Source organism: Arachis hypogaea, chromosome 13 (genome assembly GCF_003086295.3).
Source record: "Arachis hypogaea cultivar Tifrunner chromosome 13, arahy.Tifrunner.gnm2.J5K5, whole genome shotgun sequence".
In the NCBI taxonomy this organism is placed as follows: Eukaryota; Viridiplantae; Streptophyta; class Magnoliopsida; order Fabales; family Fabaceae; genus Arachis; species Arachis hypogaea.
In genome coordinates this window covers 144,356,214-144,428,302 of record NC_092048.1, presented here as the reverse complement: position 1 = coordinate 144,428,302, position 72,089 = coordinate 144,356,214, and the positions used below count along the sequence as shown (strand labels likewise).

Here is a 72,089-nt window from a genome sequence, read left to right as displayed (position 1 = left end):
CTACCGAAAAAGAAGAAACTACAACACATTCTTCACACGCGTAAGATGGAGGAATATATAAATTCCCCATAACTAAATCCTTATTTTTTAAAATTTTAAAATTAGAAATTATTAAAAATTAATTATTAACTGATTATAATTTTAATTTTAATTTTACCGTATTGTATACTAAACTCGGTTTTTCTTTACTTACTATTCTTTATTTTTTCTTGCCTATGATCTTTTATCAATGACTAATTAGGGAGTAAATATACTCTCTCTCTCTCCAGAACTATTTATCTACTTATCTTTATTTAACAATTTAAAATTTTTTAAAAAATTATGATGGAATATTAAAATTTTTATTATGAAAAATTAAGTTGATTTTAATCTTGTTAGTTATTATTTTTGTTGTTCTAAAGAAAAATTTTTACGAGCCAATATTATCGTAATATTTAATGTAAAAAATATTTAAAACTCTTAAAAATAAAAACATATAAAATTTAATTAAAAAATATTCAAATTTCAAACTCACCAAAAACTTCTTTAGTGGGCTTGCGCTTCATATTTTTGTTTATCAACCTGATATATTGGCTGAATTAGATGCTATATGCTAATTCCCTAAATCACTCTTCTCTAAATTAAATAAAATTTTAATATAAGACAAAGTTTAACTATGTAGCTTTACTTCTTGCATGAGAAAAATATAGGGTAATTCATGACATATATTGTTATCCATGGTGAAATTACCTTTTGAATAATAAAAATAACTATTTAATGCAATAATAAGGAAAAAAACCAGCTGTTAACCCTTGCATAATAAGATAATTGAGGGTTAACTTCACTTACCATTCACGTAAAGGAGTGTCCCAACAATAGCCGGCAATAAGCAATTCTAATTACACCACATCTCAATTTTGTTTCTTTCTAACCTTTTTTGCTTATACTTGTGGAAAATTAGTTGACTCTCCCGAATCAATATTATTCATTATTACTAAAACAAATTCAATTTGAAATGCTATGCTTTTTCCTCTTCATTATTATCCAGCTTTTGGTTCATGATCTTCTTTACTTTACTACTCTCGACTCTCAAATTATGTTCTCTGTTGACTATACATCATGACAGTTAAAAAGAGAAACATTAGTGGGTGCAGGTAGCCACAAAGCCCAACTTTCTCTATTTCACTTTTGACCAACATATTCCAATTCTGGTACTTTAATTGCAAATAAAATATATTACTGTTGTAGAAACAATTATAATTGTTAACACATCCAACTTTTTCCCCCCTAAATTTCTATGGTGATAATAATTTAGTAGGACATAAGAAAATTGAATTGATAATGCGTTACAAGTGAAAGTAACAGGGGAATGTTAGATGGCTTGAGAATTACTCAAGAGAGTGGGGGCAGCACGTGAGTAGTGGGGGGGATATTTTCTCGCTATACGAGGAAGAGGGGCTACTTTGGCTAAATGCGTTAAGCAACATTGGTTCCCTCTCCTTAGTCCCATTTATGGTTCGTTACGCTAAATTCTCACAAATCCCAATTGCTTAATCATACTTTATTCCTGTCATTAACACGCCATAATCAGGGATCACAATGAATCCATCTAACCCTTTTACGCTACCCTGCAGCCACCCATCACGTTTTTAATTCACACCATTAATTTATCTTTCCTTGTACAAGGAAAATTAACATACGTACAACATATTAATTAAACATGAACTAATAAGCAAATTAAAGTGCAATGCCATGCCAAGAATACTGTGATCTTTGGTAGGGGTTAGTCACCGACTATGTGTTACGAAACATTATAAGCATTTCGTCAATGAGTATATTAATTAATCAACAAAACCGGCCTCTTATTATATCCCTGTAGAACGCGTGGAACTTGAGAGCTTTTTAATTTGTTTGTATCGTTAAAACCTGCTTTGCTGAATCGAATCCCACTCGCTCCTCAATTTTATCATACTACAGAAATGAAACCTTGCGTCATGACTTTATTTCTGCGCTCTGCTTTTTGATTTCGTCTCAATAATATTATAATTCGCGCATGTTTCATATTATTATATAGGGATAAAACTGGCGACAAATTTTTATGGATGAGGTTTGTAGATTAGTTAGATAAATCTAGATTCTAATTTTTTTGTTATATTTTTTAGGAGAAAGTATAGGAAGTTAATGGCCTAAGCGTAATGTGTACAATGGAAGTTTATGAAGTATTAGAGATATGACCATTAGTGTTGTATACTTTTGGGATGAGTGGATTCATGACATGGTATTAGAATTCTAGATCCGAAAAATCAATGATTCGATCCTTGGTGAACTCCAAAATCAGTTTAAGTTTTTGGGATGAGTGATTTTATGACATGAAATGTTTATTATCCTTGATATCCGGATGGTTATTCTGGATAGTACAATGGCTCACTAGCAGTACCCATTTTTTAGTCATCAAAAGTGGTATATTTTACTATCTCTGTTTTGTTGTACTTAGAGTCTAATAGCTTTATCGTTTTCCTTTCTTCAACTAAATTGTTATGTTGCATCGCTCATTTGCCACTATAGCCAACTTCTCCGAGTAGTCCCATCGTAATTCAAAGGACACAACAACATGGAATTTTGCATCACCGTAAAAATGAATATTTTTTTACAATACATGATTTTAAATAGTTGTTTGGTTCTTCCATGGCCTACTAAAAACGGAGAGTGGGATTGTACATAAATATAAAGGTGATTCCCCACCACTCGCACAATATAATGCATTAGCCATTCTGTGTGTGGATGAGGTTTGAATTGCAATCATTGTGTTCCACCCACTCGTAATCTCAATTCTCAACCTTATCTATTTTTCTTGACTCGCTATAAGAGAAATTAAATTTAATTTTCATAGAGTAAAAAACCAATTCGATTTCTCTTCGTTCCAAAAAGATAAGGTGATTTCTGTTAACAAAAAAAAAACTTCAATCTTCAATTTTTAAATTAATAATAATAATTACTTTTGTAAAGTTTTATTTATATTTTGTAAAAAAATTTAAATATATAAATTATTAATAAGTTTATAATAAAAGTTTAATTTTTATTACTATTTAACAATTTTTTTAATAAAAAATTTATTGTCTAAAAAAAAAAAATTGATATCCGAAATCTTTCTTTGCGACAAAAATCGATTTATCCTCGGGAAAAATGGACAATGAGCCGGAATGTTTAGAATTTTCAAAGATAGGAATTGGCACTAGTTCGCTTCAATTACAAATTTGTTCGAATTCAAACCCCAGGTTACTGTGCTTCTACGTGGCTAAATAGAACTGGCTCTAACAGTCAAATGCTACTGTTACTTTGGCCCCTTTAAAAGAAAAGCGTAAAAGTTGTGGGAACATAATGACGACTAGGGTCGTATTTGCAATTTTTTCTGGGCCAACAGGTTCCAACTCTCGACTTCATTCTTCATAACAAACAATTCTTTTTTATTGCTTTATTGTCATAATTGACATTATTCATCTAAATATATGTGAATAATAAATTAATAAACTTTAAATACTAGCAATAATTTTTGTAGATAAGAGAATTAGTAGCATTACGCACGTATCCTTTTTGGTGGAGGTGAGCACAGTTTAGTTTGGATTTATGATAAAATTAGAATTAAATTTATCAAGATGTAATTAATTTAGTTTGGTTTAAATTTATATTTTTTTTATATGTACTCAAATCAAACCAAATCGATTAAGAATAAATTAGTTCGGTTTGGATAATTAAGTATTTAATGACTTTGAAATTTATAAAAAAAGTCAAATTTTCATCTTAAAAATTCAATAAATACAATAAACATGTAACATCAATAAAAATAATTCAAATATGTTAAATATTAAATATATTAAAAACTAAACTCATTAAAATCCAAACATATTAATAGTGAATAATCATTGTCTAATGAAAAAATCATATATATATATTTTTTATTTAATAAATATATGAGGTTTGCGGATTAGTTCGGGTTCTACACCTTCAGAACCGATATTCAAACCAATCACTAACAAAGATCATCGATTTAGTTTGAATTAGACTCGATTATCCATTGATTCTAGAACCAATTTAATTAGTTCGGTTCAAATTCGAACGGATAATGAGTACCCACTACCTGTGTTTATCCCTACTTTTTTGTACATTTGTGGTATTAATTAGTCACCCATCTTTAGAGAGTAAGTCAACCACTAAATCACATGATAAGACTAAATTAATATGCTAATTGATTTGGGTGGATATTTTAATATGAATAATATTAAAGAATCAACATAATTTATTATTTTTTAATAGTTAATTAAAAATATTTAAAAATATATGTTAAAAATATCATATTAAAAAATATTAAATTATTGGATAAAAGTACAAACTAAAATAATTTAAAATTATTGGCCTCAAGTTTTTTTTATTTAATATTGAAAAGATAAATTGATATTCAAATATTGGTGAAAGCATTAATATAATAAATTAATAACAATATTATATAGTTAGTAAATATTATTATTTTTTGTTAATATTTGAAATATTAACAAAAAATAATAATATTTACTAACTATATTTACAGATATTTATTTACACAAAAAATATATAATTTATATTTATATTTATCAGAATTTTATGGATATAAATAAATATAATTTATAATATAAATTAATAAAATTTATTTATTAAAATTACAAAATACTAAAAAATGGTTGGTCCTAAGAGTTTTTTATAAATTAATTAAGAGAGCACTATATATATATATATATATATATATATATATATATATATATATATATATATATATATATTATCTTAAGTTACAGGAGGAATTAGTGTGTTAAAAGTAATTACATGTTATGGTAATTATGATTTTAATCATGCTATGTATACACTAAAATTAGTTATAAATATATAAAAATTAATTTTGATAATTAATTTTAGTGTGTAAATAGTATTTCTTTTGTATGATTTATTGTGTTATGTGGTTACTTGGTGAGTGTGCGTGTGTTTGTAGTTAAACTGGGTCAAGTTCACTTACCATGCACGTAAAGTTGAAGAAATCAGCATTCACATTCAGCAGGGATAAGTAGTTTGTCCCGCCACTGGGAGGCATAAAGCAACCTCACTCCTTAGCTTGCTTACACGGCCAAACAGTCACAAATTTAAACTCATCCAATCAAATCCATATTACCATCAAACTAAGCACTTTAACTAACACCCCTCCCTATTTTCTTTACTGCATCATATCACATATCCATCCAATTAATTGCAATTTCACAAACAAATTTATGAAGCACAATAATAATAAAACACTACCTATTTTACCACTTTACTGACCACTTATCACTTGTATATATCCTAACAAGTGTTTTTGCCTAAGAATATTAAATATTATTAAATATTTATTATGAAGAGTGATATGAATAATCAATGTGGTATTAAATATTTTGTTGGCGTCGGATATGATAATACGTAATGTAGGATATGAGTTTCCAGGTAGCGTGTACATCCATATAACTCCTTATTAGCAAACTTTTCAAACTACCAAGACAAGGCAACTTTCACATGCTGTATGTACGTACCAGTCAAAATTAACTCTTTTGACTCACTTGAAAGTAAATTTTAACTGACAAATACCAAAAACTCGTGAACGGAATTAAAAGAAAAAGCAAAAAGCAATTAACAATTAATTAACCCTGGTACTAATTATCTGAATTTGAGTTTTGTTGCATGTAAAACCACCGAAATTTGCACACCTTTTTGTCTGTTGTAACATGTCTTTCAAGGACAAAGTCATGGACGGAGAGTAAAGCGAAATAGTGTCAGATTCATTCACATGAAAAAATTGAAGTATTTGCAATACATACATACGGTTACACCGTTACACGGACACGGAGATGAAAGATTAGCTACTTTATCACAAAGTATAATATACGTATATAGAAACTTAAACGACTATACTATTCCAAAATACGGGGTAAAGTATACATAGTTTGTGAATAGAAAAGTTAGAATGACGAGTCTTGGCTGCATGCATCATGTGGAGTGTGGACCGACAATCCTGCTGTTCCCCGCGTTGACCTCTCTCTGACTATTGTAGTTCTAGCCTCTACACTACTAGTAAGTCTTGTCCATACTTGAAAAATAACAAACAATAACGTAACATTAAATAAATCAATTTCGTAACTCTTTTTTTATTTAAAAAAAAGGAAATAACTAAGATGGTTGATTCCTGACCCACACAATTGATTGAATTTTGTGCTTATCCTGAGGCTTGGCACAATGTGAGGCAGCCTCGAATTTGAAGTAATAGTGGATTTATTATATATAATGGAAAATCATTATTAGAGGGGGGAGTGAGATTTGTTTTGATTTATATATATAGCAAGAGCTGAATATAAACAAGCAATGTGTAGCTTAGGGCATACTCAACTCAACCGTCGTTTAACTTTATAATTTTGATGGCATGTCACGTGCACATGCATGCTCACACCAGTCACGAGGGACCCTAAGGAGGGAAAGAGTAGTAGTAGTGGCATTTGGCAAATGCGTTAAGCAACATCCTCTGCATTTGTCTTGTTCAAATTAAACTCCCCTATTTGCATTTGCCTTGAGTGTCATAACAAGAAGGCATGCACCGTGCAATGGTTTATAAATGAAGTGATCTACTTTTTTTTGTTGCTTCAATTGGTGACTTAGTGTAATCTCTTTCCTTTATTAATTAATTTAATTTTGGTCTTGATGAAACTCTGCGTACGGAATGAGGAATGAGATTGACATATTTGTACGTCAACCAGGATCGCCACCACATACTCTAAAAATAAATATCCCAACCTCCTCCCTTCAAATCTCACATCTCATATTCGTGGACGCAATCATAGCACGATTCAGTTTACCTTTCTTTTTGGTGCGTTAACCTTTTGTTTAACCTCGAGGACGAGGGCGGAGGGCTCCATGTGTTTATTATTAAATAAGGGGGGAGGGCATAGGGGTAATTTCATAAGGTAGCATGAAATGGACTTTGATGCATGCATGGCAATTGGCGAATGTGTGGGCTAATGCCACGATTGGCAATAATAAGGGGCACGTAGTCAACCTAACCACTTAGAAAATGCTATCCCAGATGAATGGGTTATATTACATATATAACGTACAACGTTAACGCACCTTTATTTTATCTTTCTTTAGCCCAAGGAAAGGAAATTGTGTGGCTCCATTTTATAGCTGTCCAAGCCATGCATTATATATCACCATACCATTTAATTAGTTTGGTTCCCATCCTTGTCAAATTTAAATATTTTTTTTTTAATTGAAACCAAAAGTTAAAAAGATAAAAAGATAGGGAATAAATCGGATTTTAATTTTAAATTTTAAATATGAATGAAATGAAACCAAATTTATTTATGTATATAGTTATGGTGACTTGATTGAGATGTCAAAATTAAATGGTTGCATATGTACTACTCTACTTTGATCTGTCTGTGTTTAATTTAATTTCCCTAATTAATTACAATAACATTACATAGTAGAAGTAATTTGATTAATAATAAAGCAAAATTATTGAATGTTAATTAAAGAGAAGGTAAGAATTTTGGCGTATGTATTGGCATAGAAGAAGCAGGCGACAGCTTATATTGCCTCGAGGCAAGAAGGCAAAATCAATCATTGTGGGAAACAAATCTCTACGTTTCCCAAATTTCTTGACGACGGGAATTGGAATAATAATGCTTGGTTGTTATACGCAAAAGGCAGTAGTATATTGGATGATACGTTTTTTCTTTTAATAGATTAGATTTGAAGTCAAAAAAGAAAATTTGAAGGGAGAAGAGAGGAGGGAAATGAAGCGTTGCGACACTTAGCATGTACTCGTCTTCAAAAATTGTCTTGCGTGGCATTTGAGATTGGTTCCACGTGGCATATCTGTTGCATCACTCCCAGGGAACAACTTATCTGTCCAGAAACCTTCCAACAAAAACTCGGTCCTACCTTTCCTTCCTTCACTTCATTCTCTCTTTCTATTAACACACAAAATTATGTTATATATTATTCGGCAATTCCCTTTAATTTGTTCCTTTCGACTTTACTTGGATTGCAGCCTTACCCTAAACTTTTTATTGGTATCTCTCCCCCAACAAACAACTATTCCTAGCTTAGGCACCTTGCACCAGTCAACACAAATATCAATTATACCATCCTTTTTCATTAGACACTATGTAATTATACTTGATGTGATTTCAATCATAATTAATGGATGAATTTATTAGGCATCAAATAGCACACATACAGTGGGTTCCTCTACTCTGGATATGATGATTCGCATGGAGTAGAAAGATAGATAGCTATCACGTGACGTGGTGGAGTGTTGGATTTTGCATCTAACATGTCCTCAACTAACTTGTGACACAATCCAATTATTCCCAATCTTTTACTTGGTTCCCCGGTTGATGCGTTTTTACCCCACCCCTTTATTCTCCCTTACCATTGTTTTTGTTTTTCCAGCTGCACTGACGTTAACACGAGAAAGCCTTCCGATAATTGACATGTGTTAAAGAAAGACAAGTGACCTTTTTCTTCTTCACAAACAGCACAGAATAAAGAGAGACAAAAATTCGGATAAGATAGATGCACATTTATCTTGTTTATCACAAAAGAAACGGTAGAAGCTATTCACCATTCACAGTATGTAGCAGACACAAGCCAAGCCCCTTGCCACTTCACATACACGCCTCTCTCCACCTTCCAATTCAATTCACCTTTGCTTTCTAAACCAGATTAAATTTTGTACGTTTTTCTTTAACGCCAATAACTTGTTTGGTATATATAGTACTATCGTACTATGTCTACATTTACTCCAACACTAAATGCATTTAACAAATTATATGGGGTTTAATTTCATTTTTAAATTTCGCAACTCAATAGTAACTAATTAAATTAAACTTTAGATTATTATGAATTAGCAATTTAAAAATATATATTATTAAGGACACAAATACTTACATAATAAAGACCGATGAATTTAAAAAAAAATATTACGCTTATATCAAATGAGTGACTATATATTTATGTATAAAATATATATGTTATTTAATTTATTTTTAATAATGTATATTTTGTTTTTAAATATACGTTAAAATATAAAATATAAATTAAAAATATACATATATTTATATATAAATATATAACCATCGATTTAGTAATTTAATTTTGTGCGTATAATATTTTTGTTTCTATTTTATACGACTAATTAATTACATATATAACTAATTTTTTATACACGTACTTTAGTGGTGTAGTTGTTTTTGTTGCTCATAAGTCATAATAGACAAACTGGTCTTTAGCATAGTTTTGGCATCTCATGGATCTAGATATGGAAAAACTTAATTACGTTTGTGCTGTATATATATATATATATATATATATATATATATATATAACATTATTTGATATATAGTTGTATAATAGGACGCCATGTGTCGCCAAGTGAAAAGGATTGTAATCCAAAATAGAAAGATATATCAACATAGAGTTTTTGGTAACACATAGAAGAGCACAAAAAATTAGACGGAATATATGAGGATGAGTGCGTGATGGAGGATTACAGAATACAGATGATAGGCACAAAGGGTCATATATATATATATATATATATAAATGTGTGATATACATACGAGAATTATGGGTTGCTATAATTTTTCACACACGCGTCTCATTCTCGCATCTAAGATGATATCAGAAGCAGCCTCCCTTTTGGACTCTCACCTTTGTCTATATATCTCTCAAAATTCCAAACTTTGCTAGCTATACTCAAAAACATTACGAACTGCTGAGACAAGATTGTGACACATCAGAATCTTATGACACTCTTCCTAGAACTGGGAGATTAATACGATAAGGTGGTCACTACCTTTAGGACATATGTCCGTTCTTAGGGAAAGGATTAAAGTAAGATTAACAAATCCTATATTTTTTTTGGATTTTTATAAAAAATTATCCTTATTTTAACTTCATAATTTTTTAAAGTTAATCGTTTAGGCCTCGCTGTCATATTTGAGGAAATATCCTTATTTGCATTTGTTTCACTTTCACTTACAATTTTGATAATCTTCCCGTCACTTATGTACATATTTAATCTTTAGCATGTATATATATTTAGGAGAAATTTTTGAAAAATAATTTTTAATATTTTTGTTATTATTAACTAATATATATAAAATTATTTTTAATAAATAAAATTTATTAATTTATATGTATAAATGATATTAATTTATATATGTACGTAAAAGTTTAATAAATATAAATATAAATATAAATTATTATTAATTAAATACTAAATAAATATAATAATATTTACTGGATATATGGTATTGCTCTATATTTAATTTAGCAAAAGTTATCTAATTAGTAATCTAAAAACAATATAACGGGCTAGTCAAAGTTCAATATTTAAAAGATGAATTTAATATTTATATATGTATAGCTATGAGATGTATTAAGAAACTAACATTTTTCTTTCAATACTATTTAATTTTTTTTATTAAAAAATGTTAATTTTCTAACATTTTTTAAATTATATATTATGACTGATCACTTTTTAAAATTTTGATTGGGTAATTAATAAAAGTACTTCTGAGGCATAGAAAAATATTCTTTAAAAAAGCTTTGAATTTTTTATTTATCGTAAAAAAAGACAAAAAAATAAAAAAATAAAAGAAAATATTTAATATTTTGGATGAGTTTAATTTTGAAAATATGACGAGATAAGATATAAAGAATAAGACATAAAAAATAAAAATTTTATATTTTATTTGATAATAAATTTAATATAAAATAAAAACAAACAATAAAAAAACCAATTTATATTATTTTTTCTTTACATAAAATTTAAAATAAAAAATATAATCATAAACATTTAATAATAATAATAATAATAATAATAATAAAATAAATAAATTATATTTTTTTCTAATATGTTTAACCAAAAAATATAAAATATATTAATTTAATATTCTAAAATATAATATTTTTATTTATAATAAATATAATATTTTTGTCAAATATAATTTGATGTGTATCTCTATATTTCGTTATTCTGTCTGTGTAAATAAACGTTCACAGGCGAGTGTCCATCCAGAACTCGGTACCTGAATTTGTTCCCGCAATATTTTTACCCACTTAATTAATGTCCAGTGGCTGTTGATAATAAGAAACTTGAATTACGTACCATGAGGGCACGCTCGAAAAGTAGCAAGTGAGGGTCACGCGCTCGCGAGAATCGCGAACGTTGTTTGAAACCTGGGGTGCGGTTACACGTTGAATTTCAAAATAACCCAAGTTAGTTGTTTCACTCCCAACAAATTTAACCGCTTTCAAAACTAACTGGATGCATATTTAGCGAGGGCCAACCGGCGAGAAGGTGTGTTACTTTACTCTTTTCTTCCCCCATATCCCCTTCTCCTTCCTTTTTAATATTCTCTATTTTCTTATCTTTTCATTTAATTTTTTCTAATAAAACACGCAAAAAAAAATTAAGCGTGCAGACAAGGGTGAAGCATATTGTTGTTGATGCAGTACAAAAGAGGAGCCAACCGCTGTTATTACATTTCACAGCATCAGGTTAACGCAGGAGGGAAGGACGCCTATGCGGATCTGGGTCAACGGCATTTGACCATTATAAACGACAACATTAGGGTTGTTTCTGTAAATTAATGGCCACGGGCCCACATCGATATTATTGTGTCAGATTGAAATAAAATAAAATAAATAAACGTTCGGCTGCGTCGTAGCTGTTGTTGTGGTTTGGAGTGAAGGCCCCATTGTCCCTTCTTTATATATAACCTCCTTGCTTCATTCGCTCCTCTCCCTCTTTATCTCTCAACCAAGAGATTATTATTGCTATCTCGGAGGAATGAGAACAAGAAGAGGATTGTGTTATTCTGCACCTGGAGTAGTAACAAGGATGTGTTCCGTAGGGGTTGGGAAGAGAAAGAACAACAAGTTGCAGCATAATGTTTACGGAGACTCTAATATTTATAGCCTCAGGAAAAGGCACAAGAGGTTACCGGAAAAGGCCGCCGGCGAATGCGATTTTTTCGAGTCTTTGCCGGACGACCTTGTAATCTCTATCTTCTGCAAGCTTAGCTCCTCCGCTACTTCCCCTTCCGATTTTGTCAATGTTTTAATCACGTATGTATTAATTAATTAATTAATTCAAATATTACTTGATTAGAAATTCAGTTTCTGATACTCTATTTTATTTTGTGTTGAACAGATGCAGGAGATTAAACAGTTTAGGTCTCCATTCTCTTGTGTTATCGAAAGCATCTCCGAGGACTTTCTCTATTAGAGCAAAGAACTGGTGCGATTCGGCGCACCGGTTCCTCAAACAGTGTGCAGATGCAGGAAATGTTGAAGCATGCTATACTCTAGGCATGGTTAGTAACTGATTCAAAAATTCAAACTATATAAAAAAAAAAAGAATTTGGAATTTGAAATCTTGGAGTTGCAGCTTTGAACGGGAAAACTGTTTCTTCTGTTTCTGCAGATTCGGTTCTACTGTTTGCAGAACAGAGGGAGCGGGGCTTCACTCATGGCCAAGGCAGCCATGAACTCTCACGCACGAGCTCTCTATTCGCTCGCCGTTATACAGTTCAACGGTAGCGGAGGCACCAAGAACGACAAGGACCTCCGTGCCGGAGTTGCCTTGTGCGCACGCGCCGCCTTCCTCGGCCACGTCGACGCGCTGCGGGAGCTAGGCCACTGCCTTCAGGATGGATACGGCGTTCGCCAGAACATCGCGGAGGGGAGGCGCTTCCTTGTTCAGGCCAACGCCAGGGAACTCGCCGCCGTGATCTCCGCCGGAGCTGCTGCGCGCCAGTGGCTGACATGGAACATCCACCCGCTCCGCCAGTTCGCCGGGTCAGCGGCAGGTTGCCCGCTGCTGAGCGATTTCGGGTGCAATGTTCCGATGCCGGAGGCACATCCGGCGAGCAGGTTCCTGTCGGAATGGTTCGCGGCTCGGGACGCGTCTCCCGGTCCGGGACTGAGGTTGTGCTCTCATGCCGGTTGCGGTCGGCCAGAGACGAGGAAGCACGAGTTTCGAAGGTGCTCGGTGTGTGGCGCGGTGAACTATTGTTCACGCGCCTGCCAGGCGCTTGATTGGAAGTTTCGGCACAAGGTGGAGTGCACCCCCGTGGAGCGGTGGCTCGAGGACGACGGAGATGACGTCGTTGATGACGGCGTAGACGCTGACGCCGTGATGGCGGTGGATAGTTAGATGATTTTTTTTTAATGTAACGATGACGGTAAAAGTAACGGGAAGTCTCTATTTTTGACGGTTCAACGGAACTGTGCTAGATGAGGCGTTGAGAGAGAGAAAATTATGTTGTCCTCCTTTTTATGTATAGTGGGAAAACACTCCCAGAAAAAATGAAGGAGATTTTTTTAATTTTTCTCATTCCTTTTTTATTGGCCTACTTACCTGAGTTATTTTCGGTAAATTCTTCGTCACTGTGTACCCCACAGAGAAAAAAAGAAGGAAAAAAGTAAATTAAGATTTTGAGCTGATGCTGTAGTTGATAAGTAATGTTACAATTCTCCTTTGTTAACAGCAAGGCAACTAGAAAATTTTATTTAATTAACTCCTACAGAGTTTGTTTTTTAAAGATTCTTTATTTTTTAGACATTAGCAATACAACGAACTTTGGGTTAGTGTGAAATTTTAAAATAGGGGTTTGGTGGCAAGAAGCGCTTATCTTTCTTGATCTAGTGCCGCTGCATTACTTGGATAATTGGGTTTCCTTGTGAAACAAAATAAAGTTAACATTGTGAAAAGATGGCATTTTTATTCATTTTTTTAATAAAAACACATATAGCTTTCTAATTTTTATGGTAACATCCTCACATGCATGAAATGATCTCGTTATGCAATTATTAATTTAATTAATTAATTAGTAGCTTCAAGACATTGTGAAAGGAAAAATAAGTGTAATAAATAGAAAAAAAAAATCATTTCCTGTCTGTTTCATTGAAAATTAGGGGTCACGTTTGAGTTTTATCCCTTTAATCCAACTGGTAGTAAACCAAGGAGAACTAGCAATATTTATCTTAATAAGCAACAACACCAAATATCTCCTCTTAAAACAAATGATCACGTATTCTTTTTTAATGAGTACTTTTTTAATAATATAATATTTTAGATATTTCTACATAAACACTAATTTGCCAATTATTATTAGGCGTGTCTCATTAATTATTTATAGAGCACGCTAATTTTTATGTGATTTTGTTAATATATATATATATATATTAAACTTATATTCAAATAATATTTTTGTAATACGTAAGGAATATTTGTATTTAATTTTGGGTCAGCAATTTTTAATATTTTTATCATTATCATTTATTCAGTATAAAAACTAAATTATTTTTAATAAATAAATTTTATTAATCAGTATATTACTTTATATGTATAAAACTCTAATAAATATAAATATAAACTATATATTTTTATATACAAAATTTTTATAAATATAAATATAAATTATTAATAATCAAATATTAAAAAAATAATATTTATTGATTACATAATATTACTCTTTATTTATAATAATGTAAATGGCATGTTCAATATATAGGGGACGACCAACTACTAACCAGAATAAAGGATTAAAAGAAAAAAAAGCAAAAGAAGGAAAGAAATAAAGAATTAAGGAAGTAGGAGAAACACGCAGCTGGCTAGCACTGGGAATGGATCTTGCAAATTAGGAAAAAATAGATCCTCTTAATTTTTTTTTTAATAATTAAAGAAATAAAATATAATTTTAATTTTTTAATATTTTTTTTGTTCCACTTATAAAATTAATAGTAAAAAATTATACCTTATTTTTTCAATTATTAAAAGAAATTGAAAAAGATTTATTTCCAAATTGGAATATGCCAGCCGTTTATAAAATACTTTTGATTTAGAAAAATTGAATCATATTCCATAAGTTATGTGAGTTAAGAGCTGAATATTTATGACATTGATTATTAATATGTCATTCAGAGAAAGCATACTTACATAATTTAATGAGAGGACGAAGAAGGTAAAGGGAATGGGGGAATGGTGGGTGGGAGCGCACTTATTCTTTCTGCAATGTTCATTATTTATTTCAGTCGCATTAAACCCTAGAGGTATGGGTTGGTGGTCCAAGCCCAATCTAATATGAAGGCCCACATCCAGAATTATTGTCGTCAATTTATGGCTAAAAATATTAAAGGCTCCAGACCCCAATAAAGGTAAATAAATTTTCTTTTTGGAACAAATTAGAAAGTAGTTCATCCCTGAACTAAAAGTAGTTCATGCCATTTTTAAATTTTGAGTTTTTTTTAATTGTGTAAGTAGTTCACTCCTACACTAAAGTGAATAATAATACTATTAGACTAAGCATCCGTTTAAAAATTTTTAAAAGTATTTTTTAAAATTTTTTACTTATGAAAAGTAGTAGTATTAATGTCTGGTGTAATTTTTAAAATCAAATTGCAGCTTTTCAAAAAACTATTTATGAACTTATAGAAAAGTTAAAAAAATAATTTTTTTCATAATACTATTACTTTTTATCACATTTTTATAAAATAAACATTCTTAGAACTAAAAACTCAAATACAGAATAACTTATTTATAAATTATTTTTAATATAATCATTTATTATTTAAACTAGTTTATCAAAAAGAAGTTTAATTAAGCTGTTACCCAAACGAAATACATGAGGGAAAAAAAATGCTTTTACTTTCATTTGATTAAGATTGGGCTCGGCATTTATAAGTCCAACCCATACGCCTGATAATCCTAAGAGAACTGAAACTTATTTAAGACTTAAAAAAAAAAACGAAAGTTGTTAAAAGCTTTATAGACTATTAGTCTATTATACCAAAAAACATGTTTATAAATTATTATTAATTAAAAGTATACACGTAGTTAAAATTTAATTGATTATCCATGTTGATGGTAAAAAATTGTAAGAAGATGCAGTAAATTCTCATTCTTGATCAATGAAATTTAGAAAATTCAACTTCTTGATTCCAGAATCTTAATTATCACTCTCGCGCATTCTTATTATGTGTTTCTTTTTAGCCGTGCTAAAAATATAAACAATCAAAAGAAAAAGACTCAAGTTTTTTTAATACTATTTTCATTCTCTATTTAATAGTAAAGGATATAGTATAAATAAAAATTAATTAATAGCTTTTTGAAATTAGAAAGCAATACTTAATTTGTAATTAAAAAAAAAACAGATACGACTGAGTGGAATTTAATAGGTATGTTGCTATTGTTAATTTCTTGCTTCGGTTATCTCATTTCTCATGTCTGCATTCACATAGCCTTCTACCTAACTTTGTTTCTTTTTTTTTCTTTTCTTTTTTAGACTTAAGCGGTTAACCTTGTCCGCTATTAGAATCAAGGGCTGCTGGGCTGGTGAAATTCCAAAAAGAAATTAGAACATGACAAACCAACTTGTTTGTGTAGAATAAAAATAACCATTATTTATGGCATCAACCCGTTACAATGAAAAATAAATAAAAGAAAAGAACAAAGAGGAGGTTAAATAATACCTAGAATTAGAGAATTCTTAGAATTTAGCTTTCTTAATTCATAACGTACTTTACGAATTACAAGCCTTAAACTTCAATTTAAATGAAACTATCATCTTTAAATTCGTTATTATTATTATTATTAGGAAAAGTATACGTTACCAAGAGAGAGTCTATCAACTATTACCAACACGTCATAAATTAGGATTAAGAAAAATATACGTTACCAAGAGAGAGTCTGCCAACTATTACCAACACGTCATAAATTAGGATTAAACCATGATTAACTTAGATGTGGCTTTATTTAGTAGATGGGTTTCATGTCTAACCCAACTCAAGTTGGCAGATTTTGGCAGATAAAAAATTGGTAACGTAGCACTACTGTTATTATTATTATATACGGAAAATATTATCAATAATAATAACAGTAGTGCTACGTTACCAATTTTTTATCTGCCAAAATCTGCCAACTTGAGTTGGGTTGGACATGAAGTCCATCTACTAAATAAAGCCGCATCTAAATTAATCATGGTTTAATCCTAATTTATGACGTGTTGGTAATAGTTGGCAGACTCTCTATTGATAACGTATACTTTTCCATAATTTAATAGAATTACAAGTTACAAACCATTTGTGTTTGACCAAAAATAGTCTTTGGAGATAGTAGATATTAGGTTAGTAATAAAAAGAGAGTGTTGGCCATTTTAATCTTGAAATTTGTTTGATTAAAGAATTTGATTCTTAATTTTCAAGTTAAGTCCTGTACCTTAAAAAATATAATGTATGAAAGTAGTTCACCTGACTTAATTAATTAAAAAGTTTAATTATTCTATTTAGTTTTTATAGTTTTGTCAAATTTTTAATTAAATTTTTATATTTTTTTTCAATTGAATCTTTGAATTAATTTTTTTTTAATTAGATTCTTTTAACAACAAATATTATGAAAAACATTAAAAAAAGAATAAATTTATCATTATATCCATAATTTATTCTTTAGAAATCACTCATTCTCAAGTTTTAATTTTCTTCGCCTTTCCTATTCTTTCTTTCTCCTCCTGTGTTCTCCTCATAAATTTATCGTAGTTTTTTTTATAAGTTATAAGTTAAAAAAAAAAGTTACTTATGAACCGATTTAAATTGGCACTTGCTAGGTCATTCAATAATATTAAGGATTAAACTGATTTATGAAATGAATTTGAACCCAGCCAAAAAGAGAGCATAGTTTTCTTCTCCTTCGAGGAAATATATACGCTGCAATTGTTCCGCAGGGTGTATTTGACAAAGCTGTGATCGGAGTTGCATATCCTAACAGTAACAGGTACGTAATATGTGTTATCCCTCTAATTCATCTTCTGCTTACTTTATAGATTATGACGATTTCGATTTGTGTCGTGGCATTGAAATGCAGAGCAGAAAGGGAGAGATGAGATGGGATTCATAATGGAATTTGCGAAACACTTGATACTAAAGATGATGGAAGATCCAGAGCAAAGGGATCGGAAGTTCAGGGAGCACGTTTATGCCGTGAAAGAAAGGTGCGCCAAGACCAAGGAGATGTGGAGCATCCCTATGCGACCCTATGGCTTCTGGACCTTCGACCGCCACAACTCTCAGCTCGCTTGGGACGCCCAGATCGCCAAGGTCCCAGGCCGCATGGAGCCCTACGAAGAACTCCTCCCATACTTCTTAGGTACTCCTCCACTCTTTTTCGGCTATCAATGATCGCTTCATGTTGATGCATTTATCCATATTCTTATAGACAAGCAATTTTGTATTTTTTAGTCAGCATTTAATCATCAAAATAAAAAGTAAATAATCTTTCACTATTAGTTGTAATCTCATACTATTAAAAATATTATTAATAGCTAATTGATAGTTACAAAACACCAAAATTGTTGGCCCTAGCATTCTTCTTCTTATATTATTTCCTCAATTTAAATACAGGCAAATGAACCCCAAATATTTCCTTTGTAATCTTGATTTTTTAAATTTTATTAATTAATAATTATTTAAATTTTATTTTTTAAACATACAAAATTAAAGTGTGTGTAACATTAGTAAAAGGTGAAATTTAATGTAACATCGCGTGCAATTTTTTTACTGTAAAATTAATGTTAAAAATTATTAAATAATTTATTTATTAACTAAAATTTCATCTAATAATTACTAAATATAAAATTTTTATAAAAATTACTGCATGTGAATTATTACCATGTTTGTGTTTACTTGAATAGTAACTATTGAGCTTCTGCCGTTTTACCTATAATCAAAAGTTTATGTACTTTCTGGATTGAATTAAGCTCTATCTTTTTCTAAATTTTTTTTCTTCTTCTTTCTTATTTTTTATTGAAAAAAGTTGACAAGATAATGTATAGAAAAATTATTAGAACTTTTTACTTTTAATATTGGAATAGTAATGATATTTTTTTTTAAATGTGGATTGTTTGAGTGTTATTCTCAAATGTGAAATCATTTAACTAAAGAAGCTGAAATTGGACTGTTAGATTTATTAGAAGTACAAAAATATGACCGTTTGATTTGTGTTAAAAAAAATTAAAAATTTTAAAATACAGAAATCATACTCTCCAATTTGTATACTTTTCACAATTTTAAAAAATATCAAAAATTATAATATTAAAATATATCACACTTTTTACATCTATAACAAAAAAAAAATTAGCCAAATTATCACCTGTTCCTTGACAAAAACGGGAATATGATGTTTATTTGTTCGAGTCGGTTGCAATAAACCTTTTATCCTTTAAAGAGTGATGTAATGACAAAAAGGACCCTCATGGAAGTATAGTGATTTCTCGTAAATGCCCAGCTAAGAGACAAGGTTGTTGACCGTCGTTGTTGCAAAGTTATGAAGCAAATGAAATTCTTCCATTACTGGAATTCCTGTTGGTGGTCATGTTCTCTTCGTTACATAATTGTCAGGCACCTTGTTTGTTGTTTTTAGCTAATTTTCAGATAATCTAAATCTCTTTGTTAGCAATTTGCTACCAGTTTCTTCTACTAATATACCCCTTCTTATATCAATGAAAAAAAAAAGGGTTAAATTACAATTTTGATCTCTATGATTTTGGTTGAAAATTAAAATCGTCTCTAAAATTTTTTTACGTTTAAAATCGTCTCTAATGTTAAATTTTATTTTAAAATCGTCTTTTCAAACAAAAATACCCTTTCTTAATTTTCCCTGTCATCCCAATCCCTCATCTTTTGCATTCACAGCAATTCCTAACAAATTCAATACAAAAATTAAGAGAACAGTAAGTCTTAACTAGGGACGAGGGAGGACAGCAACCACGACAGAGTCAGACAAGGTATGCAAAGACAGGGCAAAAAGACAAGCAGAGATATGGTCGAAAAGAAAAACAGAGAAGCAAGTAGACAAGCGGGTGGTAGAGATGCTGATGGCAGTAATGGAGGAAGATAGAGACACTGGCGGCAACGACACAGACAAGCAAAGACGCTAGCAGCAATGCGTAGGCGACTGAGACATTGGTAGATGACACAGGAGTTGAATAGAATAAGAGGACATGCGAAGAATGGAGTAACAATGCTAGCAGCAAAGACAGTGTTCAAGTTCTAAGAGGCGATTCCCTGACCGATGCTCACAAAGGATTTGACCCCGCAGCGCAAAGGGTCATGAAAGAGATAGGTGCCATGATGGAGAAGTTCGCCAAGCACATGAGAGTTCCGTTCAAGTTCAACGTCATTCACCATTCCGGCCATCTCTCCGAGTTCAATTTCGGAGAATTGAACATCAGGGATGACGAGACATTGGTTGTTAACTGCGTCAATGTTGAGCTGAGCGTTAAGAAGAGAGGAACATGTTTCCTGTTAGGTATAAGAACATGAATGGAGAAGATGAGGAATTGAGATGATAGGGAAAAATTGGGGAAGAAGGGTGTTGGTCTAAAAGGACGATTTTGAAATAAAATTTAATGTTAGGGATGATTTTGAATGAAAAAAATCGTTAAGGACGAGTTTGATTTTTGACCAAAATTATAGGGATCAAAATCATACTTAATAAGAAATAAAAACGAACAAATCCTTTGGGCTAATTTTACAGCAAAACATATTTCATGTTTGACATGTCTAATTCTTTGAGCTTATAATGGATCCTAGCCGAGCAAATTGATCAAACATTGCCACAAAATTTCCATCCTAATTTTCAATATTCAAGTTTCTCAACATCATAGCATTTCATACCAATATCATCAATGAAAACGAGAAAAACTTCCTATTGGTAACGCCTCGTAAACTTCTTATTCCCAGCCCCAACCTCCCTCAACTTTTCCCTACTATTGGAAACAAAAATTAACCTCAACCAAGTTAGACACGAAATAATGACAAGTTTTTTAACATATCATTCAATTTTATATGTCTAAATTTCTTATATTTTCACTAACTAGCCTCTTAATAATATTATGTAAAATAATTATTTTTAAATTCACATAAAAATCAAAATATTTTTAAATATTCTACAATAAAAATAAAAATAATCAGTTTTTCGTATGCCTTCACACACCAAGTTTTCATTGTACATGGTCACTGGGTGAGAAAAAATAATTCAAAAGTTCAAATACTTTTCAACTACAAAGTCAATCTCAAGCTATTGTTCTAGATCATAACTCTCAACATTTTGTCACGACCTATCAAAGCGGCCCGTCAATAAGAGTCCAAAGAGGGAGGCCCATTCAAACCTAAAAAAGACAAGATTCGGTATAATATCTCTTGATCCCGCAATTAATCTTGTCTATGCCAGGAAAAGAAAGAAATCACGAGATCTCCTTGAATCAAGGGATCATCGGCAGGCACTCATAACTACTACAAATAGGAGGCACAAGGCTCCCCAAAAGATATGAACTTAATTCTAATTTCACTACACCTCTATGAATGCTCTTTGACTTGGGTATCGAAGTCTTATTGCAGGTACCATCCTTCGTCGACCCACACTCAGCATTCAACGTTAGAGTTACCAGTCCTGTTCACCCATACACTTGTTCAGGTTAGCAAATGAATACCAACCATGAGGTGCTTCCTTTCATGTTCACTCAAACATAGCTTCCAAAATCTTGACCATTGATATAATTTAAGGTAAAAAATATATATTTTTTCTTAAAGTTTGTTGAAAATTTTAAAAATACTTCTAAATTTTATTTTGTTTCAATTTTGTCCCAAAAATTTTGTTTGCATCAAATATGCCCCTGATGTATGAACCTATTTATTTAGCCATTTAATTAAAATAATATTTTAATTATTCGAAATAGGTTAGAAATTTTAGAAATATTAATTTAAAAATTTGAAAGTGAGATTTGGATTCAGCAATTTTTTTTGAGTAGAAAAATGTAATTTTCTACGAAAAAATACGTACTGTTAATTTAGCCAGTAGTACTAGCTTAAGTCTGTCGGGCACTTCGTATGAGAAATAAAAACTATAGAAATACTTAGAGAAATATTTAAAATAAAAAATCGGATACTTATTTTAAGGATTTTGGCTCGAGATTTGGTCAAATAAACCAAAAACGATAACTAATTGGACCAGACTAAAATTAGGCCCAAGTCCACCATATATAAAGCCTTATTAGCAAGCCATTCAGCTCATTCATCACTAATAGAGGGAGGAACCAATTGAGATTGAAGAAGAGAGTGAAACTCCAATTGCTACTATTCACCACCTCCTTCATTTGATCATATGTTGTGATTCGGAGCTCCGATTGGCGCGTCATTTGCAGCCACGCAATCTTCTCGTCGAGCTCTTTAATTATATTGGAACAAAGTTGGTAAGAAACTCGAATTTCTAGCTCCATTTTTCTGTCCTATGTCAAACTCAAAAATAGCTTTTGGGTATTGAGTTTCTTTGTGATTTTGTTGTTTAACTGTAATATAGCTTGGATGAGTAGTGGCTTTCACCCCAAGATTCATTGGACAAGGTAATGTATTACTATATTCTTGTGTTTAGTTGAATATTATGAATCCTAGTGTTAATTTTGAGTATATTGCATGAATTAGATTGAAATTATGTTGCTTGGAGTTACATTGGTGTTTTGGAGTACTTGGTTTTGATCTCAAGTGGTGACTGAGCATTGGTTACTAGTTGGAGACTTGAAAGCTTGTGTGGGAGGTCATTTTGGTGTTTTGTGCTTGGGAGAGAATCGGTTAAGATATGGTTTCGATTTTCTTTAGTTAATATATAATGTTGTGTGAAACTTAGACTAGTTGACCATAAGATAGATTTGAATTGTACGCATTGGTTGCTTGAATATGTATGATATGTGATTTATCGGATGAGAATGTGGTATGAGCATGTTGAATGAGAAATTGATGTGTGATGATGAGATTGATAAATGATAAGAAGAATTGGGCGGAGGCCGTGACCGGGTAAGTCAATAAAATGAAATGAATGAATATGGTAAGGATATGATTATGACGATAATTTTAAGGTTTAATTATTCTGTTGGTCCCTATAGTTTCGCAAAATTTTTAATTAAGTTTCTATACTTTTTTTCTTTTTAATTGAGTCATTGCACTAATTTTTTTTTAATTCGGTCCCTACGCTTTTTTTTTATTTGGGTCCTTGCACCAATTTTTTTTAGTTGGGTCCCTATAAAATTAAGTGAATTGCTGCCAAGAGGGACCTAATTACAAAAAATTGGTGCAGGGACCCAACTAAATGAAAAAAGTATAGAGATCTAATTGAAAATTTTGCAAAACTATAAGAATCAACAGAGTAAATAAACCTAATTATTATTGTGAATTATGTTTGGGTCGAAGATGGTTGGAATTGTGAACTTATGAATTGTTGTTGGGATTGAATGGTTTATTGAGATGGGTTGAAATCTAATTGTTAGTTGTTGAAGATTTTGGATCGTTAGAATTTGATGGATGAGTACTTGAAAGTGTGTAAAAGTGCTTAGGATTGAAATTTGGTATGTTTGAATTGAATTGGATTGAAGGTATTGGAAATATAGGAGTTTGGTATATTTTGGTAAAAACCTATTTTTAACTAATTTCAACAGGTCATAACTTGGTTTCTGGACTCCCAAATTTTATGAAATTTGTCTTAAATAAAAATGAGGCCCGTGTAGATTATGACGTTCGAAGAACAGACGGAAAATGATTTTTAATGAAAAAGTTATGCGTGTTTGAAGTTTATGGTTAAAAACTAAATTCTATAAAAGTTGCAGGAAATTGAGGTCATGTGTACGTATGCATGATGGGCGTTATATGAAAAAAAGGCTTGTGCGAGTGTTGTGCGCGTACCATGTGTATACACAAAAATAAAGTGCACATACCATGTGCGAGTGTTGCAACGCTGACGTAAGGACGGTGGTTAATCCCGCTTACGTTGAGATGTGAGGTCTGAGGCAGTGTTTTTCGCTCGCATCCTTTTTGCTCACAAGAGTGTGCTCGAGCACTATATCCCGTAAAAGTGTACTAGGGAACTATATCTCAGGGCGCAATTATATATTCGTGACAGAAAGGCAACATCCCGAGGGGATGTATCGGTTGGCAGTTGAACCGACAAGTGATATCACGGTCAATAGGACATGCATTCATCATATGCATTCTTATGTGTTTCTTTGCTTTGTTTACTTGCATGGTGCCAACTTGTATAACATGTTTACTTGCTAATTGGATTACTTGCGGTATATGCTATTACTTTTGTTTTACTTACTTGCATCTATCTGTGTTTTCTACTGGGATTGAGGAGGCTCGGTAGGCAGTGACAATAGGATCGCATGGAGGATATGTTGGCGAAGGCTGTGGGACAACGGTGTTCTGTAGATTAGAAAATCCATAAGTTAGATAACTTTATGGTTTAATGTTTTATTATAAGTTGAATTCATTTTATATCGGTTTGAAGTTTTAGAATTGCCTTTGCCTTCCCGGAACCTTATATCTTATCTATTGGGCACTGTTACCATATTAAGACCCCCGTTTTTCATACCATATGTTGTTATTTTTCAGATGCAGATCGCAACCCACCTCGGTGAGTTTGCGAATGGTGACAGAGCGGAGGATGGCTCGAGTTTTATCTTTTGCTTTATTTTATTATAGTATCTCCCACTTTTGATTACTGTATTTTGATGCCTCAGAGGCTTTATTTTTAAAAACTTTGAGAGATAAGACGTCGTTGTTTTATTATCAAAACTTTGTTGTATTTTATTTATCTAGTCGGTCTAAACTCTGCGGGTTGCAGCTAGTTACCTTTGGAGATATATATGACTTGTTTATCTTATGTTAACTACCTTGTGTATCCTGGGCTGTTTTACAAGGTTTTATATATTATGTTTTGTTCCTTTCATGCCTACGCGCTTTGGTTATCAAGTGTGAACACTTTGTGCTTTGTATCTCTATTTTATACATCTTTAGTCTTCTTTTCCTTCATCGGACTTCTAGTCTTAATATTTCTTGTTTGTATACTATTGTATGGAGTTTTAGAACTTTCATGACGCTTTGTCGTCCTTTACTTTACAGCTAGAGGTAAAGTTTAGGGTGATAGAGTGTTACACCTGACAACTAAATTTTTTAAAAAAATTAGGACTAATCCAACAAAAATATATGATAAATATGTTTGATTTGCTTGTGTTAAAGATTGTTCTTGTGAAGTTATTCCTGAATTGGTAATAAATTCTTTTGAAAAATTAGTCGTTCTGGATAAATTTGATGCAAAATAAAACTTAGAAGTATTTTTGAAACTTTTAACAAATTTCAAGAACAAAAAATATATTTTATCCTATAATTTATGTTATATCTCAATGGTGGAGACGAACGGTTAGGAGTGGAAACAGGTTAAGTCAGGGCACTTTACCCTTAACAGGCCAGATTTCACCCTTAACAAGCTGAGTCTGTAATGTATTTAACTAGTCTGAATTGCCTTATAGCCTGTTATAGACTTTATTTTAAGTACTAAATCTAGCTTGTTATTGAATTTGGTCTTACTTAAAGCTTGATAAAATGCTTTATATATATAATTTTTTACTAAAATAAAAAGTATTTAAAAAAATTAATTTTCTTTTAAAAAAATATTTATATACAATATACTAAATTCAGTCATTATAATAATATCTAAACTTTTAAATTATTTAAAATATAAAAAATATTTATAATAAAATATAATAAATTTAAAATTTTTAATAACTATTTTAATTATAAAAATTATTTTTGTATTTATTTATGTTTTAACAAATTTAGGTAAACTAACAAACCTATTAGGTTATTTTGTAAATGTGAGCCTAGTCTATTAATATTAGACTTTTAAATCAACTTAAATTACTTAGAATTATTATTTTATAACAGACCAAATCAAATGGAGGCCAAATTGCAAGTCCACTGACCTATTTCCACCTCTACTAAATATATACGGTATATCACATTTCTCTAGCTCACCTATACTAAACTAAACTCCTCCATATTCCTGGTACATTGACAACTGAAAAGTCCACCCATTAAAGATAAACCAACATATTTCGTGTGTGCCAATGCCCACTCCACACTAAATTCTAACCTACCCTAAACCTGTGTTACTCAAAGCTCTACCAACTTTTTTAATAAAAAAAAACCCCCAAAAAACCCTTAATTGAGCACGTCTGTTGTTAAGCTCCGTCCCTTACATTATATTAAACTCTAGAGAGTAAAAACAAGGAAGATGAGACGTTATATATTTGTTCGAGGCCACTCAATCATATCCATAATGGCATTTATGAATAGTAATTTAAAAGTTGCAGGAAATGGTGATGGAGGAGTCAGTCACCCAAGTCCTAGTATCCTGCATCTATTAAGCAAATACTTTATGAAAGAACAGCACGGAACTCATCACCATTTATCGCACCAACTGACACCGTCACATTAACTTCTACATAATTGCTGAGACTTGAGAGCTAGCTACATGGGTCTTTTAACTCGACCCATTTCTTACATTTCCATTCACACCCCAACCCCATACATACCCACTTTAATTAAACCCCACAAGGATACCATACCATAACATTAATCTAAAGTAGACTTTCTTAAAACACAAGTACATACTAGCTAAATTACTCAGATTGTGCTATCTGTCCAGTAATGACACCTCCATCTCCATTCTCATTGACATTCGCTTCTCCTTTTCCCTGTTTAAATGCCTTGGCTATCTCATCAATTGGAACCAAAGGCAAATACTGAAAAACACCATAACCCTTAGCAGTCATGTCCTCAACCACATGGTTGTAGCTTTCCAACCAGTGTGCAGCAGTGGGAACAGCCATCTCTGCCACTGCATGGAACAGTTGATAGTGGTTTAGACCGTTCCACAATTTAACTGAGCCAGTTAGCACAATGTGCTTGGACTCCTCAGCAACATAATGTGCAGCTGCTTTTGCTCCTCCGGATTGAGCCTCACTCACAACCTTCTCTGCTTTCTGTGTCACTTCCTCAATCAACCCCTTTGCTTGCCTTGCTACCTGCTTCACTAATGGAGGTGCATGCTCCTCGAATTTCTGGCTAGCTTCATCCACCTGCCACAATCATAATGCGCCACATTCATAATTAATTCTCCAACTCCCAATTCACTAACAATGAATAGAATTCCAAGCATGCAAACAGGGTTCATCAGTATCATACACTAACTGAACAACATGAGTTAATCTCATTTCTAAGAGGCCAGTTAATCTGACACACAAAATTCAACATTGCTATATACTACTAGCAGTGGCAATGTTTTCAGAAGGAAAAAAAAAAAAGAAACTCTGGATGCATGCGTAGAGATAATCATGCGTTTGTTTTTGTTTTAATAATAATAAACAAAAAAAGAAAAAAGAATCGTGCTGTTAATAGAAAGAATGCTTTGGAGGAAGTGGAAGTTGCTAGACGGTTGTAATCGACAAAACTTGTGGAGCTGCAAAACGAACAGATCTTGATCTGAATTAACATACAGCAGCTACAGAAATCAATAAACAAAATAAATCATAGTAAATGCAGAATATAAACCTAAAATAATTGAAAAAATAAGAGACACCTTGTTATCGACAAAAACAAGGAGATCGTCGGGGACATCCCTGAATTTGTTGTATACGGGGCCGAGAACGGCGGAAACAGTCCCTTCAACCGTTCCAACGGCAGATCTGAGAGGGCCAGAGTTATGCTTGGCGTATTGATAGAGATTTGAGACGCAAACAAAGGCTTGAATCGCTGCAATCCTCACAAAGCCAAGATGCTTGAGCTCTTTCTCACTCTTCCTCTCAACCTCACTCTGCGCGAATTCACAAACTTAATTAATTACTCAAAATTTGTGAATCAAGGCCAAATAAAATTAATTAAACAGAGAGACTGTTAGTACTGCACAAACCTGGTTGGTGCCCATCTTTTTCTGTGCTTCGCAAATTTCTCTTCTTTCACTCGTTACTACTACAATGCGAGCAAGGCTGCGGACTCTTGCATTTATATATAGATGCAAAGGGAAATGAAAATTAAATAAAACGAAAACAAAATCAACCTAACTAATATTTTTTATATTATTATTTCTTAAGATTTGTTCGGAAGAATTTTTATAAAAAAAAAAAAACTAATAGTTTTTTAGAAGTATTTTTGAAAAATAAAAATAATTTTATACAAAAATATATTTTTATTTAACCATTATATATAATAATATAAAAAATTTTATTTATTTATTAGGTTAACAATATTTTTAAATAAAAATATTTTAAAAAATATAAATTATAGTTTTTTAAAAAATTATTTTTTATTATTTTTAGTATTTTTATTACTAGAATTTTGTCAAACAACTATCCTAAAAAATAAAAATAAAAAATTATTAAAAATAATTTTTTATTAACAACTTAATAACATTTAAACAAGCTTTTAACATATTTTAAGACTAGAAGCGAGTCAAGTTAACTTGAATTTGTCTCATTAACCGTTTAATAAGCTAAATTTATGAACTGGAGAGTCGAGTTTAACCCTAGATTTTAGTTTATATATTAAATGAGATTGAGACTAATATAATAATAAAAGTTATTTTATATATAATTTTGATAGAAGTTGTAAATTATATTTATTAATAAATAGATAATATATAAAATTAATAGTTTTTTATATATAAGTTATAATTTATTTATATAAATTTATAAACCATGTTTGTGTTAGTTGAGCCAATTCATGATTTTTTTGTGAGTTAAATTTAAATTTAACAAATAAGTTCGATTGTTAATGAATTTAGCAGTGAGTTGATCTCAATTTTCGTTAGTGAAATTTGAGCTTAGTCTCACTCGACTTAACTCGACTCAATTTCAGTCCTAAAATATTTTTTAACTCGACAGTTTAAAGATTAATTGACCATATTTTTATTTAATGACTTGTCGCTTGTTCTACATACATAAAACAAGATTCAAACATTCAATATTTATTTAAGCTAAAAAATAAACTAATTACAATATCAATCCAACCTAATTTAAGAAGTATAAGTTTTTTCCCCTTTAAAGTAGTTATTTTAATAAAACTAAACATTAATAAATTAGTTTCTAACTAAACAAAAAGAGCAATTAGTCTCTAGTATTTTTTTAATATAACACATTAATTTTTAATTTTAATTTTTTAATATAAAATGAGTATAGGTAAAAATTTTAAATTGTTTTGTTTTCTAGGGATTAATTCATATAATATTTTAAATTATCAGAGAACAATTTTTTTTTGTTAAGAACTGATTTCTCTAAAATAAAAATTATTAAAAACCAACTTAAAATGTTACTCACATCCAATCAGCATATACAAAAATGACAAAAATTAATTTTAAAAAAATGACATCAATTAATTTATTAATAACATTCTTACTTTAATTATGAAAATTAGGGTAATTTACATAGACAAATTAAATAAAAAAATATACAGATGTCCTAAATTAAATTTAGTTATATGCAAATTTCATTTGATTTATTATGTAAATCGAATTAAATAAATTTAATTTACAGTAGAAAAATATACTTTTTCAACTTGATTCGATTTGTCTCGTTTATAGTGTACTAGTAGTAAATCGAATTAACTTTATTCGATTTACTAGTATTACTATTGTACAGTACATGCACAGTAAATCAAATAAGCTTGATTCGATTTATTACTACTACACATTATTGACATTTTTTAATTTTAAGTTAATATTCATTAATTTTAAAACATAAATGTTAATAAAAAAATATTCTTATTTGGATTCAAATAAAATATTAAAAAAATCAAAATGAACAAAAATATAAATTCAAAACAGAATAATAAATTATTTTTAAAAATTCATTAAAAATCATCTTTTGACTCAATATCTAAACAAATTACTGAAACTTTTGATGTTTAAAAAGTTATTATAAAATATAACTTTCTAATAACCATTTGATTGAAACTGTTTATTACCTATACAATCATAAAAAAAATATTACAGAGAGATGATAACCATTTGATTAGGACATCATTTTGATGATTATGTAGGAGCTAAACAATATCAATCAAATAGTTATCATTCACGTAAGAATGATGAGAGCCAACTCATACAAGTTACGAAATTTTTATAGAAAGACTTGTGCATCTAATAAAAAAAAGGTAAGAGACAGATTGTCATTTTTCAATCATTAAAGTGTGTATTTTTAAATTTGTAACTCTTATATATCAAATTTGTAAAATTCTAAAGGGAGAAAGTCAAGAATAAGGATTTCATGGATCGGATTAGAATCGCATATCTGTCGTGTTTATTCGAATCTAATCCAAAAACGGTAGATATTGATCCGATCCGCATACTAATAGGAATCCGAATTTCAGGTTGGTATCCACATACCTGTGGATTCGCAAAAAAATAGAGTAAATATTCTTTTATACGTTATTTCAATTAATAATTATCATATACGTTGTACAATTTTATTTTTATTATTTAAAAAAATATATATTTAATATTATTTTAAAAATAAACATATTTAAAAGAATGAAAAAGAAATTGTATTGACATTTTGTAATAAAAATAAACTTTTAGTATTTTTATATTTTGTAGATATATTTGATATCCGATCGATCTGCAATCGAATCAGATCGGATATGAGCTTAAAAGATACATATATTGAATCCAATCTCATTCTATGATTTTAGTGCGGATCGAATTGAGATTTTGGCCATCTAATCTAATCCACATTTATCCTTAGTCAAGAAGATGAACAAAAACTCAAAAAATATTTTCGCATAAAAATGCGGATCTAACAATTGATATATTGTATATGGTCCCATTATATATCTAAAGGAAAAGTATAGAGAGCCAATGGCTTAAGCGTACAATGCGTACAATGGAAGTTTAGGAAATATTAGAGATATAATCATTAGTATTACATTGTCCTATCAAGTTATACTTTTGGGATGAGTGATTTCATGATATGATATTAGAGTTCTAGATCCGAAAGGTCAGGGGTTCAATCGATTTAGCTCATTGTACACATTGTACACTTAGGCCATTGGCTCCCTAGCACTATTCATATCTAAATGTTTTTATCAACTAAGTTTAATAAAGTTGATCTAAACTCAACAAAAATCACTCACATAATGTGTGCATGAATTACACACTTCTTTTTTTTTTGCGTTTTTTCTTCTTCTTCACGTGTTTTCTTATATCATCTTTCTTTTGTTCCTGTTATCGTTGTATTTTTTTCTTTTCCTCTTTTTCCTCTCTCTATTTATTGTAACATTTTTTTGTTTTTTTTTCTTTGTTCAATTTTTTATTTTATTTTTGTTAAGAGAGTGAAACAAAAAGGAGTAAATGAAGAATAAAATGATGAATAAGAAGAGGATGGAGAATTTTGAATTGTGCAAAAAAATAAGTTGAAATTTTTTTACCGCGGCACATACAATTTTTTAATTGATACCAACATTTTTTAACTACGACACAAGTTCTTGTTAAGATGGTGAAATAAGAAATATTATAAGAATGGAAAACAAGATGATGATAATGATGAAAAGGGAAGGGGTTTTAATTTTCGCAAAGTTTATTAGAAATAGTATCAAAATTTTTTAATGGTAATCCAAAAAGTTTCTTAATTTTGATAACGAAATTTTTTAACCGTGACACAAGTTCTTGTTAATAGAATAAAATAAGAAGAATTACGAGAATGTAAAATAAGAAGAAAAAGAAGAAAAAAATATGATGAAGAAGAGGAGAAATATGAAGAAAAATTTTAAATTGTGTAGAATTTTTTTAAGTAATTTTTCTTATTATAGAACTAATTGAGTGGTATTGTTCATATATAAGATATTTAGTCATTCTTGTGTTATTTGTAACAAATTGTTATATTTTTTTAAATAATATATTTGAATATATTGTATTAGTTTAGTGAGTTAATATTTTAAAAATGAGATTTTTTAGAAAATAAATTGTGTTATTTATAAAAAATTTATGTGTTATTTTCAACAAATTTTTTATATTATTAATCTAAAATTTTTATGTCATTTTTGTTATCGTTAAAATGTTTGTGTAATATTAAACTAAGAAGAAGATGATAATAATGATAGTGATAATAATGGGATAAAAAAAAGAAAAATAAAAAAACAAAGAAGAAAAAAAGAAGAAGAGGGACAAGATAAGAAAAAAAAGAAAATAGAAAAAAAAGAGAAAGAAGTGGTAGAAAAAAAAAACTGATGATAATGATAATGATAATGATAATGATAATGATAATGATAATAATAATAAAAGAAGGTGATAGAAGACGAAGATGAAGAAGAAAAATGTGAACGAGAATATAAATATGTTTATATAAATTTGACTTAGTTGAACTTAGTTAAAAGAAATTTGATTGTCTAGTATCTTTATATTATATATTAGAGTGATTAATGAATACTCATTTCGATATTTGATAATTTTTTCGAAGGATTACGAGGTTTTCAACAAAAAAAAATATTCATTTTGGCTTTTGATATTTAACTTTGTAGGATGAGTCAGCTTTTCAACAATAATTTTTCTCTAAAATATATTTATGTAACACGTTTATTATTAATATATTTTTTATTTAATTTTTATAAGTAAAAATAATTTAAAAATTATTAATATTTCTTAATTTTACACCGTAAACTTAGCCGATGTAGTTAAAAAAAGGTAATAAAAAAACTAAACGACATTAACAATTACTCTTAAAAAACAAAGAGACTCCTAACAAAAAAATATTTCAATCTTAGTTAGTTCTTAACAAATAAATCAACAGTTTAATTATCATGTAGTCTTATTCTATTAATACAAAAAAAATATTGACAAACAAATTGATCAATTTTACAAAAATAAAGATAAAAAAATAAAAATAATTTTTTTATTAAAAATATTATTATTATTTGAAGTAATTATTAGAGATCATTAAGAATTTTTTCTGTATATATTATGTTTAAAAAATATATTTAAAAATTAATTCATTTAAATTGAAATATGTTATCTGATCTATTTTTTTATATTACAACTGATCCATCTTTTAAGGATAAATTAACTTTTTGCTTGAATTATGTTATAATAAATATATATTAGTGAGCCATTTTCATATAGAGATAACAAATTATTTTTATGCAAAATAATCCTCTTATTAATATTTTAATGTATATATAATATAATTAATTATTTAAGGGTTTAATTAATATATATTTTTAAAATATGTAATAAATTTATTATTAATGAAAAATATTATTTTTTAATAAATAAAAAATAAATACATTAAAAATGTAAAATTTTTTATTTTAATAAAAATATTTTTAATTTATAATTTTGTATGTTCTAATAATATGAGATAGATAAATTCTTATTTTAAAGAGAATCATTCGCATAAAAATACTTAAATTTTTTTAAAAATATTTTTTAATAATTAAAATTTAAGACATATAATCGATTAAATTGTATTATTTTTATCAAAATTAAACTAGAAAAATCAATAAATTAAACTTTAAATCGGTCTAAATTAATATTTTTTTAATAAAAAATAATTATAATATATATATATATAAGGGTTTAGGGTTTAGGGTAGATTGTAAATTTGCCAAAGACATTTTACAAAAAAATGTAAAAAATCTTACATCCAAACACATTTTTACTTGCTAACAAACAATTTTAAACATCTTTAATTTTGAAATTAAATACATTCAAGAAATCTCAAACTCTCTTCCTAATTATTTTACTCGTAAATATTTATAGAAAAAGATATATATATATATATATATTGAGAATTTTAAATCTTAATCTTTTTCTTTTTCTATGACATCATATAATTAAAATTTAAGTTTTTTTAAAATTAATATATATATATATATAATAGAAATATTTTAGTTATTTTTATAATAAAAATATTGTAATAATTTTTTATAAAAAAATATTAATTTAGATTAATTTAAAATTTAATTTATCAATTTTTTAATTAAATTAATTTATCTAATCTAATTTTAATAAAAATAATAATTATATATATTAAATTTAATTATTAAAAAATTATCTTTTAATATTTAAAAAAAATATATTTTAAAAGTCTTTATTTAAGTAGTTGCTATTTTAAACCGTAAGATGCAACGAGTTCGTATCATTGTACGTAACGATCTACGGTGAGTGAAGGGTGAAGAGTGAAGACGGTTTGAGGGCCCACCACTGAACTTTGAAAATCCGAATCCCAAAGTGATGGGAGTCGTTAAAAGTAAAGTATGGGCGCTGTCCACATCCTTCCACCATGATGCGCCACGTGTCACATCTCCACACGATATCTTATTGCCTTATTGGCACTCTTTTTTATCTTCAATCATAATCGCCCATTTGGGCCCTTTTTTCTTCTTCTGATCTGTAAGGATTGTAAACCTTTACTTGTAGTCACAAGTTTAAAATTAACAAAAGATAATGACAATAATAAATTGGTGACTTCTTCACGATAATTATATTTAGTCAATATTAAATTTAGGAATATTAGGGTGTGAGAGTAAAACTTAAGTTGATGATGTAAGGACCTCTTTTTGGGAGGTGAGAGCACTGAGCAACCAGCCGCAGCAGCAAGTTTAGGTCCACAAAAAAAAAAGTAGTAGAGCCGAAGCTGCAGTAATTGAATGAACAAATTTCAATGAACGAATTTGAGTATAACTTTATTCAATCATATCAAATGTTTATCAAAATTAATTATTAAAATTAAATATTAAAATAAAATATATATTAAAAATAAATTAAATTGTATATATTTACAAATATATAATAATTAATTTAGTAATTAATTTTAATATATAAATAATATTTTTAAATTTTATTTTACCTTGTCACTACTAAATATATATATTTTTTGGTATTAACTACTAAATATTTTATTTATCTAGTAATAAGGGAGTTAAAAACCCAGAAGAAAGCAACTACTCATCAAAATACTGAAAATAAAAAATAAAAAAATAGATACAGACAAAGAGGAGAGAAAAGACTGCTGAAAAGTGAAAATCAAAAGGGCCGGGACCATTTTATCGCGAATAATAGAGAATGGGTTCGGCTGGCTGGCAACTTTGTAATAAGTTGTGGTTTTTTTTTTTTTTGTTAGAAGTTGTGTCTTTGTTATTTTTTTTTTGGTAAAAAAAGTTGTGTCTTTGTTCCATTAACACATGTCTAAGCTTGGAGGGTTCTACCTTCCAAATTGCCCCTAACATGCACCCGAATCGGTTCCACAATGATAGAGATTTTCTTTTTGGTCATACACCCTAATACACACATACCTCCTTCCCTCTCCATGGGTTTCATAGAACCACTTTCCAGTTATGCCTAGGATTTTTTTTTTTTTGGTCAGGAGTCGTAGCTAGGGTTTGAAGTTTGAACCCTTATGTACTCTTCTAGTACATGCAGTTGCAGTCCAAGGTTTTTTTTTTGTGGACCTCAGTCCAAGGTTTGCATATCCAATTTCCATAATATAAGTGGACTAAAGCCTAATAAGCATCACTACATAATAGGCTTTCCAAAAACACGCTCATGGACTTTCTTGGACTGAAGCCATGTTGTTTGCTTATAGGGTGATGCACTGATGCATATGACGATTTTTTTTAACTCCCATATAGTCCTTCTTTTATCTTCTATGGCGTTTTTTTAATACTTATGGACCAAAAAATGCTTAGTTAATAGATGTGTTTGTGTATAAATATATATATTATTTTATATATTTTAATGAATGTTTTTATATATTAATATATATTTTATTAGAATGACTATTTTAGTGGTAATATAGCTTTCTTTTTCAATAATATAGTTGATAATTTAAAATCCTTAAAAGAGCATAGAGTAACACTCTCATATAGTTTCAATTCGTTTAAAAGTTATTTTGTTGTATTGTTAGTAATTGTTAAAAAAAATTATATATACATAAAAAATTATCCATCTTTCAAATTAATTACTATATATTTGTATATAAATATATATTTTATTAATTTATTTTTAATATATATTTCATACTAATAATTTATTTAGTTGATATTTTTTACATAAACATAGTGCATATTAATTGTTATACATATATGATTCGAATATGAAGTCATTTTAAATTTGAATACATCCTCTATTTTACATATAAAACTTACATACTTTTTTTTCCATAATATTTTTTTTATGAAAGGATGGGCTTGCGGACTAAAAGAAACCCAAATCAACTAAATATGAACTATTTTTAATTTATAAAACAAGTTTGTAGACGCTATTTTTCAATAAAAATGTACTTACTGCGATATATATAAGATATGAGAAATTTCTTTACAGAATTTTGATGCTGTTATGCGTTGGTATATTGATATATTCTCATGTCGTGTTATACATAATTGTTTCGAGGATAAATAAATGGAATTATTTTTTAGCTTGAACGTGAGATCTAGATTCTGTTTAAAGCAGTATTCAACTTTTATTGGTGTCGAAGTGTCGCCGTCAGAATTTCTCGTGAGTAGGTGAAGATGGTACCTGTAAAGGACTCTGATAATTAAGTTAGCAAAGATTTAAAATAGATTTTTAGCAGATTAGCTTCTAAATATACCTGAAGGTGTCAATATATTTATAGTAGAGTATATAACTATCTTTAGAGTAGTTCCACCTTTGATGGTGAATGACCGTTCCATTTTTTTAGAAAAGTTGTTGAGATCTCCATTCTAGATAAATGGGAGATATATTAAGAGTTAGTTATTTGTTCAGATACATAAAGCTGAGTTGTTTGTCGTTGCACCCGACTTGTATGAGGTAGGGTAAGTGTAGATGAGGCTAACTCTCTTGGATGGACTTTTATTCATTTAGGACCTGGCTATATTTTTAGGTCATGGTAAGAGCAGTACTCCTGCTTGAGTCCGAACTTTACTAGGTTGGATTTGAGCATTTGTAGATTAGACTAATTTCTTGTGGATTAGAACATCAAATCGGACAAACTACCTTTTTTGGGAATAAGTCGGGTACTTGACGTGTTTTGAAATTCAACATGTTTTGAAATTCGAGGCGTTACGTCTTTTTGTAATTCTGTGCACGTTACTCTATAGTTACCTTAGTAATTGTGCGCCATAAATGAAAGGTGTATGAAATTATTCTTTTACCCTTAGTGTCTTATAAATACCAAACCCTTTCTCTTTCTTCTTTTTTCGCTCCTTCTGAAACGTTTTTTGTTCATCCCTCTCCCTTTCTTCAGACTTTTCATTTTCTTCATTACAACTTTTCAAAGCTTATCCATTCTGAATCCTTACTTCGTATGAAACGTTCGTGTGTTTGCTGTTTTCTCAAGATTGGTTCTATTAACCTTTGAGCTTTCTTTGCTGTATTCTTGTTTTTGAATCATTTTTTATTGTTATTACTGGAAGGATGGCAATGATTATTTGTATGTTTGGGAGTTCTGTGTTTTTCTTTGTATGTCGAAAATCAATTTTGAGAATTTACTTTCTTTGTTTTGAACTTTAATTGTTGTTACCGCTGTGAATCTGAGTGTGGAATTTTTCTCTGTGTTGCCCCCAAATGGTACTATTTTATCTCTTGAAAATGGCGCCATTTCCACGTCTGGTAATGTTGTGTATTTGTTTTGTGTACAAGAGGTTGTAAGAAATATAACGTTTTTTGGGGTTGTTTGAAGATGACCTGACCTCTTGCGGACTTGCCTAATGCTTGTGTTGTTGTACTTGACTTTTTGACTTGTTGTGATGATCTTCTTTTGTTGTATTGTAGGTGTAGCTTTTATGTCTCGTTCAGTAATTCTCAACATATCGTTTAAAGTTTCATTCGACTTAACTTGAGTAGATATATCTGTTCTTTCTGTCATTTTCGATATTGATAATGAGTATGCTGAGACCTTTCGTAGGCATCATAGTTGCTGAACTTTAAAAAAAGGTTTGCTTTTCACGATTTGACAAGTCGGAACGCCATTTCCTATACTTGTATGAATGCTTTTTTACAAAGTTGGGAATTAGCCTTTCTTTTGCCGACTTTGAGTCCAAGGTCCTCAGGCTATGTAAAGTCGCTCCTTCCCAGCTTCACTCAAATTTTGGGGTTTTTTGAAAATTTATCAACTCCTCTGTTGTGAACTCGACGTCCCCCATTTTGTTAAAGTTTTTTTTTTTTTTTACCTTTTTGTACTTACCAAACCTTTAGTTTTAAGACGCAATGGTGGATCTCCTCCCGAGCTGTTCAAGGGAGGAAGGTCTTTGTCATTTTTGATAACTCTTTCCACGACTTTAAAAATTACTTCTTTAAAATTCGATCTGTTGAAGGTGTCCGACTTTTCTTCCTGGATGAGAGGGATGAGCCCCTTTTTAACTTGTATTGGGAGAAAAACATATAGTTATTAAGTACAGCTTGGATGACTTGGATGAGGTTGAGGAAAGTGTAGTCGCCTTATTTCAGGAATGTTGGGGCCGAGCTCCTAATCTAGACACCAAGAAATATTTAGAAAATTCACGCCAAATTCAATCTGAGCTAGGTAGCATTCTTTTCATTATATAGAAACAATTTTATTGATTGTTTTGTTGGCTAATGTGATCCGACTTTGATATCATGCAGAAAAAATGATTGGGAAGTCGGCAGCTATGAAAACTCTTCGTTCTGCTAGGAAGAATGCTATTGCCCGAACTATTCAATTAAAAGAAGCTGGCGAGTCAGCGATCTTCCTTCTCCTTTCAAGTCGGACTCAGGTGCCTCTGTCTCCATTAAGGTTACTCCCGATCCAATTCCTCGTCCTCTCACTCCTCCCTTTAACTATGGTAATCAAACAATTTTTCTTGCACCTCCTTTTTTCGAGCCTAAGTCTAAAAAACGTAAGACTTCTGAATCGAGAAGCGTTTATGAACCGGACTTTAATGGTATAGAATTTTGTGAGAAACACATCCTTCCACATAGCTTTATTAGTATGAATGATGTTTCCGTAAAGAACCATCTTCAAGTACTTGCCTGAGGTTAAATTTGGACGGCTGGGGTATGCTTAGCTTTGCTAAGGGAATTAGAGAAGACTTCCGTTGGCGCCACTAGGTGCACTATGGCCGACCTGCAAGCTGAAGTGGCGTCTTTGAGGTAGTCAAAAAAGGAGTGGAAGGGTGAAAATGAGGCACTTGTTTCTGACCTTACCAAGGCTCGAAAGAGGGTGAAGCAATCTGAAGCCCCTTGTGCCATGGCAGAGGGCTTAAAGAAGAAGGTTGAGGAGAGCTATACTAGAGTATTTGGAGAAAAGCTGAATTTGGTAGATGAGGTAGCCAACTCAAGGGAGAGGTATGTAGATTTGGAGGAGATTATAGCTCAAGGAATGAATGAGTTAGTTGAGAATATGAAAGCCCAGTTTTGAGTTATAGCTTCCGAGGTAGACCTCCTCCTCATTAGCCCTGACATGATCGTGATTGATGGAAAGATTGTCCCCGCGCCTAAAGACGATGAAGGCACTCATATGTTCGACCCAAAGACTTCGGAAGTCCGAGTTGAGGGAGCTTCTCAGAGCTTTCCGACTCGGATAGAAGACGAGCTTATTCCCTCTCAGCCTGAAACTCTCCTGACTTCCTCTGTGTAGCCCGAAGATACCTCCAATATGACTTTCAGTGAGCAGACCAATCCAACTTAATTTCAATTTTCAGAATTTGGATGGCTCAACTTGTGGGTCTTTGTGAACAATTTACTTTGTAATATTTGTAGTTTGGATACTTTATTTCTTCGCTTTGATACTTTGCTCAAAAAACATTTTTCCACTACTCTGATTTGTGGTGGTTTTTTGTACAAATATCTTTTTAACATCTTTTCTTGGATTGTCTTTAGTTGGCATAGTTGTTTCTATAGTGTTTTTGTGACTTAGTAAATATTTCCGTTAAGTCACTTGATAACTATTTGATACTGATTTTGTTAAGTTGTTGAAGATGTCGGTCAAAGTAAGTTGGTCGCGACATTGATCTTTCTTGTAGGGTCGGGATTGTATGCTTCCCTTAGTTAGCTTCGCTCTAACTTTAAGTAGTCGGTTTTAATAAGTTGCTTTTTTAATTCATTTTGGGCTCGCCTTTTTTTAAGTTTTAATGAGGTATGATCACGATATGCTTATATATCTTCTTACATTAATTTAGACCTTGTCACTTTATCTTGCCGACCACCTAGGTCAGGCAATAATTTTTGCGATTTTTCGAGTTAAATTAGTGTGTTTTAGTGAAAAATTAGTAGAAAAATGAAATATCATTAATGAGAAAATGATTTACATAAGTTGCGTTGCTACTAATAGTTTTCTTTATCAGTAATCCTTAGTTCTTGCTATGGTGTCTCGTTAAAACTCCCTATCTAAAACACGGTTGTTTTTTGGCCTGAACGTGATGTCCAAAATCCTTTTGAAGCAGCGTCCGACTTCTATTAGTGCCGAAGTGCTGACATCCAAGTTCCTTGTGAGAAGGTGGAGGTGGTACCTACAAGGGACTTCAATGCTTAAATTAGCAAGGGTTTAAAGCAGGTTTTTAGTAGATTGAGTCCTGAATAAACTTGAGAGTGTCAGTGTATTTATTGTAGAGTAAATAACCACCTTTTAGAGTAGTTTCATCTTTGATAATGGATGACCGTTGTCTTTTTCTAAAAAAATTGTTGAGATCTTCTCTTTAAATAAATGGAAGATATCTTAAGAGTTAGTTATTTGTTCAGAGAAGTAGAGTTGAGCTGCTTGTTGTTGTATCGAACCTCTATAAGATCGAATAAGTGTAAAAAAGACCAACTCTTTTGAGTGGACTTTTATTCATTTAGGATATGACTATATTTTTGGATTAAAATATAAACAATAATAATAAAACAAATTATGCTACATATCACCGACCCCAAACACAACTTCCAATTTTTATTGTACTGTGCTTTTTAAAGAACAAATTCTATCAATATCTTAAAAGATGTTGAGATGGAATAATCTCATTCTTACTAAGGAGTTTTGTAGTTGTGGAGAATCCAATTGCAAAAAAAAAACTCCTTTTTTGTCCGATTATTTAATCTTAAAAATGCTAATTTTAAAAATGAGTGATTATTCTTTTTCGATCTTTATTGTCCAATTTGAGAGTGAATAACTAATGCATTCTATTTGTTGAACAGAATTTTTACCGCCAAATATAACACCCCCCCCCCCAAAAAGTAAAACCAACTTGCCAAATATTATCTCTCTTTTTTTGTGAAAAAGAAAAAATGAAAATAGTAATATTAGCTATGACGAAAAACTGTTAATACTTAACCTTTTTCAATTAGAACATATAATTTATATTCTGATGATTCTTTTGTAATTGACAATCAATCCACCTTCTTTAATTTGTTTAGAATTAATGGATTCAATAATGATTTAAAATTATATATATAATATGCTCTTACACTACCAGAAATACGGGTATTACCAACGGGAAGATACCCACGAATAAAAAATAGTGGCAAATTATATGATCATGATAATCACTTGCAACGTCTTGTATCTCCGTGGCTAAATTTTGTGGATTTTTTCGACGGTTTTATTTGTTCGTGGCTAACTTGAGATGACTTTCCTCATTTACCACAGACCTAATGATCACCGTGATGAATTCAAACGATTTTTACTTCAAAATTTTGTCTTTAATTTGGCATTTTTCTCCATCTCTTTCAAAATATTTTTATGCAATTTATATTTTTTCTCAATTTTTATGCAGGCTTTTCCAATTCTCCAATTGTTAATTTTTTCTCCCTTCTTCCTTTCTAGTGCTACCGTCGAAAAATTATATTCTGCCATATTTCCGAATCTTTTTTTAATTTTTCTTTCTTGATTTAAAAATAATTTTTTTGTGTGGTTGTGTTGTTCATTACTTTATAAAAATCATATTGTAATATAATAAAAAAAGACTAATTCATATACATACAATTTTACTATTTATATTTGTTAGTTCTCACTTTTTTTTTATTCGTATTCTTTCTGGCCAAATACAATTTCAGTGTTCAATTTCACATTATGCATTAATTTAGAGACTTTAGTAATAAAATAAAATGATTCAATTAAAAATGAATGTTAAAATTATAAAAAGAGTATCAAAAGAGTACAAAAAAAAGTACATATTTATCTTTAATAAAATAACTCTAGCTAATTCTAAAAAATAAAAAATATTAACTATAATTGATTAGAATAATAACTAATTTAATTATTCACTATTAATTTAGTGCAATATTAATGAACAAAGTTCTAATTCTTAAAATTCAGAATATTAGTTTTATAACTACATTTTATTATTCTATCTATTTATTAACATTTTATTAATTTAATAAAAAAAAATAAAATAAACTTTATGGAAGTTCATTTTTTAACTATGTACAACATTTTTATTCTTTTTTAATTCAAAGGTATCAAATTTTTAAGTTTTAAGTTTATTTATTTTAATTTTTATTGATGCCATTTTTTTTAAATTCAACGGGTCAAAATTCTAAATTCTAATTTGTATGTAAAATTTTTAAAATATAATTTAAAGTTATAAAATTTACAATTTAATATTTTTATTAAAATTAAATTTTATTCTAAATTAAAAATGATAGTTATTTCACTAAACAAAATTCAAATTAACATTTATAATAAGATAAATGAAATTTTTAGCGGTAATGTTAAACGTAACTAGTAGCCCACTCACCCAGTTTTTACGATAACTTCCTCACACTATTTTTTCTCCAAATTCCCTATTTGTTAGTTCCTGTAATTGATTCAAGTTTGATAACATGCAACCTATCCCTCTCGCTAATAACATTCTCTTCAGTTTCTCCAAATCCGTAATTTCTTAGCTCCTGCAACTAACTTTCAGAGTAAATCCGTTATGCTCAATCCGTTCCTGTTTAAATTCTGAGTACGATCGTATTAGACATTTTGTGGAAGAGAAATGACCATGATTTGCAGCAGTTCGAGTACCGTCAGTTCGAGTCGCCGAAGAAGCAAGCAAAATCGGTAGAATCCGATTCTACGGCAAATCGCGAAGAAGACTTGAAGGAACCCTAGGTTGCTTCATTGCACCTCCTTCACTGTCACTCTCTCTGGAGGTAGTGCTCTGAATCTTGCCTCTCTAAAATACTGGTCGATTTAAATTTTCTCTTCTTGTTGTTGGTGGAGATGAATGCATTGTCTTGGATTTGCATGTTTTATTCATTTATCCTTTTGATGGTATAGAGAATAAATTTTTGGTATAAAGTATAATTTAAATGCATAAATATAATTATCTACTTAGTAGTACGTACTAATGTGATTAATTATATTCCTAATTAACTTTAGTTCTCCTTTATATGCTAAAATTCCTAAAATCAACATTATTTTGGTAATGCTCATAGCCATAGCAAGGTAGCAAATAAGAGTTATTATTTACATTTCTTATCATTTCTTGTGTTTCTTATTTTTGAGTCTAACTTTATACATTTAGTTTTGTATATTCTAAACCACTTCACAAGAAGAAGTTCCACCATTTAGATCACTATGGTAGCATCCATTCTTTAAATATGTAATTTTTTATATACTTAAGAGCCTAATCTTTGTGAATATTTCTTTTTATATGAGTGTTATTTTGTGATCATAATAATGTTAATCAGTGTAGATCAAACTATCTCAAACGAGAGAGATTTTAGTTTGATGTATGAAGAAGAAGGAATTTCCAAGAATGGTAAGAAGCATTCTATACGTTGATCAATAGAAATGAGGTGGCAGTAAAAAAACTTCTTAAAAAATTGTAAGGATACTTTATTTGATTTGCTTCTTTCAACCTTTCTTTCATTATAACACTAGACAGTAGTTGAGACTGTTTTCTTTCAATTATTAAAGCGAAGTTGTTGTGTGATTGAAATTTGAAATTATTTAATAAAGAATAAGAAAAGTGAATTCATAATTGAAGTGGAGGCTATAGGTCATGTTAGACATAAACATCTTATGTGCCTGCTTGGAGGGAGTTAACAGGTATTTATTTTTAGCAAAGTAAATCATTTTAAGTTATTATCTATGCTCTCACAACTCCTGAGTACATAGTATCTATTTCTTTGTATTATCAATAGCATTTTTATTTGTTTTTGTTTCAGTATTTAAGCTACTAATGGATGAATATGTGAACAATGGTAACTTAGAGTAATGGATGCATGTTGCCATGGAACAAGGGACACTTACCTGGAAGATCCGCATGCTCGATATGCTCAATATTTACCTGATAAGTTCAACTTTCTACTCTAAAATATTGATCTTGTTAATTGCTAATACATTTCTATTTTTATTTTTAAATTCTGTCTCTAAATGATTTTGATTGTAATCTGATATCTTACTTACTTACATGAAACAATTGAATTGAAAATTGTTTAGTAGGATATAAGTCTAGCAATATATAATATATTGATTGATGAGGAGTTTAATGATATGTTTTATGTTGTGAAAATAAAAACTCAGTTTTATTGGGTATGCATTTTTACTTTTTTTTACATTAAACTATTATTTTAAATAATGTCTTGGAACATTTTTTTTTCATGAATTAAGAGATAACACAATCTTATTTGAATGTTTTTGTAGGTACTCCAATGAAAACGTTAGAGATCTAATAATGATGCATTCTGATACTTGATTTTGTAATAGTTTAAACTCATTTAGTTCAGGATATTTGCTTTTCAACATTATTACTTAAATTTCATATTTTTATTAATAAGAATTCTACTTATATGGATATGGCTAATTTTTTTTTAATTTTATACGATATAATTTTGTACTAAGTAGCATCTTTATTATATATATATATATATATATATATATATATATATATATATATATTTTTAATTTATCTTTTATGATTAGCCACGGAAAAAACCATGGCTAAATAACCCACTAACATTAGCCACGGGCAAAATTGTGGCAAAAAAACCCAGCCCACCAATATTAGCCACGGACAAAATTGTGGCAAAATTATACTTGTTGATTATATTATTGTCATTTAGCCACGGTTTAGAGCGTGGCTAAAATAGTGAAAACCGTGGCTATTTAAATGTCTCCACGGGTCACAAAACCGTGGCTAACAGGCCAAAAATCGTGGCTAACTGAAAATGCGTCGCCCTTGTTAGCCACGGATACCCATTCGTTGCTAATGCTTGATTGCCACGGTTTTTCTTGATTTTAGCCACGGTTTTTTCCGTGGCTAATCACCGTATTTCTGGTAGTGTTATGCTACTGATGTCATATTCACTTGGACTGATATCACTGTATATGCATGCTACGTACCTCGAGCGCATTATTTGAATGCAACAATACATGCAGATAAAATATAAGCATACAAATTAAATAATAAGGTCAGTTTCTAATATGGTGTATGAGAAATGTTAAAGATCATCATCATAAAATTTATTATTTTTGGTTATTATTTTAATCTAAATTTTTTAATTTAATTTTTTTTAGTTTAATAATTTAATAATATACTTTATTTTTTATTTTTAAATATTAATAATTAATTAATAATTAAAAATAATAAATTATGACTCTCTAGCATTCTTCCTCTAATATATTTATAAGAAAATTAATTAACATTCCCTGTGTGAAAGGATAATGTAGAATCTTTTGTATGTGAGTTTGCATATACAATATGATGGATAGAATTAATGGTACATAAACACGCCTGAAAGAAACGGTTAACTTTTAGTGATGCAACGTGGGGACCCAATTCAATAAGACAATAGATTTGTGGAGCATTAATATGATTATTGGAAGTATGAGTATGTTTGTGCTTCAAAAGGAACAAAGGGTTTTGCCTTTCATGCTGTAAGACTGTACTATAAAAGAAACATTTCATTTGGATTAGAAAATTAAAGCCAAAACTTTGGGGGCATGCCTTAAATTAATATATCTTTAGTCTAATAATTAAATACTACTTTTCAATAATTTTTTAGAGAACCAAGTTTTTCACAAAATTAAGCATCAACTATACTCTAATGATCATTTTGTCAATCTTAAGATGCATTACACTCTCTCCACAACTTAAAAGAGTTTGTAATCTTAAAAACAAATATGTCATATATATAAAAAAAAATCAACTATAAATATAAAATATATATTAATAAAATCGTGGATTTAGTTGCCGATTTTTTTTATACAAATGGCGCTTTTATTTTGAAAAATAGACATCATGGGATTACAAAAATTCCACTAATTAAAGGGCGACATGGAAGAGAATTAAAGACGAGATCAAAATCTATGAATGTCTGTTCTTCGCCATTAAGTTATTGCTTAGCACATATGCATGATCTCATTGGATCTCATTGGCTTAGCAAAGGCTTTTCATATTTATTTAATCAACAATGCTAAGAACCAACTCTATATAAGCCAAGAACCAGTCAACCGGTAAACCAGAGACACCGGTGATTTTAACCGAATGTTGCTACTGATAGGTACACGGATGTTTCTTTTTCTTATAAATTGGATGGTTTTGGATATGATTTCTATGTTTCATGTGTTACGCATTAATAAAACATAATTAATTATATGAAATCAACTAATGAATGATCAAAACATCTGTTCTGTGATTCTCTCCTATTACTAGTATATCTTCTCTCATGTTTTAAACGTGGTCAACAATAATTTAAAAAATAAATTAAATTATAAATTAATAAAACTAATTATAATTAATTATGTTGTTCTATTTTTGGCTGATTATTAGTTGGTTCCAGATACTTTTCCTTATTTAATAAGTTGTTTGTATTTATATAAATGGGACATTATATTGAACGTAACTCAGCAAACTAATTTACATAAACTATTAACATAAAAACATATTTTCTGGATTTACTGTTATTTTTCAATATATAGTGCATTACTATATATACATACTCACATGGATAATTTTGTCAATAAAACATAATTTTTCATGAGTGATTCTATTACTTCACTCACGATAAATATGAAGAAATCACTAATTAAGTTTTAATTCAAAACTTAATTTTTTTTAAAAATAAACATACTTTATAAAAAAAATTATGTACACATTTTATACATTGATATTCTTTGTGTTAATTTTTGTAAACAAAGTATTTCCTTCACTTTTTTGTGGAAAAATGCAGGGGGAAAATTAATGTGCTATTTTTAACTAATAAGATATTAATTAAATTTAATAAGAAAAGTTGAAATTTATTTTTGGAAACAAATAAGCATAAAATTACAACCCACTTGCAAATGGAAAAGGATGAAGATTATTCACAGAATAATTAGTAGTCAAGTTTAGGTCTTGGATAAAAAATTCATCGACTCATCGTGATGATTGAATTCTTTGATGTAGACGATGTGGGCGTGTAGCGTGATATGCTTTGCCTATCATTATTTTGGCAATGGCAGAATCTTTTATTTCATAATTTTGTTAGCCTTGAAACTTATGTTATGGGGTTGAAAAGGTCATACAGCTGAATTAACACAAATATTTAATACAAAAATAATATTTCACAACATAATAAGATAGCATAAAGAAGTAAATATATTAATTAAAGTAATAATAAAAATATAATAATATGAAAATATTCACAACATAATAAGATAGTATAAAGAAGTAAATATATTAATTAAAGTAATAATAAAAATATACCAATATTTTAACGTAAAAATTTTTTAGTAAGAAGTAATAATCACAAGTTACCAAAATTTAAAAAATAATTATACTATAATTAAATATGAAATGTAAGAGAGTCTCAAATAAAGTATAAATTGTGTATATAATTAACTTAAACACTAAAATATCAAAGCTTACATATGAATAATAAGAAAATGAAAAATACCCAATAATAGAGCTACTGTCTGAAACAAATGTCTTCTTCTTTAGAATTCCAATTAAAATCTCCATCGTTTAGAATAAAGAATAAGATGAGATGAAACTGTAGTTCAAATTTCAGGCTGATCCAATGATGAAAGAATGAGAAATTGTCGTTTTAAATCTGATGCTCTACATAAAAATAAAAATTTTGTTTTTCCTCTTCTCTCTCACTTTGATGGCTGCTCTCTCTCACTCTCAATGATCTAAAAAATCTGATTAGGGTTGTGATACAATGGGTGCAAAGAGATACTCCAAAAAATTGAGTTTGGACCTCACAAAGAAAAGAAAAAATTCAACAAATCTCTCCCTTCTCGACTAGGTGGAGGGTCTCGTCATCACGGCAATCAAACAACATATTTCAAACTTATCTCTTGACAATGCTTTTGTCATCATATCAGCACCATTATCATCAGTGTGAATTTTTTCAAGTTCCAACAACTTGAAATTTAACACATCTCGTATCTAATGATACTTAACATCGATATGTTTAAATCTTGCATGAAAAGTAAAATTCTTAGCGAAATGAATAGTACTTTGACTATCACACAACAACACATAATGGTCTTGCTTGAAACCAAGCTCTTTAAGAAACTTTTTCATCCACAACAACTCTTTACATGCTTCAATTGCTGCAATAAATTATGCCTTTGTAGTAGAAAGTGCAACCCATTTTTGTAGCCTTGATTGCCATGAAATAGCTTTCCCTGCAAATTTGACCAAATAATCTGAAGTAGATTTTTGAGAATCAACATCTCCTGCCATGTCTGCATTAGTAAAACCAACTAGTAAAGGTTTCTCACACCAAAATTCAAACTCAAGTTAGTTGTACTTTTGAGATATCTCATAATCCATTTAACATCATTCTAGTGTTCTTTACCTGAATTAGACAGGAAACGACTCACAGTACCAACCGCATGAGTAATGTCTGGTCTAGTGCACACCATATCATACATCAAGCTTCCAACAGCTGAAGCATAAAAAATTTAATCCATTGCTTGTTTCTCTTCATCCGTGGTTGGATACTGTTTGGTACTCAACTTAAAATGAGGATCAAAAGAACTAACAACACATTTGGAATTATTCATACCAATCTTTGAAACACCTTCTTTATGTACTTTTTCTGTGACAAATAAAGCTTCTTAGAATCTATATAACAAGTAATAGTCATACCCAAAATCTGTTTGGCAGGACCCAAGTTCTTCATAACAAAGAACTTGCTCAACTATTTCTTCAACTCATGAATTCTCAAAGCATTCTTACCAATAATTAAAATATCATCCACATAAAGCAAAAAAATGATAAAATCACCATCAGATAATTTTCGCACAAATACACAATGGTTTGAAGTTGTCTTACGATAACCATACTCCTCTATAACAGATTCAAATTTCTTATACCATTGTCTTGAAGCTTGCTTCAATCTATAAATACGATCTTCTTAAATTTGCACGCAAATCCTTCTTTTTCTTTAGCAATGAAGTCCTCCGATAACTCTATGTAGATTTTTTGTCCAAATTATCATGAAAAAAAATTGTATTTACATCCATTTACTCAATCTCCAAATCAAGAGAAACTGCTAATACAAGTACAACGTACGAATGAATGACATCTTCATAATAGGAAAAAAAATCTCCTCATAATCAACATCTTTTTTCTAACTAAATCCTTTAATAACCAATCTAGCTTTATACCAAGACTTAGAATTGTGTTCTTCTTTATTGATTATGAATACCATTTGTTCTTTAAAACTCTCACACCCTTAGGTAGCTTCACCAACTCATAGGTATCATTCTCAAGTAAGGACTTCATTTCTTCTTGCATAGTTTTAAGCATGCTTACATCTTCAACAGCCTCTCCGAAACATTCAGGTTCTCCCCCATCAGTCAACAAAACAAACTCACGTGAAAAATGTATTAATGAGGACTTTCTTTCTCTTGTGGACCTTCTGAGTACATTTGCAGAAATTTTTTAAGTTGACTGTTCATCATGATCATCATCACCAACTTCAACAAGCATCAGATCAACTGTTCTATCTTTACATGCACCTGTATCATGCTTATTATGTTGAACTTCAACTCTACCGTCTTTCACTATAGGCATAGAGGGAGTAATATCCAAGTCAGAAAAATCATTATTAGGCTAAACCATTGGCTTCTCTTTATTATCCATATCCTTCAATGTTTAGTTTTCAGCAAAGACAATATCTCTACTTTGAATCATCTTCTCATTAACAGAATCATAAAATCTGTAACCAAACTCATCCATGTCATAGCCAATAAAAATACATTGCCTAGTCTTTACATTAAACTTGGATCTCTCATCTTTTGGAATATGAACAAAGGCTTTGCATCCAAAGACTCTTAAATGATCATAAAAAACATCTTTACCTGACTATATCTTTTTTGGCACTTCAAATTACAAAAAATATATGATGTCTGCTCAAAACTTCACTCTAAAAAGATTTTGCTAATCCAGACTGTGACAAAAAAATATTAGAAAAATAATATATAAAGTTACTTTCACAGATAAAATTATATATATATATATATATAATATCTATAATTATATATTTATTACATCGAAAATGGTACAATTATTCTAATAGTAATTAACGAATATTAAATAATATAATTTTAGACTGTTTAAATTAATTTTTTATTATCTTTTAAATATTATTATTCAAAGATAAGGATTTAAATAATTCAGTGCTTTTAGCAGTCACGTACAAACGCATGAAGACAACTAAATATAATGAGAACCAGTAACATACAGTTGATTTGGTTTTCATAAATTAAAGCTTATATTAACAAGCTAAGCGTATATCGAATTATATGTATGTTCATTATTCAATCAAGCTTAGGCTAGTGGTGGTGGGACATATATCTCAAACAAAAAACTAAGTACTAGATAGTAGATATTGCTTTTTTCGTTCTTTTTTCTCCCTTCATCAGCTCATTATCTATCCACAAAAAACTATTCTCTTTTATACATGTATGCGTGGAAAAGATTTTGATTCCATCACCTTATATTCTTAGATGTTTATCCCAATATATGACGTGTTTGATGCAATTAATCCACAATATGTCATGCATGCCTATATATATTCATGTGAAATTGAGAATATATATATATATATATATATATATATATATATATATATATATATATATGAAATTAAGTAGAATTAACAGTCAAGTTTAAGGTTTCAATTAGTTTTATTTAATTTTCAAATTTTACAGACATAACTTACATTCATCTTTGAATAATTTCTGGCACACAAATATTAATAGAATAAACCTGTAAAATACAGTTTTTACATATAATATATAATTAATGATATCTTGTGCATGTGGACAGTTACGTCTATTGCTTTCCGTTGTGTACTTTGATAAACGCCTTGCGATCTCGCAACTTGTACTAATCTTTGTACTTTTGTTGTGTGAGTAATTAACGAGAAAAAAATCGAGAGGAGAAAGATCATATATTATTGGAGAAGAAACTAGAGAACAACTTCATTGCATACAGTAATTTACATTTTACAAGTTTAAAGGGACACGTAATCTCTTCTCTTAATCCGTACATTAATTTCTGCCAAACTCGCATATTTATTCAAAGGTGAAAATTCAGGTGTAGTAAATCTTGCGTAAAGTTAATAGTTGAGAGTTGTTAGATGAAAATTTAGTCAAATCAATCAAATCATCTAACGACTCTCAGCGATCAACTTCAGGTGAAGTCGACTGCACCTGAGTTTTCACCTTATTCAAATACTAAAGACTAACTTATATTAGCTAGCTAGGTCGGGGTTCTATCTGTATCTAATAATCTAATAATAGCTAGGTGAAAATAGAGGATAAAACTTAGAGATGAGTTTCATAACGATATAGAAATATTTTTAAGAGAGATAAATATGGAATAACTTGACAAGCTATAATAGATTCCAATTTGTGCACATTTGGGCTTAAGGGCTTACGTAGTTATGTCTAGGAACTAGTCGGCAACGCAAAGGTGTCTTCATCTCGAGAGAAAGCCTGAGATTTTCGGAAAGATCCACGGGTTGTGCCGTGGGAAGCCAGACGAAATGGTGGAGAAGCCGTGCAAGCCAGATATGGACAGTGGCTAAGCCCAACGCTCTCCCCGGGCACACCCTACGCCCTGCACCAAACGGCGCTAGCCTCAAGTCTGAGCCCATAATGGATATATCTTCCTTCAAGAATCGTTCGGGCTTGAAAGCCCAAGGCTCTTCCCATATAGAAGAGTCATGCGATATAGCCCACATGTTAACCATTGCAGTTGTGCCAGCTGGCACAAAGACTTTGTCCACGTGGACATCGTGAACAGCTAGGCGGGCCCATGATAGCAATGGGCCCGGCGGGTGCAAGCGGAGTACCTCTTTGACTATGGCCTGAAGGTAAGGGAGGTTGGGAATGTGGGAATCTTGCACGTGACCATTTTGGCCAACACACGTGTCAATCTCTTGGCGGGCTTTCATTTGTATGTCCTGGTGAAGTACCATCCTTGCCATGATCCATTCCAGTAATATGGCCACTGTGTCTGTTCCTCTAAATATCATTTCCTGCACCAAATTCAAAATTTTAAATAAATAATGTCAATCAATCATTGTTGATTATATTCAAATTAAGTAGAAATTTAGATACAATCAATTTCACATGAAGTTATAATTAAGATTTGTTAAATGATGTTACTAAATTTCTATTTAGTGAAAACTATCAACTACACGTGAAGTCGATTGCTCGTGAGTTTTCACTGTTAATAAAACTTACCCAAAGAATAGCGACCATATCCGAATCAGCTAAGCTTTCTTCCTTATTAGGCAGTGAAAGTAAAGTGCTAAGAAAATCGTGATTGTTTCGAAGCAACGATTGGGGACACTTTTTTCTTTGATCCACAATGTTACCAACCACACTTTTAACCTGACTGGCCAATCTGTGACACCTTCTCTTCACACCATAAAAGTCAACAAACTTCAACAATGGAAAATAATCTTCCAAGTTAAACATATGGATTAATTCATACCCTTCTTTCACCATATCTCCCAACTCCTCACTAATCAACGAAGAAGAAGAACCAAACACACTCTCCAGAATGTTGCTCAGAGAGCCTTCCTGAAACACACTACGAACTTCCACAAACCCTTTCTCCTCCATCATCCCCATTGCTTTCACCGCCATCTCAGAAGCCAGGCGATGCCGCAGATTCTCCAAGCTCTGAATATTTTTAGGAGAGAACATGTGGAAAGCGGCGATTCTTCTCAGGTGGCGCCAGTAGGTTCCGGAAGGGGCGAAACCAATGGCGCGCTCGAACATTAGGGTTTTTGCAGAAGTTTTGATTGGTCGATCGGAGAATGAAGAACCGAAGAGAATCTCCCTTGCGGTTTCAGGGTGACTGCTTATGATAACCGGTGTGGAGCCAAGACTGAACGCCATGAGCCTCTTCGCCTTCAAGTTTGTAGCCATGGAAGCGAGTTTTGCGTGTGCCAGGGAACCCATTTGAGGTAGAGAACCCAACAAGGGCCAACCCATGGGACCAGAGAGGTCTCTGTGGTTCCTCCATGCAAAACCTCCGGGGACAAGCCAGTAGTTAAGAGAAAGAGCGAAGAGCAAGAGAGTGAAGAGTAAGAAAGAGAAAGAAGAGAGTGAGCTTTGGAATAAGAATAACGAAGCGAGTGTTATGAGAAGAAGTGTTGTTGGCTTGGACTTAAGCATAATGAGATTAAAATAATTAAAACTTGGGTTAATTATGGATTAGAAGAGGTAGCTAGAAAGAGTGAATAATAATGATTAATGTGAGAGATGGACGTGTGTCATGGGGCTACAGCATGTATATATAGTGTGGCCTTTGAGTAGAGGTTAAGGATGTGTGGTTAAGGAGCTTAACCATAGTTAAGTTGGCAACCACTTTGCGCTTATATTATGAGTTATGACGTGTACAATATTCTCTCATGTCTAATTAACAACAACTTCCCCCACACTTTATGTCAGAATCACACCACACCCACATACATCTACCCTTCTTTTTATCCTGAAAAATTATTACCATATTTTCTTTGAAGAGTTAATTAAGAGGTTATTATGGTAATGATACCCCGTAACCATGCTATAAAAAGAGGAAGGAATTTATAATGTTCACGACTCAATTATTGAAATTATATACTATAGATGGGAAGCTACAAGAAGCTTAGGATGTATAGGGTGTGGTAGCTCTGCTGGTTGCTTTAGAGGCAGAATCAAGAAAGATGATCTATTGACTCAGTAACTAAGATTTGCTGAGTCCCCCGACACAGTCGTATAAAGTTTCCACTTCCCGGTGTTACCACTAAAGTTATCAAAGTCAATGGTCAACCATCTCTATATATAACACGCTCAATGTGTGCAATTCTATACACGAGTCTAAACACACAATCCGATTCCTGTTCCACCTGATATTTTTATTTTATAATTTGGTCTCTTTAGAAACTAAAATATTTTAAATTAATTATTATTTTATACTTTTAAGTTTTAATACAAGACAACAAAATTTATACCATTTTTTATTATTTTACTATATTCGGTTTTATTGTCCTTTTTAATTTTTGATATTGGATTGATAATAATATTTTTTAAAAATTATAGAGTGTTGAGATATTAATCTCAAATATGGTACTGTTTAATTTAGAATAAAAAAATCAAATTTTTTTATTTTTAAAAAGTACAGAAATTAGATCATTTAATTTTTTAATGTTAAAAAATTAGATTTTTTAATTTTTGAAATTAGACTGTCTAATTTATGTGTCAAAAAAATTAAAAAATTTAAAGTACAAAAATAAACTTTTTAATTTATGTACTTTCTGTAATTTAAAAAATTCCAAAAATTATAATATTTTAGTATATCATTCATCTCATTTTTATAGACAAAAAAATTGACCCACCTTTTCAAGTGACTATATCTATTATTTTAGTTTCTCAGAAATAAACTTCAAATTCTTTTATCAATTTTTTTTAATTATAGTACATAATCTTGAAAGCCTAATAATAATGTTGTGCAATAATAATGAAGATAGTAATAACTATTTGCAACCCGTGACGCCCTAGCTACTACCACAAGTTAAAGTCTTAAACAGAGTGAATTAAGAGCCACATGTTATTTTGTTTTCACATTGTTGGAACGTTATTCCTTTTGTTTGCAATTTTTTAAAGACATGATGAAATTGAGAGATTTTTATCACCATTTAGTAAGGATTGAACTCAACCATTAATGTCCACATATATGGTATTTCAAGAAAATGCTACGACTTTATCTTTTGTTTTTTTCTTCTTTTTTTTTTTTTAACTTCTATGCATACACTTTGATATTCTCTTTTGGTCTCCTTTATTTTTATATCTTTAGTTTATAAAAAGGACAGTCCTATGCAATAATAAGGCAGGAGCCATATTTATCAACGCCATGTGTTACTGAAAATCTTACGGAATGATATTTTCACAGTTAAGTTGCGCAATAATGGAGAATGGAAGCACGCACTTCCAAAAACTAAAGGGCATGCATCACACTTGGTATGAACAAGATTGTACATGTGTTTCACTGTGTGCTGTAAACCTCCACAAGCTTTACCCGTCACAATCATGCCACTTCCCCATCCCTTCTACTAAGTTACCTAAATATTATTACTTACTTTTTTATTTTTCTGATTGCTACCTAATAATATACTTTTAAAAATGAGTAAAAGGGAAAAATATATACGAAAATTTTTTGGATGGATAAATGTTCACTCTAATCATTCAAAATACTCAATGTACACATAAAAAATTAGTAATGATGAACAGAAGTGATACGTTGTTAGGAGGACTCCACTTCCATTAAATTTACTGTCTACTTAGTTATGTAGCATGGCAAAGTGGTCTCTTTAGTAAGACTTAGATAGAAATTAGCTAATTTAAATAAAAAAAATAACAGTCTCAAAAAATATTGGGTGTCCTATTTTTGAAACAAGCTCACCAATATCAACATTTCCTCACCAATATACAAACCAATTATCAATGTCCTTATGTTACTAATATGTAAATTCATCCTAACAATTAATTTTAATATCAATTTTGTTAATGTTACGAGTGTAAAGAATGTTGAAGTTAATCCTATATCAAAAAAAGAAAGAAAGAGTGAGGAATTTATAAGATGAGAGACCCATTAACTTACTATCTTAAGGTTTTGAGTTGGATATGGTGTCTTTTCATCTTATGTTCTCTCGCTTGATTCCTCCCTGAAGTCTCCCCAGTGATTGAGCTCTACACGGTTGGCATAACAACAAGTGGTATCAGAGCCGATGGTTATCCCGGCAAAGGTCTCCACGGTTGGCACAACAACAAGTGGTATCAGAGCCGATGGTTATCCCGACAAGAGCTCTCCACGGTTGGCACAACAACAAGTGGTATCAGAGCCGATGGTTATCCCGACAAAGGTGATTCGAGCAGCGTGTCCCGTTGTGTTTGTGGTGTTTTGCGACAGTGTGATTGTTAATGTTACAAGTGTGAAGAGTGTTGAAGTTAGTTTCACATCAAAAAAAGCAAAGAAGAGTGAGGAGTTTACCCATTAACTTACTATTTTAAGGTTTTAAATTGGATGTGGTGTTTTCTCATCTTATGTTCTCTCGCTTGATTCCTCTCGAAAGTCTCCCCTGTTGTCGAAAGCTCTCCACAGTTGGCCTAATAACTTTTGCATTAGAATCATCTATATTTTTTTTTTACTAATATTTATATTATCTTCTGTGATTATAACTGATGTAATAAGTCTCATAAAAAATGGCATTCTCTTTATATTCATTTTTAAATTCATCAACTCAAATAAAATAATTACATCTCATATCTAATTTCTGTTCCACACAAATATGAAAGAGAAAAAAATGAATTAATATAAACTAAAATTTTTTACAGTAGAGACAACGGTTAGTGTACACGTACCTTATAATAGGGCATCATAAAAATTATCTATTTAGATTTTCCATCGTTCATGACTTTAACAGCACAACATCCATGCCGTAGCAGCATTTGCTACCATTAAAAGGGTATTTATTCTTGTTTCTTTTCGTCACATCTCTAACGAAAAACCACCAATATCACTAAAGTTGTTCTCTCATCATGGTAGTCTCGCTTTACCCTCAAACCTGGACTCAGCTTCACCTCTCATCTCTTGATTTTGCAAATCTTTGTAATTGGAGTAAGAAATAACGTCCTCTTAGAAATGAGGGCACCTAATACTCTTTGGGAGTTTTATTTTCTTTTTTTATTTCTTAAATTAACTAATTTTCACTTAAAACTCACTAAATAGTCTACCTTGTCATGTTTACATAGCTATATAGGTAGTAAATTTGACAGAAATGGAACGCCATTAACGACGTGTCACTTTTGTTCATCGTTACTAATCTTTTGTGTGTACATTGAGTATTTTAAATTATTAAAATATATGTTTGTCCACCCAAAAATCTTTCACATATAATTTTTGTCCATGTATTTTTTAAAATTTTATATATTTTTTATCTAAGATTGTTTCTTTTTACCTAAATATTTAATCCCAAGAGTTTAACTAAATAAATCATTTTTTAATTAATATCATCTAAAAAATTTTGAATCATAAATAAACTTTAATTTTTAAATATCCATTTCTTAATCCTCTAAAAGATGAGAATTTTTTAAAAAATTACAATAAAAATTAGATAATATTAATTAATTAAAATTAATTCTCTATACTTATTCTTAATAATAATCCACTTTAATCAATAGAGAAAACATATACACTAAAACAAAAATTAAACTCATTTCCTTTTTATTATTTTAAAGAAAATGCTAATGCTATTCAGGAAAAAAAATGCAATGCTCATAGATATTTAATTTAATATTAAAGGTAAATAAGAAGAAAAAATAAAATATTTTAAATTTTAAAATTTTAATTTTTAAATCCTAAATATATATTAAATTAGTGATATAAAATAGAATAAATAATGAATGAATGAAAATTTATTTAATTAACAAAGACTTTTATATAAACAATTTCTTTTATGAGATGCATAGGATTTTTTAATTTATTTTTGGTGTAAACGCATTCTTTTAGCAAAATAGTTTTTTAATTTTTTTTGAGCTAGAGCTTTATTTAGATCACTAAATTAATGCGACGAGTATTAATTAGATTAGCCAGTACTAATATATCATTCTTTCTGACATTGTGTTAGACTCCTATATATATTAATTAATTCTAAGATAAAATTTTAAAAAACTTTGAATGAAATTTATAATCTATATTGTATATATCTAATAATCTCTCCACTAAACTCCATGCATGTTTGGAAGATTGTAATAAAGAATTAAAGAGGACCACCACTAATCACCCATTCGATTACTTTGTTAACATTATTAATCCTTCGAACTTTAGTTTCAGAAAACGCCCATCTTTTTCTTACTGTACAGCCCACCACTACCAACACACGTATCATGCAGCAATTTGCATCCAAAACCTTTTTTTTTAATTTAAAATAAAACTTCATTCATAGAGACATCGATCGAAGGACACTTACAAATTAAAAAAAAATACATTAGCTTTAAATCTAAAGAAGAAAAGTAAATATTCTTTACGTTTATCACAGAAAGTTTGAAAAATAAAATAAAGACACACATGGTGATGAGTCTCTTTGCTACAACAATGTGATCTTAGTTTTATTATTCAATTTTTTTTTTACCCTTGGTAGAAAGGTTTAATGTTCCGAATTTCAAACGTTAAATGATTGCATACTTTTTAATTACTTGGTATCTTGAAAATCTTGATGACTTGACAGTCATCTATGCTTTGAATCCTTAGCAGTAGCAGTTTGATGCAAAATATAAAATGAGATATTCTTTGGCTAGCAATTTTTAATATTTTTTTGTTATTATTTTATCAGTATAAATATTAAATTGTCTTTAATAAATAAATTTTACTAATTTATATAAGTAAATTCTAAAAATATAAATATAAATTGTATTGATTCATATGTATAAATTTTAATAAATATGATAAATATAAGTATAAATTATATATTTTTTTATATAAATTTTTTATAAATATAACTGTAAGAGGTAAATTATTGTTAGCCTAACAAAAAAATAATAATATTTATTAAATATGTAGTATTGTTCGTATAAAGATATCAAAGATCATATCATTTATAATTTACAACGAACTGTAGGATTTTGATTTTTGACAGCAAAATCATACAGATGGATAGATATATGGAAGCATAAAGTCACACAGATTAAGAAATTAAAGATCAATTATTCTAGTTCCAATATTAAACTATGTGGCTTTCTCCTTTTTTTTTCTCCTGGACCAATTATTCACTGTTATATAATACCTTCGAATAATCATACTTTTGTTCATATATAGTAAGTTGGCTCAAAGAATAATTTAAGATTTATTTTTTACTATAAAAATCTCAGGACAATCATGTAAATATTTTTTGTTATTCACGGTATTTTTCAATTCAATAGATTAAAAATTAATCTATTGTAGATATAAATTTTATTTAACGGTCTATAATTACTGCATGCACAATACAAGAAAATTGATTTTTAACTAGATGAAATCGTCAATTCATATAAAGTAATATTTGGAGACCAAGAAAAAAAAAAGTAATTCTACAAAACCTTACTAACAAAAAATACAGCTTTAATTTTATGTATAATAATTAAATTAAATAATCAACCGCCGCCACGGCCACTAATTATTGCGAGTTCCAGCTTCGCAGAAAGGAGATAGAAGGAGCTTGAAGAAAATAAAGGAAGCTGGAGGATTTCGGCCGAAGAAAATGTCCAAAAAAATATTCTGCATGAATCCAATAATATCTTCTCCGTTATTATATTATTCATTTTATGTCTTTGTCTGTCCTAAAATATTTCCGCATCATATTATATAATCCAGAACATTTACATTAAACTAATATTTGATCCTAAAGTTGGTGGACATGCGTGGCTACCTCCCTTCCAGTGAATCTGGATACTCTTGCTATTTTAATCAAAAATTAATCTATGGAGGGCTCCACTATTTATTAAAGCAAGATCCAGAAAAATATTACTTCATGTTAACTCATATATACCATACCATGCATACATCAATTGTGAAGTGATGATTGGATGAAAGCACCGAATCAATGGTCATAAAGATTACTGTACAGCTATAACCAGCAAGATTCATGCGGAATACGGTTATTCAACTACAATTATTTCAAGAGGATTGGAGTTCTGTTACGTGTATATCAAAATCAGCCACCAGTATAAAATATATGTTAAAATATAAATACACATTAAACATAAATTAAACTACATATATATTTATACACAAATATTTGAAGTAAAACTTTAAAAAGAACAAAACTCAAGTATCTAGAACCACTACTTATATTTAATATGTTATCATGTGCGTGCATATATATTGTATAGACTATAGAGGATTACACATTTATACTCCATGATCGACCCAAAATGTTTTTGAAATGAATTAATTAATAGGCCATTATACGGGGTGGGATGAGACACCTTACCCTAATGGGTTGGCCACCTACATACTATTATTAGAAGGTGGTGGACCTTCAACACAATAAACAGCTAGCTAGCATGGCAACCCTAGCCACATAGACTTGCTCTCATTCCAAAAATAGATGCATTCCAGAGTGCTACAGAAGGAGATGAATTCCCATGACTATTTAATCATTCATATATTGGGAACTTATATAATTAATTATATGCTAATGATAGCATTTCAGTGGAGAAAAATATCAGCTCTACTATATGAGAAAGCTGAAAAGGAGCTTTAAATTTCAGCACACAACTCAGCGCTGCCGACATGAACAGAATATAAATATTTTATAACAAAAAAAATTAGACAAAAATGGATAGAATTTATCTTATTTAATATTTATTATAATAATAATTAATAAATATTAAATAAGATAAGTTTTGAATTTTTTTTTTTGGGTCTCTTTAATGTTATAGTTATGCAACGAAACGGGCTCTCTGAATTTGTTGGCATGCGCCTACTCTTAGATTGCTTCATTTGGACTGGTTCGTACCGGTTAGTTAATTTAAACACTGTTTGATTCTAATTCTTAAAAAAATGGGTAGTTTTAAAATTTTAATAGACTGGATTATGAATACATACACTTGTATTTAGACTAACATAACGTCCACATTAAATGTTGACAAGCAAACCAAAGTAACTTCATATAAGTAAACAAGAATAAAATGGTTTTGCCAGTCAGTTTTTACTATTTAACGTTGACAAATCAACCAGTTTTATTATATATTTTAAGAAAGTCTAAAAGACCAGTATTTTTATTAAAATTTAGCAGTATTTAATTAGCAAAAAAAAAATCTTATATCATTAGATGTAATCTCATACTATTAAAAATACTAATAATGAGTAATTAATTATTACAAATCATAAAATTTGCTAATCCTAATATTCCTCATATTTTTTATTGGATTTAGTTAACATCTAATATATATCTTAAAAACATATAAAGTTTTTAAATAAACATATAAAATTTAAATTTTTAATATATTTGTTATGTATTTATTTAGACGAATGCTAATGCGCTCCAAAAAAAAAATAAAAATAAAAAGTGTATCATTTTTTAAACTTTAAAGTCTAAATCTTAAATCTTAATCCCTATATTTTAAATTCTAAATATTGAACTTTAAATCTTAAATCTTAATTCTTAAATTCTAATAAATTTTTATAAAATATAATAAATAAAAAATTAACATTTGTTTAATTAATAAAAAATACAATACTCCTTACTTAATAAAAGGTGTTTAAAAAATAAATCATTTATTAAAATAAAAAGTTAAAACACTTCTACTAATAGTTTTTGCTCAAAAATACCAAATCTTTTGAGAGTATATATAAGTTCACTATTTCTTTTTATCTTGTATTATCATAGATAAAAGCAATACAATGAATGACAATTATCCTTTTATCACCACACCATATTGTATAACCAGGAAAAAAAAATCAAACGGAACAAATGACCAAGGCTATCAAGCTCGTGTTAAAAGTAAACAAATTTATGATAGTTTTCATCGTATATTTCTTTAAGTTTTAATGCAAATTTTATTGGAACCGCTTTTTTTAGGATAATTTTTATCTAGTTTTTTTTTTTGGGACTTTAGGCCTCGATGTCTATATAAAAAAAAGTATACAAATTTAGCTCCACACCTAAGTTTAACTTTTTAAATTCTAAATACATGTAAATCCAACGAGTTTTATATAAATTATTGAATTTGATTACCAAATGACTTTTATATATATTTTTTTGGTTAACAAATGACTTTTATTTTGGTCAAGAACAACTTAGTTTTTTGCTTACAACCTGTTAGGAATATAGTCCATATAAGAAGTTGCTTCTTGCTTTTGATTTTCATCAAAATAATGAAAAAGATATTGCTGGAGTTAATGTTGAGTATTGATTGTTAGTAATCCGCAGAGCCTAGGCCCAAGAAGCCTATAGGTTCTTCTTGGAGATTTTTTTTTATTATAAAAAAAGTTATTTTTCAAAAAAAATTATTGAAACTTTAATTTTCAGAATCTAACCTTTTTTTTTGTGGGACAAGTTCGTAGTAACTATAAATTCAATAAGTTTGTTGTACCCGGCAAACTTCAAATTTTTAAGTTTTTTCGTGTTGGGTAGCACCATTCCTACTACACCATTGTTAAATATATATTATTTTTGTGTATTATTGGAGATGATCATAATGGTTGCTATTGTCAACACCTATGTTAAAGAAGTCATATTTATTATTTGTCCAGTATTCAACTCTCCAACTTCTTTTTTTTCACCTAAATTAAACTAAACTAGATTTATTCAAATTAAGGTGTTAGAAAAATACCATTTCTATTATATCATTGTTAAATACGATTTATTTTTATGTATTTATGAAAACGATGATAATGATGGTCGTTGTCATTGTCGGTAGTAAAGCTTAGAAATTTGAAGTTTGTTGGTAATTATGGCAAACTTGCTCAAAAAAATTAGATTCAGAAATTAAAGTTTCAATCAAATTTTTTCAAAAAATAAAATTTTTTAATTTTATAATAGGAAAAAAAATAAAAATTCCTTCTTTTTGGCGGTTGACTAATTTACCGCTTATCTTTATATGGGCACAATTTTAACACCTAATATCTAAAAATACCAACAAAAAGGAGAGAAATAAGAAATAAAGGAAATTTGACCATCACAGGTGGCAAAACCCAATCAATTAATCCAAATTAAGATTAATTGGTCAAATTCATCACTCAAATATTATTCATTTTTTAAATTAATTTCTGAAAAAAAAGTTTTGATCAAATTTGTTTTTCAAAAATTTAGTTAGTCATATTAGTCATTTTATTACTTTCGTAATTGATAGTATTAGAATTTGTTGATATCAAATGACACATTAAGTAACATAGCAGCACACACATATCAATTCTAATTGGCTTCTAAATTGAAAATTTCTAATGTCTCAAAATTATCCTTAATTTAGAATTGATTTGATTTAATTTCATAAATTTATCATGTTAGCCATCAATTAAGACTGTAAAATGTATGTTGTTGTCAGTGTGGCGTCACTTGACTACCATATCAACGAATTTTGATGTAATTAATAAAAAAAATGACAGAAAAACTAAGATGTGTAAATTAAAATATTTAAATAACGGATTTGATTAAAAAATATCTTTCATGACGAATTTGACCGATTACTCTCAAAATCAATCATCCACTTGTTCAATCGAATAAGAGCCATACTAGAGTTGTTATATGAGTTAAATCTCAAAGTAGCCCCTAAACTTGTACTCGAGCCTCAAAGTAATCTCTGAAATTAATAATTACTCAAATTGGTCCCTAAAATTGTCTTCCGAGACTCACACTAGTTCCTAATATAATTTTCGTCCATCCTTATCATTGAAAACCACTAAAACGACGTCGTTTTATATTTATTTAAAAAAAACCACCACTAAAATAACGTTGTTTTATATTTATTAAAAAAAACAGTCTTTCTTCCCCTTCCCTTTCCCCTTCTCCTTCCCTTCCAAATTATATTCAATTCACAAATTCCTCTCTGCCGTTCAATTGTAACACACTAACATTAAAAATTCAAACACAATAATAGAATCAAATTGGCTAAACTTGTAATGATCATGAAGAAAAACAGCACATGCAAGATTCACATGAATAAAACAAAATTTACCTCATAAAAAAAGTGGAGCCTGAGAATTAGAAACATTGTAGAAGGCTAAAATTGTATAATTTTATTCTTTGTTTAATGGGAGAGAAGGCAATAGAATCTCACTGGGAGGAAGCTATAACTTACATCTGAAAGAAAGATAGGCCATGATGATAACCTTTTTCTCTTCTGTTACCTCTTCTCAGAAAAAGGTGACAATTTTTTTCATCTTCCATTATCTCGGTGACAATTTTTTTCATCTTCCATTATCTCTCTGGGTGAATTAATAAATTATTATTTTGTTTCATCTGAATTGCTTAAACAATTACAAAGTCCTGTTTTTTATTGAGAGTGATTACCGAAAAGAAAAGAAAGAAATGAGAAATTGAGAATGGGTTGGAGGAAAAAAAAGAGAGCGGAAAAGGGAAAGGAAAATTGGATAAGGGTTGAAGAAGGAGATAGGAACCGTAAAAGAAAAACAGAAAGAAAAACTGGAAATGAAAAAAGGAAAGAAGAACGTGCCGAAAATTATTTTAGGGACTACTGTGAGTCTCGAAAGACAATTTCGGAGACGAATTTGAATAATTATTAATTTCAGAGATTACTTTAAGACTCGAGTCAGGACTATTTTGAGATTTAACTCATTGTCATATCCCAGTTATTCTTAGTCAGAATAATCATTACACCCATAAATACATCTGCTTTGTATATCAAAAACAACTTAAATGTATCAGTTTTGGGCGAGTTGTCTATACATAATTTGGCATGTTTTCGCTGGTCTAATGACTAACAAGACGTGGATAAAGCAATCCCAAACTGAAACACTGCTCGAAACGCTAACTATTTATTCATTCAAACGGATCAATCATTAAGATAGGATGCGAAGTAACTGTCAGGTTGTGTTTGTAAGCATTTTAAAGGCGAATGAATTAAAGGAAACGGCTTCAGCGTATAGACTCCACTTTACTCTTTAAGCCCTTCCCCTCACCTCCTAAACTTCAACTTACAAACACGCCCTTATGTATTGAGATATTGGCCAGAGTCGGATCACAATTGATTTATTTCGATTAGTGATCCCCATATGACCCGGGCTCTTGTTCCTCTAATCCTCTTGATAAACTCTGTTAAACAAGGTTTTTGATTTTGTTTGTTTCTACTGTTAGTCTTCTTGAAACAAGTACAAGATCCAGAGTCGTTCAATTCAATCAAACTAAGTACTCAGGAGGGAATACAAGTAGATAAGGATGTTACAATTTAGTGTTTCTAATATTTTTCATGAACTATGCCTAGCAATTGATTGGGAAACAAGAATACTCAACCTGAAGTTTACATGCCTGGACAGAACTCAGAAAACCCACCCCCCGTTTTTGCTTTTCTCTTTTTCAAACATGATGTAACCTATAAAGCTTGTCCAAACTTTACAGATAATATTACACAAAACAACAGTTGACAGGATAGCTAGTTGTGGAGTTCGTGCCTCTTACCATTCAGAGAATGCACACACTGATACAATGCTATCACGATCATATAGCAGCCGATGCAAGAAATGATCTAATTCGTTGTAACAACTCAGCTTTCACAGAGTCTGGAACAGAAGCTGCATTGAAAAGAAAACGCGGCATCAATCGTATTTCCAGCCATACTAAGTAAATTTCAACATCATGCAAGCTTAATGTTTATCAAGGGAGGTTATTACGAAATACAAAGGTATCAAGTGTAGTATCACCTAAACTTTACAAAAGAATAAAGATGCATCCCTCCTAAACAATCATCCCAGATATCCTCATAATTTCTAAACAAGGAGAATTTAGAATGCTTCTTATGATTACAATGACGTAAAGTTATATAACTGCAAAATGATTCCAACTGACAAACAACAACAGGAATTGATGGGGCAATGCTCAAAAAGCCTGATGCATTTTAGAAAGTTTATAGTTTATTACGAAATCTGCATGATCATCAGCAACAAGTCATCGAGATGCCGCAATTACAAAATTCCCGAGAACACAAGTTGAATATCAAAAGCATAATAAAAACTTAAAAGAAAAAGAAAGAAAAGCACAGACCTCTGCCTTTAGGGGTAATAACCTGGACAAGATCATCGACCGTTACATTATTCCTCCCTTTCTTCTTGGCGAATGCCCTAATTAACCATGAGTTAACCCTAGTCAAATCCAAAATGATAGCTTGTAATAATTACTAACTATTAATTACAAAAAAAAAAAATACCTGCAAAGAGATTTCATCTCATCCCTCCAACCGCATTCAATGAGTCTTTCCCTGAGAAGCTCCTTCAAGCGCTCTTTCTCTCCGCTCTCAATCAGCTAAAAAACCAAATTAAATAAAAATATAAAGAAAATAAATAATCCGAAGCCAGAAGGAGAGAACAGGAACCTTGATGTTGATGATTTCTCGAAGTGTGAGCTCGGGATCTTGCGGTTCCTCTGATTCGGGGGTTGGCGTTGGGGGCCGATTAACCGAAGCCCTCCTGATTTCAGAATATCGACAAAAAAAAATGTTACTTATTACTTACTCAGTTCAACAGCAGCAGAAACAACAACAAAAACTACTGTAACATTCATTCTTCTGCTTCTTCTTCTGTATTATCAATTGAAACTCACATTTTCGTTTCGTTATCTCTGGCTCATACAAATACAAGCCTTTTTCTTCCAGTTGGAGAGTTTATTGGAGCATAGCTCAATCGCGAGTTCGAGTAGTGAGGTCGGTGCGAATCTGGAAATAGGAACCAGAATTCCATAAAAGGCTTTCCTATGGGCCGCGGGCCCACAGCCTTCTCATTGACCCAAGGAGGCCCGTTCAGGCCTTACATTTGGAAGCAATATCTCATATGGTTAGGTTTGACCAAAAAAAAAAAACTATATGGTTAGATTAGGGAATGAATCTTTTCAAAAAAAAATATCACCTAAAAAATCAAATATGATCTTTTATCATATATTTTATAGATGAGACTAAAAGAATATAAAAAAAAATATTAAAGGACTAGATATTATATGCTATCCTTTTAAGTGAGAAATAAAATTGAGAGAATCCAAATTGGTTAGATTATTCCAAAACAAAGCCTATATATATGTATGGTTGGAAAGAAAAATAATTTATCTTTCTAATAATTCTCCTAAAACATTAGGAATATCTACCGTAATTATTTGACTTTATTTGATATTTAGCGGCAAGAATGAATTTATTACCAATAATGACCAAAATAATTATTGTTATTCTTCCAAAAAAAGAAAATCATGCTAAGGGCATCGATCAGCTAACTACTCTCTTCATCCAATATAATAATTGTCAAGTGAAAAAAAATTATATCCAAAATACATTAATTTTTATAAGTACACATTTTACCACCTCTTCTGTTATTATTAGAGATGAGATTTACAAAGTCCACACAAATATCTTTCGAAGGTTGTTGCCTTAATGGTTGGAAAGGCTAGTTGAACCTCCACAGCGCCTTAAGTACAAAACAAATGAGAGCATATTCTAGCATTGAGATAAATGATAAATCTAAACATCTCCCAAATTTAAAGGGGGGTCCTCAACTAGCTAATTTGTGGAATAATATTTTATCCCTTTAGAGTTTAGAAAGTTTAAATACATACAAGTGAGGTTGAACTCAAATGAATTTTGTCATTTAAGTAGTTTAATGATACGATGATATCAACGCGGGATGTACAAACTCAATTGGGTAACACGATGAAATGCAAATGAAAAAACCTTGATCCCTTTCCCATATATCTTTCTTAACCCGATTCAGAGCATATTGCTAGTGCTCGCTACTCAACCAAAATGACCAATAAAAGAAGCAACAGACATTGCACGTTAAGAAGTGAGCAGAAGATCCCAGGAACTCCATCGGAACCAGGAATGTTTATGAACATCAAGCTCCCAAGTGAACTGTACACGTCATCCATATCAGAGACCGAAGATCCAAACAACACATTGAAACTTCTACAAAAGTATCTATTTCGAAATGCTCAGAAACGAGGACGTATCAACTGAGATTCTTCCTTTTTGGGGGGTATAGTCACCATAACTGAAGAGAGTGAATATACAAGATCAGCAAAAAAAAAAAAGATCCAAGAATCATCTCCTCCTCCGCCACCAATCAGGGACTTTTAACCTTCGGCTTCTATGAACAGAAAGTTTGACTGCAGGAATCTTGTGCTTGACCTGTCTCCACAACATATTAACAGCATCTTCTTTCTTTGGAGGGTATTGGAATTCATAATGATGGGAGATGTTTTTGAGCTGCCTCCACATTTCGGTCCATTTCTCCTTTGGAAATTGACGAAGCTGATTGACCATGTAACCAGGCTGCAATGCCTCTTTGAAAGAGAAGAAAACCGAGAACTTGGTGTAGTCAATCTCATCCTCAAAGGGGAGTTCAATTTGATCACTCACAATGACAGGAACACAGTGACTGACAATTGCATCAAAAAGACGACAAGATGATGGTGTGTCTCCTGCTGGATCCAAACAGAACTTTGATGAACGCATTCCTTGAGCTGACTGTTTTATCAGTAACAAGCCATAAAGGAATGCTATATAGTTAGTGATCTTACAATGGCAAGTAAAGGGGAACAGAAAGAAATTAATTAACTGAAAATTAATTTTCTCCACTAGAAAATATAGTAGTCTAACTTGATTAGATTCTAAAGGAAGTTCAAAGGTCAGAGAGAGAGACAGAGAGAGAGAGAATGTCTGGAGAGCCACAACTATATTACTCTCAACCAAAGTTATCCGAAAACTTTGAGCTATAGATATAGCACAATCATATCCAAGAGCTTTAAACTATGATGAATGATTAACGAAAATAGTCCCTACTATAAACAAGATAAAAAAGAGCAATAGCTATGAAATATAACACTGCATACCGCTTTTATGTTTTCTCCCGTTGCAAAACTTTGCTCATAGTGAACATCATTAATACCGGCCAATACCTTTGCTAGTTTTGCCCTGATAATGCCTTCCTGCAAACATAATAAAGCATACAAAGATAACTGCCTTTGAACCTTAAAGAGTTAAAATTTTACATTATCTTTTCCAATAAAAACTCAGCCAGACATACATCCTTCCGCAAAGTCCTGCCTCGGAAGAAAAGCAATGTGGAACGAGCCTCATACGGATCTTGAAGATCGTCGTCAGTATAAGAATCTACAACATGGACATAGGGTGACACCACATCTTTGTTCAAATTAGACATTTTTTTGGGATAGCGGCCAAAATCCACAACAACTTGAATAGATTCATTCAGTTGATCTCGGAGGAACCTAAAGGCGTTGGGGTGTGTCATGGGAAATACATGGTCTCTACCTCCAGACCTTTTCCAGTATTCCGACTTGTTCAAAATATCCATCAAATCAACCTGAACAAAAAAAGCCATTTCACTATTAACAATGGATTTTGAAAAACAACAGGATAAAATACTCACAGGAAATATGAACAGAGACAAGACACATTCCATTAGTACAACAAAGGATTACGTAGCATGTAAAAAACAGAACACATTAACATGACAGTTGGGCCATTCATGTTGAGGCGAAAAGAAAATAATACACTTTTTACTAAGTGATCATTAAGAAGACAAATGGAAATCTTATGGTATCTGTGCCACTGCCCTAAAAGCTCGAAGTATAGCATATAAGGCTAAGGCTAAATTTAACTGATGATGTTTGAGAAGCATTTGGAGCCAAGGAACCATAATCAACACTTGTAAATGTGAATAAAGGTCTAAAAAACATAAAATAAGTTTCTAAACATGACTAATTTAGCCAAAACCTTTAATACAAAACATCAATCTTCTCATAAATATGTTGATCAGCCATGCCCAAATATGCCAAATTGCTTCCGGTAAAAAATAACGCTAAGGAACTGAACTCTGAATTATTAAAAAATCAATCAATTTCCAAATAAACATGTCATAAACAATCAACGGCTTCATCATATAATTAAAAAAGACCAAATTACAAACCAAAGGAAAAAAAAAAAAGAAACTCGCACCTGCAATTGCCGATCAAACTCGGTATCCGGATCCGTCATGGTGTGGCCATGCGTGTTGAAACTCAGCGACGAGAAGAACGGGACGAAGAACGCGTCCGCGAGTTCCGGATCCGAAACCCTAACGGCATCTCTGCTGTCTTCAACGCTGTCGCCGTCGCGTTCGTAGAGGAGCGAGCCCATCATCCAGTACTCGACGCTGTGCTGCTTCCTCAGGCCAGAGTTATCGGGCCACGGCGGAAAGTCCTTGGCGGTTACCGGAGTCTCCTCCGTGCTCTGGCTGTTAAGCATGCCAACGTTAAAGCGGCGTGGGAGATCGTACATGTAAACCCGAATAGGCGGTTCGGGTCCACATTGAACCGGTTGATTAAGCGATTTTAGGACGAAATGGGATCGGATATCGGGGTGGCCAATGAAAATTGCGGATGAGATTAGGAGAAGGAGCACAAAGACGAAGGAGAGAACCACTTTTCCCAACATGGCTTCGGTTCCTTAAGAGTGTTTCTGTAATGATTCGATTTTTGGGTGCTCTCTTCTTCTGGTGGTGGCGGTGCTGTTTGTTTTCGGGGAGTTAGTTTATTGGGTTTCTTGGGATTCGAAATCAGTTATGGAAGCCATTTTTTGTTGGAGAAGAGAATAGAGAGCGTGTGTCTGAACCCGTTGGGAAATGCACTCCAATATGCATCTCTTCTAACACTGAGCTCTTTTCCTCTATTTATCTACTTTATTGCTTAGCTGGCAATTCATTAAAATATTACTCCTATTATTTTGGTCTTTTTAACATAAAAAAAGTAAATACTATTTTTCTAATTTTTTTGTTGACTTTTACAACTTTTTTTAAATTCTAACACCAGAAATTTGGTTCAAATTATGATTAGTTGTAGTGAAACTATGAAAGTTACAAATAAATAAATTGTCCTATGAGCATTACTAGTTAAGAGAAAGAAAGTTTTTTGTTTTCTATTGTATTCCATGTATAAAAATATAAAATTCTTTTAAAATATTTGTGAACAAAATCTTGAAAGAAACAATCAAACAAAATATTTGTTGCAGCATTAATTACTCGTTAACTTGTCGTATAATAAGGCATTGGTTATTATCTAAAAAAAAAAAGGCATAAACATAAAAGACACAAATACACATGCATATCAAAATACATAAATTTTATAATGTATTTGTAATAATACATAAGATATATTTATTTAATTTAAAAGTTAATTTTATTCCCAAAACAAAACAAGCTCAACAGTGTTAACACCATTACCACCACCTCTAATTTTTTATGGCCATCATTTTCATCATTTTTAATTTTTAATTTTATTTTAGATAATTAAAATTAATTACTTTAATTCAAACATCAATTATAAAATTCAAATTTTTTTAAAAGTTAAAATAATTAAAAATAAATAAATAGAAACAGATCTAACAAAAATATATTTGAGAGGGAAGATGAGAATTTGTTGAAATTATGAATGACACACAAAAAAAGCAGCAACAACACAATAACGAGAATGACGGCAGTAATGACGAAGGATGACACAGTAAAAAGGGCAGCGATGAGATGAGGGAGGCGTCGGGGCGCACAAGTAAAGGCGGAAGAGAGCCGCCGAAGACACAATGATAATGGCGATAACAACAACATTGGGAGGAAGACGGCGAAGAAAGAGAGATAAAAGGCACAAGAGAAGAGGATAGGAAGGAGGGAGGCAGTGGTAACGCTGGTAGTGATGACGGCGACAATAGTGGAACTAACAAAGGAAGAAGGAGAAGCGAGTCATGAAGGTTAGGGTAAAAAATAATTATTGGAATTTTAAAAATAATCAGGGATAGAATTCAAAAAATCTGTCTTACGGATTATGTCTTTGTATCACAGTTTGAAAGAGATACACTAAATAGTAATACATATCTTATATGTACATTTACGTATAACTGTGTTTATTAAAATTTTTTATCTCAGCAAATAAACGGTATACACATACCACCATATCGATAATAATAAACATGAACATGAAACAAACAAGGCCTAAGAGTCAACTTTTTTTTATCGGATGTCCCGAAAGGACTAAGAGTCAACTT

General features: G+C 30.5%; 5 protein-coding genes and 1 long non-coding RNA gene across 7 annotated transcripts; 2 read left to right on the top strand and 4 right to left on the bottom strand.

Moving 5' to 3' along the window:
• Positions 1 to 11,294: 11,294 nt before the first annotated feature.
• On the top strand, positions 11,295 to 13,435 carry LOC112792594 (F-box protein At1g67340). Its single transcript, XM_025835888.3, has 3 exons — positions 11,295 to 12,165; positions 12,251 to 12,413; positions 12,524 to 13,435. The coding sequence occupies exons 1-3, from the start codon at positions 11,888 to 11,890 to the stop codon at positions 13,253 to 13,255; spliced, it is 1,173 nt and encodes a 390-aa protein (XP_025691673.1). The 5' UTR covers positions 11,295 to 11,887; the 3' UTR covers positions 13,256 to 13,435.
• Positions 13,436 to 21,194: 7,759 nt separating this feature from the next.
• On the top strand, positions 21,195 to 24,808 carry LOC112792593 (uncharacterized). Its single transcript, XR_011870115.1, has 3 exons — positions 21,195 to 22,343; positions 22,451 to 22,493; positions 24,532 to 24,808. It is a non-coding gene; the product is annotated as an uncharacterized lncRNA (long non-coding RNA).
• Positions 24,809 to 26,353: 1,545 nt separating this feature from the next.
• On the bottom strand, positions 26,354 to 28,060 carry LOC112792592 (REF/SRPP-like protein At1g67360). Its single transcript, XM_025835887.2, has 3 exons — positions 27,890 to 28,060; positions 27,560 to 27,793; positions 26,354 to 27,059 (listed from the first exon to the last, which is right to left on the bottom strand). Exons 1-3 carry the CDS (start codon positions 27,902 to 27,904, stop codon positions 26,601 to 26,603), a joined length of 708 nt encoding a protein of 235 aa, XP_025691672.1. The 5' UTR covers positions 27,905 to 28,060; the 3' UTR covers positions 26,354 to 26,600.
• A 23,205-nt stretch (positions 28,061 to 51,265) lies between these two features.
• On the bottom strand, positions 51,266 to 53,597 carry LOC112792591 (cytochrome P450 78A5). The gene is made up of 2 exons (XM_025835886.3): positions 52,563 to 53,597; positions 51,266 to 52,354 (listed from the first exon to the last, which is right to left on the bottom strand). Exons 1-2 carry the CDS (start codon positions 53,502 to 53,504, stop codon positions 51,740 to 51,742), a joined length of 1,557 nt encoding a protein of 518 aa, XP_025691671.1. The 5' UTR covers positions 53,505 to 53,597; the 3' UTR covers positions 51,266 to 51,739.
• Positions 53,598 to 65,193: 11,596 nt separating this feature from the next.
• Positions 65,194 to 66,884, bottom strand: LOC112792590 (transcription and mRNA export factor ENY2). Of its 2 annotated transcripts, none has more exons than XM_025835884.3 (5): positions 66,620 to 66,884; positions 66,393 to 66,486; positions 66,228 to 66,322; positions 66,065 to 66,141; positions 65,194 to 65,595 (listed from the first exon to the last, which is right to left on the bottom strand). In XM_025835884.3, coding segments are annotated over exons 1-5 (342 nt in total). In that variant the 5' UTR covers positions 66,622 to 66,884; the 3' UTR covers positions 65,194 to 65,521. The 2 variants fall into 2 exon arrangements, with proteins under 2 accessions (XP_025691669.1, XP_025691670.1); XM_025835885.3 differs by having other exon boundaries at positions 66,228 to 66,313.
• A 679-nt stretch (positions 66,885 to 67,563) lies between these two features.
• On the bottom strand, positions 67,564 to 70,705 carry LOC112792589 (probable arabinosyltransferase ARAD1). Its single transcript, XM_025835883.3, has 4 exons — positions 70,017 to 70,705; positions 69,085 to 69,381; positions 68,891 to 68,986; positions 67,564 to 68,525 (listed from the first exon to the last, which is right to left on the bottom strand). Exons 1-4 carry the CDS (start codon positions 70,491 to 70,493, stop codon positions 68,100 to 68,102), a joined length of 1,296 nt encoding a protein of 431 aa, XP_025691668.1. The 5' UTR covers positions 70,494 to 70,705; the 3' UTR covers positions 67,564 to 68,099.
• Positions 70,706 to 72,089: the final 1,384 nt, after the last annotated feature.

Bases quoted from the DNA above. Each gene is read 5' to 3' on its own strand.
- LOC112792594 (XM_025835888.3), top strand. From the start codon at position 11,888: ATGAGAACAAGAAGAGGATTGTGTTATTCTGCACCTGGAGTAGTAACA. The intron at 12,166-12,250 runs GTATGTATTAAT...TGTGTTGAACAG, and splicing joins TTTGTCAATGTTTTAATCAC to ATGCAGGAGATTAAACAGTT. The intron at 12,414-12,523 runs GTTAGTAACTGA...CTGTTTCTGCAG, and splicing joins CATGCTATACTCTAGGCATG to ATTCGGTTCTACTGTTTGCA.
- LOC112792592 (XM_025835887.2), bottom strand. The intron at 27,060-27,559 runs GTGTCTCTTATT...TGATTGTGGCAG, and splicing joins TTGTTTTTGTCGATAACAAG to GTGGATGAAGCTAGCCAGAA.
- LOC112792589 (XM_025835883.3), bottom strand. From the start codon at position 70,493: ATGTTGGGAAAAGTGGTTCTCTCCTTCGTCTTTGTGCTCCTTCTCCTA. The intron at 68,987-69,084 runs GTATGTCTGGCT...TTATGTTTGCAG, and splicing joins GCAGGACTTTGCGGAAGGAT to GAAGGCATTATCAGGGCAAA. The intron at 68,526-68,890 runs GTATGCAGTGTT...CTGATAAAACAG, and splicing joins CGGGAGAAAACATAAAAGCG to TCAGCTCAAGGAATGCGTTC.
- LOC112792591 (XM_025835886.3), bottom strand. From the start codon at position 53,504: ATGCTTAAGTCCAAGCCAACAACACTTCTTCTCATAACACTCGCTTCG. The intron at 52,355-52,562 runs GTAAGTTTTATT...AATTTGGTGCAG, and splicing joins ATATGGTCGCTATTCTTTGG to GAAATGATATTTAGAGGAAC.
- LOC112792590 (XM_025835884.3), bottom strand. The intron at 66,323-66,392 runs GTTCCTGTTCTC...TTGGTTTTTTAG, and splicing joins GAGAAATCATCAACATCAAG to CTGATTGAGAGCGGAGAGAA. The intron at 65,596-66,064 runs GTCTGTGCTTTT...TTTTCAATGCAG, and splicing joins TATTACCCCTAAAGGCAGAG to CTTCTGTTCCAGACTCTGTG.